The sequence below is a fragment of the Musa acuminata genome, chromosome BXJ1-3 (genome assembly GCF_036884655.1).
Source record: "Musa acuminata AAA Group cultivar baxijiao chromosome BXJ1-3, Cavendish_Baxijiao_AAA, whole genome shotgun sequence".
NCBI classification, from domain to species: domain Eukaryota; kingdom Viridiplantae; phylum Streptophyta; class Magnoliopsida; order Zingiberales; family Musaceae; genus Musa; species Musa acuminata.
The window spans coordinates 35,586,655-35,643,905 of NC_088329.1; the positions used below are offsets into that span (position 1 = coordinate 35,586,655).

The following is a 57,251-nucleotide window of genomic DNA, read 5'->3' on the forward strand; positions in this document are numbered from 1 at the left end:
CTTTAATAGTGCATAAACCATCATCAAATATAACTGAATATCTATCATCTATCAATTGTCCAATACTCAATAAGTTATGTAATAAATTAGGAACAAAGAAAATATTATTAAGGTGTTTTACCTTCCCTTGACTTGTCTTGATCTCAATTGTTCTTTTTTCCTTCCACTTGGATTTGCTTATTATCTCCAAGTCTAACTTTCAATTTATAAGTTTTATCAATATCTCTAAATATTGATCTTATGTTTGACATATAATTAGAACATCCACTATCCAAAAACCAAATATCATTTGAGATATCATTAACTTGTAAATTAGTTATAAACAACTTACTATTTTCTTCATTTTTCTCTACATAACTTATTTGTTTTTTCTTTTCGAGCAATCTATCCTCGTGTGACCAAATTTTTTATAATAGTGACATTGAATTCCACTTTTGTAGTTTTTTTTTTATCATAATTTGATTGCTTTTGTTCATCATGCCCATCAAAGTGTCATCTTCCTCTTCCTCTTTCATTTCCTGTACTATGAAATCCTCCTCTACCATGTCATCTATTTATTGATTTTTTGTCTTCTTTTTCTTCACTTTTCTCAAGTGACCTGTTCAGCCTTGCTTCATGTGCTTGCAAAGAATCTATTAGTTCATCAAATAAAAATATAGATAAATTTTTTGACTCATCGATTGCGGCAACAACATGATCAAATTTCAGAGTTAAACTTCTCAAAATTTGTACAACAATTATATGATCAGGAAGACGTTCACCATAATATTTCATTTGACTAACAATTTCAATCACTCAAGAAAGAAAATTTTACACTGATTCATTATTTTTCATGAATAAAATTTTTAAATTCACGATGAAGGGTTTGAAGTTTTACCATAATCACCCTTGATGAGCCTTGAAATTTATTTTGAAGTATTAACCAAGCTTATTTTAAGTTTGTCGCTGTTGTAATTCTTGATAAAATTGTCTCATATACAACTTGTTGAATGAAGAACAATGTCTTTGAGTCCTTTTTATTCTTTTTCAACTTGGTTTCTTCGTTTGGATCTGCATATCTATTCTCTATTAAGTCCTAAAAATATTGAGACTTGAATAGAGTCTTCATCTTGATACTCTAAAATTTATAGCATTTGTCCGAGAAGATGAAAATACATGGTTACGACATAGAATTTTCATTGAAAGTCATAATGCCCAATTCAAGTTGAAACCTAACTCTAATACCATAGATGTTAATGATGGAATAATAAGGAAATGATAAAAAATAGAATACTATGATGTAATTAAAAAAATACTTTTAATCCAGAAAATAATATAGTATTTAAACAAGAGATAAGACATAGAACACTTACAAGATATTTCCAAAATGCACATACACTATCTTGTTTGATGAACTATAATCATATTTATAGGACCTAGTGGTAACTATCTCACTCTATCATGTCATCCATGATTAAGCTACGTATAGAAAATAGGATAACTAGCTAGATATAACTATCATAAATCATCAGGACGCATGAGAAGGAACATCCAATCTGGCAGCAGGTTTACTAAACTTAGTGGGAGTAGGAGCAGAATATAGGGTGGTGGCGTTGGGTGTGGGAGGGAGGTGATGTGAAGTGGAGGATTCATGGTACACTCAGTCATCCCATCAAGAGGGCACATCCGTCAGGCTGTGGTTCTACCTTTAGTGAACATAAGATATGTCACCCAACTTTGTCAGCGCCAGCAGTATCTTCTTCCTCAGACCACAGAGTACCGCTGCTATGCCATGTTTTCGCTTCTCCACGAGGTCGAGGATCCACCGCTTCCTTATCCTTGCCTCACATGTCGAGCATCCATATGTGCTTGCCAGAAGACCGTGAGGTGTCGCTCCCAGATGCCCAAACTAGTAGTGGGCTTTTTGCCATTATTTTGCAGGACCATCATCAGTCACCATGACCTCCTCCTCTCTTCCAACACCAAACTTGCGATGCCAGTAAATGGAGTTACGGGGACAGCCGTCAACCACGGAGAAAGGAACTCCTCCCGTGCGTCGTTGATGCTTCTGCTCCAATGACTTCGTTCCCACTCAATACAGCATGGCCCACACGCCCATGGATGCTCTCGCAATTTGACTCGAGGGCGTCTCTTTCGCCATGGATGCTCTCATCCCTGCACGAAAGAGGCAAGAAAACGAGAGCGCACTGAAAGACAAGGCTTGCAGGATGCTTTCTAGATTACCATTTCCGCTTCAACAAGGTCGAGCCGTGCACTCCATCCACATTACCCCCCACTGCTTGTCCACACACACTCTCATGGACGACGACCCTTCCATCCTGTCTCATGACATTGATGTAATTTTTATTTATTATTTATCATAATAAACTATATATATATTCTGAAATACACTAAGTATCACCGGGCGACGAGACGAGGAAGAAATGGAAGGAATCGGCGAACCCATGTCTCCAGATAAACCGACCGACCGGCCGGCCCATGTAATATAGGTGGGCCGGATGAACTAATGTGATCCAACCAACCAACCGTAATCTAATCGATCGATGGTTGACTTTTGGATGGTTGAAACGCGTCGGTTATATCCAGAATGGATTACGTTACATGCAACACATTATTTCTCTTTACAGTTGAAGCAGCAGTTGGTCCTCACTCTTCCTTCTTCGTCTCCTCTGTCTCAGAAGATAAACTCTTCTCGTAGATGAACTGAGCGACTAAGCCCGCAAATATCAAGCCCAGCGCAGCGACTTTTCGCCATTCCACCTCCGGAGTGACGACGACAGCGTTGGCAATGGTGAAGCCCAGCACGGTCATCAGCGCAAGGTATATGTTGCTTCGCACCTTCAAACCTGCGTTTCTCCTCGTGGCTTCCTCCAGCTTCTGCGCTTCCATCTTGGCTTTCATCTTCGCTCCCGCTTCCTTGTCTTTGGGTGCAGGTCGTTTCTCCTTCAGGTTCTTGAAGAACAAGCCCTCGTTCCGGTCCCTCTCGATTTGGTCTTCGAACTCCTCCAACACCCGGTCATTCTTCTCGATCTCCTGCCTGTTCACCTCCGCGGCTTCCTCGAACGCCTGCGCCCGGTTCTCCAGCTTCTCCATGATCTGTACATGCGAAGAGCAGGTGTTATTTCCCGAAGTGGTCGCCGAGGCTTGAGAGAGAGAGAGAGAGAGAGACCCTGGCGCTGGCTTCGTCGAGCTCTTTGAGTGCGTTCTCCCCTATCTGGTCGAACTCGGCGTTGGCGTCCTCCGCGAACTGGGTGAGGAACGCGGACCGCTCGTCGAGGAAGTCGGTGAGGCGGACTTTTTGGGCCTGCAGCATGGCGATCCGGGCGAGCAGTTCCTGCTTTCGCTTGTCGCCTTCGGACGGGGAAGAGGAATCGGCACGGCCGGCGTCGTTGGAGCTGCAGAAACTGGAGACCGATCTCCGCCTGTTGCGTGACGTCTTCCTCTGGGCAGGAGATGGGTTTGGGCGATGGAGGGATGGTTGGATCGCCTTGAGGATGCTCATGATCTCTCAATACAATCTCGATCGGGTTTCTGGGATTGTCCGCCTCCCGTTTCGGCTCAGGAAACAATATCTACTGTATTATTTGGGAAAGTCCACGAATTAAGATGACCGTTTTACCCCCTTCTCCTAACATGGTTTATCCTTCATCAAGAGCATTATCACATCCAAGCCGTCCATTGATGATATGCCTATGGAGAAAACCCATCATCAACCGTCCATCCCGTTTGATGGTAACTTCGTTATTTTTGCAACTAAGATTCTCGATGGCATAGGAATATTTCTAGGGAATATATAGGGGTAAGACGGGACATTTGCCCTTCCATTGGATATATTGATCAAATTAAACCTGTCTAATTTTGCGCCCGAAATTATTGTGAATATAACCGTATGATTTGGTTTCTGATGTATGAAGCGCGTCCACAATCTTTGCTCCGGCCTCCATCCGTCCCGGCCAATCCATCCCCCATCGAATGGACTCCCCGCGGCGTCCCCTCCTCCGTCATCGACGAGCACCTCGGGAACGTCTTCCGGCGTGGGTGAGTGTCTCATGTTTTCCGTTACTTCCGTTGCTTCTCCTGTGTTGCACACCAACTGCTTGCTCTTTTGTCTGAACAACCTTGATGTTAACCTTAGGGTGTAGCTGCTTGTGTTGGCTCAACTTAGCAATCGGTCATTCTGCTAGAAAGGACTTCCGATTTACCAAGCTAGATATTTTTTCTGCACAGTGGGTGCTTGTTGTTGTGCCTCCTGCCATAATTACCTCTTGTCTTGATGCTTCAAACTACACCATCATGGCCACCATAAACTCCTATTGCACCTTCTCACACAATTCTTAGGATTTATTGGATGCCTATTTCCCTGGCACTATGAACTCCTATTGCACCGACTGTAGATGCTGCTCTTGTTAATTTGGTGTTCGAGGACACAACTTTATGCCCTGGTTCTTTTGATGGTTGGTGAGCCAACTTTTGTGTTAGCTGCTCATAGTGCTTGACCAATGAGACACCGCCCGTGCTCTACTTGTGCTTCTTTTGCGATCGTTCGCAAGAACAAATACAAGCAATGCGCTTTATGCATCATAATGGAAGAAAAATGTTGGCTCAACATCTACAGTCCTGCTACTCCCTCTTACCTATCAACAAGCCAGCAGTTTAGCTGCATTTTCCTACCTCTTCATGTCTCTATATCTCTCTCCACTGTCAGCTCCTCAACAACATATATGCTGCTTTGTCTTACATCTTCTCTTGATTCTTGCTCGCAGTGCTTTGGCTGTAGAATTTTGCATGCAGGACATTGATAAGTGACTTAATTTTAGTTCTTATTTTACTTTGTTGGTTTTCTTCTCACCAGTCTTGTGTTTTAGGTGTTGTCTTTATTCTGCATTTACTCTCAATATGGCTACTTTGTTATATGTTTCATGAATGCATGTTCTCAATCATGTGAAGAACATAAATGCAACTTGTTCCTAGAAGAATTTGTCTGGTTTATGAATATTGGATGGTAAAGACTGGTCCATGAGTGTAAATAGCGGAGTTAATACTATGGTTTCAACTCCGGTAATCGAATTCCTCGTTCATTGAGTTACTTCTTTTTCTCGTCCAAATTTGTCCTTAGATCATCCTTACAAATATTTTGTATGTTTGTAAGTCTCGATACTGATTCCATCAACATAATATAAGAGCATAGACTTCCTTACAAGAGCCAAACTCCCCCAGCAAGGAAGAGGACCAACTTAAAGACAGAAGAATCATCATAGGTAGAAATCGGAGATAGTAATGCATCAGTAGCTGCAGCCTTTTATCTTTGCGGCGAGACTGGCAATGGAGGTCACGCGTTCTGGGCCTTCTCCTTGGTCTCCTCCTTCTTGGAGGGCACTCGGCCATCGGTCCCGGCGAGCAGCACGTACTTGTCCTTCCTGGTGAAGTTGGTGCCCTGGAAGCCCAGCGTGATCGCCAGCACACGCTGTATGTAATTGGCGACCTCGATGGGCGACTTCCCACCGGCGCAGGTGAGCTCCTTGGGCAGCTGGTTGAGGAAGGTGATCTCGTAGGTGGGCCGCGGGTTCATGAAGAAGAAGTAGGGGTCGAAGAGCTTCCACCCCCTGGCGGTCGTCCCGTGGAACATGCTCTGCTCGGTGTTGATGGCCACGGGGACGATCCGGTCCGTGAGCTCCGCGAACATGGCGCTGAACCTGAGGAGGAAGGGCTCCCGGCAGGTGGTGCCCTCGGGGCAGATCACCAGGTCGCCTTCCTCCAGTAGGCGTTTGATGTGCGCCGCGTCCTTGTCCCTCTCCCGCGACAGCGCCACGGCGTTGATGGGGGAGATGAGCTCGGAGAACTTGCTGATGCTGTAGGTGACGCAGCTGATCTTGCGGCGGAGGGCGACGGCGGTGACGACCGGGTCGAGCACGGTGCGGTGGTTGCACACGAAGAGCACTCCGGGGTGGCCCTTCTTGGGTGGCGGCGGGGGCGCGCCCTTCACCACCAGCTTGATGCCCATGATCCTGTAGTTGTGGAACACGATGCGCTCCGGCAGCGGGAGGTTGATGTACACCCTGAGGAGCGAGAGGGCGAAGCCCAAGGGTATCCAGAGGAAGGTGACGAGCGCCACCATGGGGGTCGGCAGCTGGACCAAGCGGCCGTCGTGGAGAATGACCCGGTTCGGGAGCTGGCTCTTGGGCACCGGACTCCATTTTGCGTGCGGCACAACGTAAGCTTCCTGAAGCCAATCGGAAAGCAGATGCTGTTATCAATGGCTCCCATCCCCATCCGTTTCCACAGGAAAGAGGAAGAAAGAAAGAAGAAGGCGGCATACACCGCAGACCACGATAATTGTAGATATATGTGATGCTCAATTTTGGAGTAGATCAGTTCAGTCACTAGATCCATTGAAGTAGTTCAGTTTTGGGTTCAAACCTTGCAAATGGACATGAAATCGTAGTCAGTCTCTCTGTCGCCGATGCCCACGTCCGGCGAACTCCCTCCAAACTCCTCCTCCACCGCCTTCTTCTTCAGCTGTCCGATGAGCACTCCGGGCTTCTTGAGGAACCCCGTTGCCCTCCCTGACGCGGTCACCTCCAACTCAGTCCCCAGGACCTTGTCGGCCCCGAGGAAGCTCTTGGTGAACGGTTCCACCATGATCCTGGGGTTCGCCGTCACAATGTATCTCCGGCCGAACGAACCGAACACCCGCCACGTCTCGGGGTGCACGTCCTCGGCGTAGAACCTGGGCAACACCGAGCGCGCCACCATCTCGATATCCTTCACCCTCAACCTCGCGAAGGCGATGAACACCAGCGCTTGTATGGCCACTGACTCCGAGAAGAAGACGTAGATGGTGTAGACGAAGGGGACCGACATGAGGAGGACGAGGCCGCGCAGGAGGCTCCCTGCCTCGATCGCGACGAGCATGAAGTAAGGGAAGGCGCTGCGGGAGATGAGGAGAGTGCCATCGAGATCAGCCGCCACCGCCTGATGCGACCGTTCTTCCGAGCTACACTTGTCGATGGACTTGAACCTAAGCGACCCCATCTGTGGAGCTGTTGATGGTGGTGGTGGCGGTGGCCACGGAAGGGCAGGATTCGCTTGGTTAAATCACCAAGGATTCGAAGGAATATAAATGGGAGTGCAGTAGGTGGCACCGCGAGCTAACTTGAGAAGCTACTTATTCTACTAATTTATGCATGGAGAAGGGACGTTCGCAACAGCCAATTGCTTGTGATCGATCGACCTTTGCTTGACCAAGTTTGAAGCCTGGATCGGGTAGATGTCAACGTCAGTCTTCTTGGCTGTCACCACCGCTCTGGTTTTCTACCTCACGTTAGCATTCGACTATTAGTAGTATAAGCCGATCCTCCTCCGCAGCATTAACTTGGAGCCACCGAACCCACGAGAATAAGGAAGTAAAAGCAGCAGCAGCAGCAGCAGCGGCATGCAGTCTCCTGCAAGAAGGATTCGTTAGCTGGTGGTAGCGCATTTTTGCGATCGCCATTAATGGAGTGAAGCAATTAGTTGACGGCGTGTTATTATTATCACATGCAGCCTTCCCCATGCCGGTGATCAAACCAGTCATAGCAATGGTAGAGCTTTTTCACGTTGACACACGTCTGATCCATCCTTTTAATGTCCTACCTAGAAAAGTGGACTGTTTTATGTCCACTGATATCCTTCATGGATGCTCAAATCTTTACTCTAATTCATCGTCTGCAGTAAACCATCTTTGACGCAGTAGCCCCTCGTCACCTTCGTTAGGCGAGGAAGCTCCGGATACCCTAATCGATGATCTCAAAAACAAACGGACGAGAAGGGGACGGCAGGTGATGTCCACCTCGTGATGCTCCAAAGTGGCCAACACTTATCCGATCTACTTCACCGTCGATGCAAGCATGGCTTACGCATGTGTCTCTCTGCCTAACTTCTCTGCATTAGTGACCTCACACATTGATGAGGCATCTCCAACTCCGACCTCACACAGCATTAAACGGACCTGAAAGAAGAGTCCTTCGACAAAGTGTCACTGTTTTAATTCTACCTATATTACCATGCAAGCAATTAAATGCTACCTATATCTGCATGCTATTGACTGCTTGTCTTGGGTTCTAAACCCATCACCGAGCCTCGCTTTGAGCGGCACAAACAAGTTCTCATGTGCCCAGTGAACTCATTTCACGGCCACTGGTCGCGCACTTCCTCAGTTCTTAGCTCAGATCGTCGTCTAAGGAGAGGTGATGACACGTTTCTAAGACAATGATTTCTTTCTTTCCGAAGAAGTCTTATTTGAGCTGCGAGTGTATCTGAAAATGATCCTTGGCCGAAATCTAATCGTCTGCAAACTGATTCGAACAAAAGCCTGATTCTGTAAAGAAGAGTTTGAAGACTTTAGAACTCAGTAAGCCGAGTGAGAGCTCCGATTCGCGTTAGGTTAAAAGTAAATGAAAAAGCATTCTGATTAAGGACTCGAAGCATCAAAAGCTGTCCTAATAAAGATGTATTCCCGACCTTCGTACGGGTTTGACTGGGAAAGCCATTCCGAGATATAATCGTGAAGAGTCAGCGAAGACGAACAGAAAAGAAAGCATCAAAAGAATGACTGCAACAAGATGAAAGTACGAATCTTTCTTCCTTCCAAGTATCGTAGCGGAAAGGCTTTCTATAGCCTTTTCCATGAATCAAATGCTACCACACGGCAGCCTACGTGCAGAGATACCAAGTCAAGCCTCATCGACGTGCGCGCAACATCCGTCTGCATGTGCATCGGGGACGAGAGACTCGCTCAAAAGTAGAAATAAGGACATGAGTACGAGGGCAACTCGGTGGTCATCGACAACACGTATGTGGCTTTCTCTATCGATTCAATGAACAGGAAATTTTCGACATCTAAATCCCATTTAGCCACTGCACTGCAGTTGGAACGAAGCAGAAACTCTAGGCTTCCTTTCTCTGTGCTCTTGTTTGTCTTTGCATTGGGAATACAAATTAGCTTGAAATCAGTATCTTTCGTTTGTTTTGACCATTAGCTGGGATGCATTGAAAAAGCTCATGGTTTTGTTATTTGAGTCATCAAACGTTGTATGTTTTTTGAATCTCGTTGATATAAATGAAGTGATTTTTATTTCAGGAATTTTTTGTGCAATTATTACTTGAAGAAGTTAATGGTATCATTCAAATGTTGTGGAAGAGATTTATGTAATCCTCTATTCGGCTTTGAATAGCAATAATAAGAATACAAATTAGCGTAACCTCATGCGTAAGGTAGACGATGGCCAACGAAATGGGTACGATCGTCCATGTGATTTCGCTAGGACCACAAGGATCACTATGTTTGAAGAATCACAAAAGATAAGTGATGAAGGTAGGATAAATATGTTCATTTTTTATTTGACGAAAATGCTACGACTTACGTATATATAGAACCACATAATTGTTTAGTCTTTCTTTTTTTTTTTGTGTTGCTTGTGATTTTTTTAATTATTTTTTTTGTGTCGGTTGGTGGTATGTTACGTGTGTGTTCATGTTTCTATTTTTTTTCTTCTTTGTGTTAATTCTTAATGGATCACACGAGGTTAACGTCTATGCTAACTAACGAGTATGCTTGAGTGTCACCTTAGATGATCTCATCTAAGAAGGTGAGCTTTGCATCACTGTTAGGTCATCAAATTTATTGCTTGGGTCGGGCATAAACTCTCGACTATCTCGTAAAACATATGCAAGCCTTAAAATTATCTATTAAGTCCTAATAAGAGGTTAGTGATTCTCGATACACTAAACTATTATCCTCTTCTTCTCAATTCTCTCTCTCTCATTAGTCTCTTGCCTCTCATCTTCACACTCATTCGTCGAAAACTAGCTTAAGCATCAGAGAGAACCTCATGATCGTAATTTGCTTGATGACGTCTTTAGGTCCTATCGTACATTGTAGTCAAGACCACAATTAGTAGTAATTAAATACCTTGATCAATTGAGAGTTTACCTAGCTTTTCCCATTCTAAAATGGGGATTTTAGGATTCAAGATAGTGTAACTTTGATGCTTAAAGAATAAAATTAAAGGAAATCTAGGATATAATTATCTTTAGGACAAAATAATTATTATGCTCAAATCAACATCTTAATTTGATACAAAAAAGAAAGCTTTGTGCTCATCAAATGGGTGAGCACAGAAAGCAAAAGTGAGCTAAAAAGAAAGCTAGCAAGTATGACACATGTGGAAAACAATGATATGGTTTTCAAGTTATTTGTTGCAACCTTTGCTATGTCATCAACCAAGAATTATTACAAGCATAGAGAACCTATTGATGATCACACAATCCATAAAATACAGGTGACTATGAGAATACTATATTAGTATTAATGCTATCTATATATATGCAGCCAGGAATTAGTTTTAATGATCAGAAAATATTTGGTCAATGGTCTTCTTCACATCTGCAATGTTGACTCTCTTCCCATGAACCTCTTTCACCTGAAAGGGCACAGATGTAAGGAGATATCAGTCAACTAAATCAGATGCATAGAAGAATTGGCACTATCAGTGTCTCTCATGGTCTACATAGGTCAAGAGTTCCCAAAGCAATATGTAATATCCAACATTTCTCATGAAACTAAAAGAAAACAGCTGAAAAAAAATTTAAGAAAAAAAGAATAATAATGATTGAAAGAATAATAAATTTCTCATCGTGGAATCAAAGTCAATGAGTAAGGTAATAGGTCATATGGTGAGATAAAAAATGGAAAAAAACCACTCTAATTCTGACTCATCATACTAAATTCTCAAGAAAAGATGATTTCGACTATTGACTAATTTGAGTTTTATTGTTCTACTTGTTTACACATACATTATGGTTGAATGGAATGCTCTCTGTGGGTTAATTATAGATTATTCTTTATAATTAACTAATTTTAGCATCTCGATCCTTATATTTTTAAAAATTACATTGAGATACATATTTATACATTACAAAAGTGAAACATTTAACTTTGTTGCTCTAACAAAATCTTTCTTTCATTTTTAACATAATAAAATTATTTTTTTAATCTTGTATAGGGATTTTAATGTTTCATTTTCATAAATATAGGAATCCTGATGTAATTTTTGAAAACATAAAAATTAGAATGGTGAAAATAGCTAATTAGATAGGGATCCTAATGTAAAATATATGCCAAACTTGGTATTACCTTAGCACGTAACTCTGCATTGCAGACGGCATTGCTGGCGGAGAAGTGCACGGAAGAGACCTCCAATCCCAGCTCATGAAGCCCCTGCAAAACCTTCAGCAGTAGCCCGTCTCTGTGAGTGCACTGTAGCTCCAGGAGAGCATCTTCTTCTACTACGGACGCATGCACGCCCACTCCGTTGCTTCCCTCGAGCGCTTGTAGCTTCCTCTTGTCCACCACATGGTTGTCCAGTTTGTAGTTGACCGCGTAATCTGGCTTGTCAACCTCCATTGCTTTCAGCCTCCGATCGCTTTGCCTGTTTCTTGCCTCAAGATCTTGAATCCGTTTTCTGAGTTGCTTCACGTACTCGATTGTGTCGCCAAGTATTGAAGCCTTGTCCATCTGCAACTCCTCAGCTCGGACATATGAGCTTTAGATGATCTAAGATCAACGGCATACGTAGAAGAAGAAGAAGTGGGAGGCGTGCATGCCTTGGTCACAAATGGAACTAATGAACGGAGGATCATAAACCTCTCGTTGAGCTTCTCTCTCCTGCGGCGTTCAGCGAGAACATGGTTGGCACTGATTTCTTCTTGCGCCGCGCCCTTCTGGAACCTGTTTCCGCCCTCTCCATCCGTCGACTTGGGTGAGCTGCCGTCGCTCAACTTGCAATGTAGATCGCGAATGTTGAGCACGACACTCTTCAGCAACCACTGCGAAATACAGCTCCCTCGTGAGCACACCGGAAGACGATCTCTTTCGGAACTCCATCTGGAGAAGGCTGACTTCTGCGATTGAATCACGTCATTGAAGGGGCTCGAGCCCACCCATCGCTTCAGGTTGTGTCGTAGAACACTGGACACCGTCTCAGAGTAGTGGGCATCTTCTGGCGATAAATCTTGCTCCTGAGTTCCTACAGGACAATCTGCAAGTGTGAGTTCCACGTTAACAGCCAGCTGTCCGAGCTTTGGAGTCTGCAGGGATACCTAATGGCTGTTGAAACCCATTGCCAAGATCTTCAAGAAGACAATTCCAGTTTTTACAGATAGATTGCGCTGCGGGCATCTGTTCTGGGTCCAGGTTATTGGAACAATCGCTGATGGAGCCTACTCTGATGTCTTCCGACATCTCAAGCTGCATCAACTCGCTTGCTTCAGCCGCTGGAATCGTCTCCGCCGCCGCCACCGTCAGACCAGGAGGCACAGAAACATCAACGCTGTACTTCATCGCTCCGAGTTCCGATCGGGAGCTGCCTTCTATCTCGTCGCCCTCATCGTTGTCCTCCTCGTCATCATGAGCAGCATCCTCTTCTCGGTTGGAAGCGTGTATGTCCATGTTCATCTGTTGCATCATCGCTGGTTGCTGATACAGTGGATGATGATGGTCTGCCCTCGCAAAAGGATTAGAAGTCGAGTGCTCTGAGAGGGCAGGCTTGGTATGTGCATCGAAAGAGTCCATGAAGTGTCTCTTTGCACGTTGTATCAACGCCATATCTTCCTCAACCTATCCGAGAATTATATCAAACTGTAGCTCAAACATTACAGCGAAGAATCGAGGACAACTCACGAGTTTGTCTTTGCTTAATGGCTACAAGAATGAAGATATACATACTGACCTTTTCTATGTTACCTAATTCGAGGACTCCATCCACGAGAGGGATGCACGCAACTGTCTGCGACATCGAGAAAAGAAATCAATTGTAATCTCTACTCACATCGTTTCTCATGATTTATCGATTTCACGTGAAATAAGAGAAAGAAATGAAACCTGAATATGAGCACTCTGTTGGTTTTATGGAGTCCATGAATCATAACGAAAAGAAAAGGTTAGTATTATCTCAATCATAAGATACTCACACAACATATATATTTATATATGCACATCAAACAAGGATTCTGCAGTCGACGTTGTTATCGTTCCTTGTTGATGTCGGGAAGGTTTGTTAGGTTCTGTGGAAGATGACGAAGAGACTACAGACAAGTAGTACCTTTGCGAGAATGGCCCTCGAGAAGACCTTGCTATCAACCTCGTTTGCCCTTGTGAGCCAAACATGTCGCTGCCTTGCAAATGCCTTCCCTGGTAACCTAAAACATCGTTGAATTATACTGAGCTAAGAATAATACTTCGATATAAGGGAGTTGGAGACAATTTGAGAGGATTAATTAAGCATTAATCTTTGTTCATTATGATTCTACTATATATACCAACTACTAATCCAGTATTGTTGGTAGAGGGGAGGGGGGGTGATGGATGGCATGGTACCCGACGCCAGGAGGGAAGGAGAAGGAAATGCACATGAGGTAGAACCATTCAGCCTCGGTGAGATCCTCCGGCGAGAGTGCAGCACAAGGTCGCCGTGCCGGGAGGTTGGCCTCTCCCGACGACAGCGACTCGTAGAGCTCCCTGAGCTGCTGACTCCTCTGGAGGGAGGCCTCCTCCGTGCTCACCTCCACTGGCTGCACCGTCTTCCTCGTCTTTATCGATCCATTGTAGTACCCATCTCCCCACACCAGAATTCTTTCGCAAGGCATGAGAAAAACCAGAATTAGGAGGAGGAAGAAGGCGGTGGGACCGTTCACAATGCTGTGTTCTCACCCTTGTTGAGGACAGGGCTGCCAGAAGAGGCTATATGTCCACCGAACGCTCTGCACCACCGCCTGCAGCGTTTGCTGAAGACTGGTGCTCGGTGGGGTAACCATGACTTCCTCCGCAGCAGGAGGACGATGCTTGCCACCAAGACAGACAGAGAGAGAGAGAGAGAGACGAGGCGGAGTCGTTGAAAGATACAGTGGAGGAGAGAGGACTTCTTGGTGGTGGAATCGACGTAGGCAAAGTTAGCGATGGATTGGCAAGGCATTTAACTGGTGAAATGGGGATGGCTTTTGACCGGTGGTTCTACCAGCCGGTTCTCACCTGCTTCGTTCAGCAGTGACCACGTGGTGGACATCGTACTTCTCTTGTCGACTCCACCTTAACTACGTCGGTCTTCCGTAAATATGTCGCCTCCACTCCATCTCCTCAAACGACAGTTGACTACTCTTTTCATAATTATAATTATAATTCTATATAATTCTAAAATTAAATTATTTGATAAATATATATATATATATATATATATATTTTTAAAAAAATAAATATTTTAATTATGTAATATAACTAAAGAAACAACTATTGTAGTTAAAAAAAGAGTGCAACACGAGGACTTTCCAGGGGTCACCCATCCTAGTACTACTCTCGCCCAAGCATACTTAACTTCGGAGTTCTGATGGGATCCGATGCTTTAGTACTGATATGATCGCACTCAAAAAACAGCTTCATAATGAAGTGACTTCATCCTCCAAGACAAAGAAACTATCTCTACAGCATGCTCGAGTGGGGAAAGCCACTGCATGGGAACAAATAGTCTAACACTCATTTAATCCCTAACAAAATATGGTCAACATATCAGGCCCGGTTACATAATTAGTATGACCTACTCGGATCCGATCCAATTCCCTCTTTAATCGAATCGGATCTTATGGGATGTTGAGGCCTTCAGTTATTTAAATCCAAATCGAGGATCTCAGCATTATTTTCCTAATATAAACTAAGATTAATCCAAATTTTGAGAGCTGATGTCGCATGCTATATATATACACTTGAAGAACCCGATAGTTCCAACAACTTTCACGACGTGAGCACCGCCATCCCTAGAATTTCGCGGAGCGGACGAAGAAGGTCGCATCGATGCCAGTCATCCCTCATCCGCGACGACGAGGCCGGAGAAGAGCGCCTGAGTAAGCGAAACCCCTTGTTTTCTTGGAATCCCTCTTCTTCTTTGTCGGTCTTCCCCACCTTTTTCCTTTGATTGACATTTCTTTGTTCTGGCAGCGGCTGCCGGAGAATGGAGGGCCCGGCCCAGGAGCGGAGAGCCCATGGCTTTCCGGAAATGATAGCGTGACCCTCCTCTACCCTTTTCGTGCGGATCGACGGGAGAAGGGAGAGAGCACTAGAAACCACACGCGAGGTGTCATCCTTTCTCGGGGACGCAGAATGGCATTCTTTCTACAAGTTCTGGAACGAGGGATTGGTTCGGGGCAGTGAATGCCCCAGTTGCAGACTAAATACCATTTGCATTAGGAAGGTTGATGGGTCTTGAGGGGTTTTGTTTTGTGAATTAGAGCGGCAAGCCATACTTGCGGATGAGTATTGCGGCTCGACACCTCTATATGATCCAGTGTCATAGACGACGGCAGCATCCATCGATGTAGCCCTCGACGACGCCGTGACGAGTGCCGGGGTAAGCGAAACCCTATATTTTCATGGAAGCCCTCTTCTTCGTTGCCGATCTGTCGCCCTTTTATTCTTCATGATGTCTCTTCTGCATGCCATCAAGAATTCGATCCCCTCTCTTTGATTGGCAGTTCTGGCCGTGATAGGGAAAGAGAGCCCAGTCCAGCAGCAGCTCGAACCCATGGCTGAACGGGAATGGTAGTGTGACCCTCCTCTTCTCTTCCCTAGGGGATCAACGGAAGAATGGAGAAATCGTATGAAACCATACGTGAGGTATATCGTCTTTTGTTGCGGATGTAGAATCACAATCTTTCTTTAATTGTTAGAATTAGGGTTTAGGTTCAGTTATTTGAAGCTCTGTGACTGAATAACCTAGTTGAAATAAAATTCCATCTGCATTAGAAAGATTGTCGGGTCTTGAGGAATTCTGTTGTGCGAACTAGAAGGGAGAAGTCATACCTGCTGACAAGTATTGTGCCCATGATGGAGCCTTTAAAGCCCACTCGTGTACTGTCTTTCAGGATCCAGAGTTAGCGGATCTGGTGACATTGTTGAGTAAAAAGGGGAAGGCATTCATAAACAGCTTAACAACAATCCTGTCAATAACCTACCTGAGTAATGGAAGATGAGAGTAGTATCAGAATGTAGACTCGTGAGAGGAAATCTATGGTATACAAAAGATGCTAGTTTATTCATGTACACGTTTAGTAAAAGGATGATGGAAAGCATAGATGCTTTTTTAGGAATTAAAAATTGATCAATCTGAATTGGGATCATCTTGGCACACAATGTGATAAAAGATGGAGTGTTTCAATATCTATTCCAAGATTGACTTGAATCATGTGATTGATCAAGAAGGATCACAGCTGATATCAGAGGATATGATGATTGGGAAGAGAAGAACAGGGGAGAAGACAATATGAAGAGTGTTAGAATTGGTTCCCTCTTAACCTCGACTTTTCTTCGAGGGAGAGAAGTGCCTCCAAATCTACTCTAAGTAACTAAATGAAGGGGGAGAAGTAACTACTGTTATGCTAGAAACAAAGGTAATGATAGCCAAGAGTGTGTTAGAGGCTTACAAAGTTCACTTATAAGGTCATAAATATTTCAAACTAACATTGTTATTACATAGTCATTTCTAGATTTCTTCCTTCAATATCCCGGCTGGACTTCTCTTTAAGCTCCAGAATTGGCAGTCCCTCTTTGGAATGGTTGGTTGACCACTTGGGGGCTGGCCAACACTTCCTTTTCAGGGATGGGAGCTGGCTGGCCCATATCATGGCCATGATTTTCTGGCCCATATCCAAAGAGGCTATACTTATGTTGTAATTGATCTTCTAGCCGGAATAGAGGTTCTTCAAAATAGTAATTGCTGCTCTTATCTTCCGGTTAAAGTAGGAATTCTCTTGTTTTTTCCCTAGGAAATTGTCTTGTCTGCCTTTGAATTCTTTATGAGCTGTTCTGATCAAAGTAGGAGTGTTTCAACTCTATTGTTAGCAGTGAAGGGATCCCTGAGCCCTCCAAATGTTGGTTAACTTGGTCTCACTTTGGTGCTGCCAAAGCCCCCTAGACATGACAGTCAAGGGCTTTTGATACATGATAACATTTTAGTGACAACGGCTCAATCATTCTGTGTACTTATTCAAATGGAGAAAAAAGTTTTAACTTTGGTCCTGATCGTTATTGATATGGACAAAACCTATGATAGGCTTAATCCTATTGTCATTGTTAAGATCATCAACCATATGAACTTCCTTAATTCATCTTTGGGTGTATTCTTGTACTTATGCTATTTGGGTTCATATAGTAAATGCAATTCATGTATATCTTAGTTTAAAAGCTAGAAAAGGGTAAGGCAAAGGACACATTTTCACTGATCTTCTGTATTCATGTATCCCAGTTGTTGTCGCTTTGCCTAATGGATCAAATTAAATATTACAACTTCTAAATTCAGACATATGATCAAATTGGGCATTCAATGTATTCAATTACATTTTGACGAACATCGAAGCCTCAAGCTAATTTTGCAGGTATTTGTTAAATGCATTTGACAAATGGAAGAAGATTGGATAACTAAATATTAAATGTCCAAAAATTTGCAATATTCTTTCTCAATCGATTATTTTTCATGCACTGGGCTGTTTTTTCTTTAATATATAGCAGTAAGGTTCTGTATTACTGGATAGTTGTAATGGATCAAAGAATGATCTTTTATATGGCCCTACCTTGCCTGTAGAAGCTCCATTATGAACTTTGTGGTTATCTCTTGGTAGATCACAGGGAATTCATCCCTTGATAAACATGAGAAAGCTTCAGATAAAAGTACTTTTAGGAGCATGACCTTGTTAACTCATTTCTATTGGCCTTGTTTGAAATGATCATGGAGTTACCTGTATCCCCAACATTTGAAACTTTTCTGTTGAAGTTGCATTTAGGGAGAATACTGGCTATCAAATGGTCAGGTACTATTAGTGTTACAGGCAGTCAGGAATGCTAGTGGGTTGTATAATGTCATCACAAAGCAAATTTTCATTAATATTAGTTGTTTTTCCAGTTTTTATCCTTAGTCCAAAGGTGCCTTTAGTAATGCTTCCAGTTTTTTTCAAACATTAGATATCGGACAGTGTTTGGATCAAAGATCTGGTCTTGACAAGAAGAAACCCTAAGAAGCATGGACACATGCTTTTGGTGGACATGTCCATGTCCATGTCCGACCACGTCAGACACACGGGCACATGTCGGACACTCGCATGCGCTGCTGCACTCGTGTGGCCCTCACATGAGGGCCATATGCTTCACAAGAAAATAAATCTAGAGATCGTTGTAAGGAAACATATATAAATTATGTTTAGAGATTGTTGAATATTATTTGATAATTTTAATTTTTTTCAACCCATATGATGATATTCATTTGTTCACATTTCTGAGTTTATAAAATTTAATATAAATACTATAAAACTCATGTAAATCTAATATTATATGTACATATATATTAAAAAATATATGTGTTCTCGCTGTATCCGTGTCCTAATTTTTTTAAAAAATGATGCATCACCATGTTTGTGTCGCGTCATGTCCATGCCCCATGTCCTGTGCTTCTTAGAAGAAAACTTGTTTAGGAGCTTTCTTTACTAAATGATGCCACTGGTTATTTAAATCTTTCTTCTACATGCGAGGGGACCCCACACCATCCCACAGTGCTTTTTGGTGGAAATACCACCTTCAGATTGGTACAAGTTGATCTGTTGGCTCGTGTACATTTATGAATAAATATCATTATGCTGTATGTATCATCTGGAAATCTATAGTTTTATGGAAGCATGTATTTCATAGCTTTGATTTAAGCTCAGTTGTGAAGGTTTCATTTCTGTGTGAAGGCCTGAATTTGTTGCTTAGGCAGGCATCCAATATCTCTGGGTAGGGAGTGGTTTCTTGAATCTTGATACAATCTGGACGAGATTATTAATTAGAGGATTAAAACATTGTACCTGATAATATTTTTTTCTAAGTCTCTGAATGTTTTGTGGTCACATAATCCTAAGGTAAGCAGGCAGGCTGCATTTTGTACCTGGGTGGACTATGTTCCTGATGATTTCTTTCGCATTTTGGCTGTGACACCATTGTTACTTCACATGGATGATGAATTTTCTTTCTCACAGAAAGATATCACTAGATATTTGAAGTCATCAGAAGTTATTCTTAGAAATTAGCTTTTTTTTATTGGTACGTTGTTAGTAACCAACCAGATATTGTAATTCATCATGTTGTTTATGAAATTTCATTTTTTTTTCTATATTGAAATAACATGACTATTTGTTATAACTAGTTGCCTTGTCTTGTCTCTAAATACCTTTTTACATATATGTCACCTGTAGTGGGACCAGAGCTTTGGTCATCTTTTTGCAAAGGTTGTTTGGAGTGTGGACACTACAACCTCGGATTTCATGACTTGGAAATAGAAGAAAACATTGCTTATAATTATAGAGCTAATTGGATGCCTGGTTGCCTCATGTCAAGCGTAAGTTTCATTTGTTTTTCTTATATGTCATGTTAGTCTAGTAAGAACATAGGTTGACAAGACTATTTTGCAAAATGAATTTCTGATAGAGTCATATGATCTTACTTTATCTTCTGCAGCCTTGTTAATGGTCATTTTCTGTTTCATGTTATATCGTAGATTACCTTGCAAATTGTTTACCTGCCCATGCCAACATGTGAACTTATAAGCCTGAGCAGGTAATAAAATGTGAACATTACTGAGTTGATAATGATTGGAGTATAAAATTGGCTAGTGATTAATTGAAAGATTAATTGAAAGAGGATATGCAATCCCCTAGTGGGATATTTTTACGACAATCAAACCATTCGAAGTATATGGACCAAAATTTCACCATCTGAGGTACTTGAATTCTGAAATATGATTAAAGGTTAGACTATGGAGACATTGCTTATGGTAAAAGTAACAGTTCCACTGAGCTTTGGGAAGCAAGATTGAATCATCTGGATCATGAGAAAGTTTCAAGGAGATTTTTAGAAGACTTGTATTCATTGACTTGTTCTAAGATGGTGTTTCTTTAATATGAAGGTACTTTTTCATACTGTAGTAATGCTGTTCATTTAGCGTAAAAATTGAATGGATTCACTTTTTTAAATGAAAATTTGCTACTTAATGTCACTTCCCATGTTTGAAAATCAATAAAATTACCCTAAAATCTTCTTGGCATTGGCTGGGGAAAAAAGGTTATTTTAATGTGAAACCAGTCTAAAATTATGTCAGCATTATCCCCCTAAAAATCAAGGATTACAGTCGCATAACTCTTCTGAGCATGATGTGTAGTTCAAGCACTTGTAGGAAGTCAGCCATTGATGGTCAATAACATTTAAAGTATCAAAAGAAACTATTGGAGTCCATAATGACATCTTTTAAGATAAAGTTAATGTTGATCTCTGAATATTTTATAAGATTGATGCAATTTCTATAGGAAGTATTGTTGTAAAGGATTCTGAATAATTTCTAAGGTACAGATTCATAAAAAGAGCCTAAAAGACTATCAGTGAAGCTGTGTGTAAGACATATGAAGAGGAAGTATATAGGTTTAGGTAGTTTTGTCTGCCCATGAGATAAAGATCAAGGGTTCTTATGATACATAATAAGATTAAGGGAACTTGTAATTGCTTTCATAGAATAAATAAATATATGAATAAGACTAGTTTGGTCCAACTAGGAGTAATGTTTTTTGATTGGTGGATGATCGTACAACTGAAGATTGTATCAGTGTGAGAGAAATTAGTTTAAATGAAATACATGTCTCATTGGAATACAATAGTTGAAGGTTGACTTGAGTTGGTAGTATCTTTGTGGAGGTAATATAAATTCTTGAAAATTTAATTTTAGGGCGGAAAAATATGAATCTACATGACGGGCCATGACAAAGATTTGACCTTGTCCTGAACCTAAATTTGACTGTACTTTCCCAAGAAAGGTCTCAAATCAGAGTACAAATAAATAAAGTGCATCTTTGGTAACACGAAGAAGAAGAAGAAGAAGAAGAAGATGCAGTTGAAGTAGATGATCAAGAGATAACCTTCGAGGCGCTTGACAGGTCCCCTTGGCCTAAACCTAATCAACTTAAATTAATAGTGTGGAGCCTTTTTTTCCCGTCATATCAATATGGTTTGTAATTAAAGGTTCCTCATTATCTTCAACGTATGGGTTACAATCTTAGGCTGAGGGTAGATTGATTGAGTTGTTGCGGTCCTCTTTATTGTCTTAGGTGTAGTTACATGTTATTTATATATATTTTTTCCATTCTTTACTTACTCTTTTACTTATCCATGTACTTGTGCTTTCTTTCGTCACTACCCATTTAGTTAATTCGAGATAAACTTCATCTGTTGCTACCGACTGATTTTGACTATTTATCTGAGTTTTTGTTTGTCCCATATTTGCTTTTGTTTATTCATTTATTTCTGACCTATGCATTTTATATATTTTTTCCCTTTATACTGCTAATTTACATGGCTACTAAAAAAAATACATTTTTTTCTTTTTCATGTTTTGCTGCATTTTTCTACTTCTGCTGCTCAAATGTTTTTTTTGTTGTTGTTGTTGTGTGTCTTTGTGCTATAGTTTTTGCTTCCTGTCATTTCCATTTTCTGCAGCTGTTACATGATTATTTTCTTTTTTGTGTGTTTCTCTCTTTTCATTTTTGCATTGTCATAGATAATATTTTTTATTTATAGTAATATATATTTTTGCAGTTGAATATATGAAGTTCTGTATTCTTTTAATTTATTTTTTATCATCTTTTCTTGGTTACCATACAATTACATATATTTTTAACCTAATAAAAACATCATCTTTTGTTGACGTTCTATTAATTAATTAGAGTTTTCTGTTGCTTTTTTTTTTTTCTTTTCTTTTATCGAGTATGTTTTGGTTTAAGAAAAGAATGAATCTTTTATCACCTAGGTTTTGAGGGGAACCTTGTGCATTGACAAAGGATCTTGTTTAGGATATTTGTATTTGATCATTCATGGTGTTTTTCTTGTCCTTAAGGTGTTTCGTTTCGAAAAATTAAAAATTTCGCTAGTTCCAAGTTAAAAAATTTCAACTGAAAAACTTGGGAGCGCGGACAAATGGTAAGTCTCCTTGAAATCCCATACCACTCATAAACTACCATTATCTTCCTCCAAAGGATGGATGGATTGTTTGAATAAAACAAGAACATAAACATTTTATCGGCATAATGAATAAAAGGACAACTTATTTATTTATGTTTTTAAATAACATGGAAAAAGAATAACATGATTTGGCGAATAAAAATGAGATTGTCACAACTAACTCAAATCGTGACCAAAAACAGATGTGATCAATCGTTCTTCATAAGCTGTAGAAACCGCAACGCGACTCTCAGACCCAGAATTCGAGCTTCGAGCAACATCATTTCCAGCCATATACATACGCTCCCCAAGAAGGATATTTTAACTGCAACTCTTTTGGAATCCGTCACAGCTTCAGAAGCGATTCTTCCAATTATAAAAAAGGTATCAAGAGAAGATCCTTGCAGCTGCCGAATAATACAAGTCGGTCCATGTAAGTGGTTCGCTAACTTGAGAATGCACACTAGTATGCAATGATATCTCTATACGAGTGAGATGCACATTTAAGACAAAAAGGCATCAGGTAGGCTTACCAGGACATGATTGACAGCACGTAAACAGTCGTTGGTTTTCAACATCAGTAAAATTACACGTGGAAGTCTCCTAAGCAGCTCTGATATTTGAGGAAAATACAGAGAAGCATACATCTGTGGTATAAAAGCATAAAAAAAAGTACATGATAGAATCAGCTGTGAAAAAGAAAACTTGTTGAAAATGTCATGTCATTGTAACTAAAGATAACGGCAAACTGGTTTGTTCTAAGTTAGACCCTTCACAAGGACATGAAATAACCTGGAGTTCTGAACGGTCACCGTCGTTGCCTTCCAAGACCAGATGGTCTGCAGATGGATCGATGACCTTTTTCCAAGGCCTCATAGTGAGTACTCCTGCAAATAGAGCACAAAGATCCTCACCTGCACCAAGTTTTATGCTATTTTCCTTGATGGCGTTAGCATCGGCAAAAACTAGACCCTATACGCAAAGGTGAGTGAACTCACAAAGTTAACTATGAAATTTATAAATTAAAAAAAAAAAAGAAGTTTAACTATTGAGAAGAAAAGATAAAAAATGCACCTTCCAAAGTGCAGCATAGTTTGTTCTAGTTGCAAAATCAAGCTCTCTGTAGAGACCATGATCAAGTAGTATCAATTGTGGTTTTCTCCTCCCTGCACGTCACATGCACAAGCTGCTGCTTTAGAAAATATCTCTACAATTTAAACCAAAACTATATTCTTCACTATCAAATCTGATGCAGGACAGCAGTAAGAAAATTAAATTCTATTAGAAATGTCAATTTGGAAAAAAAAAAAAAAAACAGGATACACGATATAAGAAATAAATAACAATGAATATCTGAACCGACCTCGATGACTTAAAAATTAAAAAAAAAATCAGCAATTCTTAAGTAGATGGCTAGTGATTATCTGAACCGAGAAATTTTATATGCATATAAAATTGTTCTAGTAACACCCCTCGACTTTATCCCATATACATTTTATATGCACCATAATATTTATGAAATTGAAGTCCAAAGACATACTTGATGGAACTGTAAGTTGTTTTCTGCAGACTGGCCATGGTTAAAAGCATGAAACATGTAAATTTTGTTAAATTTACTGGAATCAACTATGCACAAAATTGTACCATATAAGCACAAAGGTCATAAGCTAGATGCAGAAAAAGCTTCTTACCAAAAATATTCCATTTATTGGATGGCAAAGGCCTAACCATCATATTGGCAGCATGTGGGTCACAATGAACAAATCCATGCTTAAAAATCATCTCTGCAAAAGCTCGGGTGACCTGCACGATTTTAGATTTGACATACAGTGTGACACACATTATACGTAACATTCTGATTTCTGACAATGAGAAATGATTGACAATTTAAATAGACTTACTAATTTTGAAACATCAACTGGTTCGAGTCCAAGGCTTCGTATAGCGGTCACATCAGTAATTTCCGCAGCGTCCATAAATTCCATAGTCAAAAGTCTAGTGGTACTCAGGTTCCAATAGACTTTAGGAGCATATATGCTATGTGCTGTACGAGGAGATAGCCTTCTAAAATTGTCCAAACATTTGACACTGTTCCTAGCCTCAAACAAAAAATCTAATTCCTGGAAATCATGATATGATTGCTTAAAATTTAGTCCAGATTTCAAGATTAAGATCATGAGTGGCATACACACAAAAAAGTAAAAAAAAAAAACCCCATAGTAGTGTAGAGTAACTTACACTCTTCATTGCCATCACTAAAATTTGTCCTACGGATGCTTTACAGCTATTGGTAAAGTTATCAGAACTTTAGTACAGACAAAATATTGGGGGTTACAAACAAAAGTCAGATTACAAAAAATATTATCATGCTACACTGTTCAGTTTACCATAACAGTGCAGCTTTGGGCTGGCTATGTATGTGTTTACACAAGCATATGTGCTTACAAAAGCATAATATGATTGGACTTCTCCACTCAAGTTTACAGAATACATTCTAATGACAAGCATTAGATGGCAAAAGGGTGATTGAACAAATAAGAAAAAGAAGAACGACCATAAGCCAAATGTGAAATCATGACGATGAAGAAAGTCAGGAAGTAACCTGATTATTCTTAATATGAAGGCTCTCAGATGAAGAAATAATAGAGAATACATCAATGAAAATGTAGTTGACCAACTTTAAGAAGCAATACAAGAGAAAATTGCACATGATTCTTCAGCATGAGCAGTACGCACAGTTTAAACATTTCTGAATATTATATAGAAAATGAACTTCATTGTAGCAAGTTCATCTAAAAAGATTTGATCATTAAAAGAAAATTATATGTGATGACCATTCTTCAAAAATTCAAGTTTCATTGGAGAATAGATACATAAAGATGATATTCCAGTAGAATGACTAACAAGGTTGACAGAGTAACCTGCATATATACATGCATGTGTGACTTCTCTTAAACATATACCAAAAGCATAGTTAATGTTTGTCAGGCCCATGACTTCGTAAAGAAGTAAACATCAAAATAACAGGACCATACAATATGCTAAGTTGATTGACCAAAAAAATAATGTGGAAATCAAGGACAAGCACAAACCAAAAGCATGAAAATGTATGAACATGACACACGATACACCAGTCAGAACATGTCCATACTGATCAGACGTTTTCTGATGTGTCCAATTAAAATAAATGTGTGGAAACACAAATTAAAACAGAAGGGGAATACATGTAAAAGAAAACCTACCTTGGGTGCACTTTCACGAATTTCATCAACCAACCACCTATACAAGAAAAATGTTAGTTGGCATGAATGTTGGTTTTTGGTAGAAAGAATGAAACATGAATGCTGTCAATGTGTGATGTGAAGTTGGACAACCATGAATCAGATAATGTTCTCCATTGTTGGCAAACAAAAATATGCACTATACATTTAACAGTAATTCAATGTTTAATTTAAGACTTTTACTTAAGTAGAAACAAGTAAACAATCATAACATCTTTCTCAATCCAGATTGCACTAAACATCTTCAAATCTTGAAAGTTGGCTGCAAATGGTGCTAAAAAAAGGTTCAAACAATCTGGACCTTGATGCACACACAAATAAACCGACTCAACATTTTCAAGTAGTAGTTGAATTCAGATTACAAGAAAGGCCCTAATGTGAACATGAAAGATTGCCAAAGATCTCACTTTCTAAAATAACAATACATGTAATTATATGTATTTCATAAAGAGAACATCTTTACATGAAGGATCAATAAAATAGAACCACCGAATATGTACCTATAGTCAAATGCAGGAAAACACCAATGCAAGAAATTCACTAGCAAATCCACAGTGGCAATATCTGCAACAGCAGTATCTGTCAAGTGAGTGTGTTGCACCTGTGTGTAGCAAAAATAAGGGAATTGAGTAGCACCAGGTATTATGCAATCTCATCATCGGAAAAAAAAGTATTAAGCATAAATCTGATTCCTGCATAAAGAATATATCTTCCAACCTTTACAGCAACTTTTTGTCCATCATGTGTTCTGGCAGCATGAACTTGTGCAAGGGATGCACTAGCTAGTGGGTTTGGATCAAATTCTGCAAAAATCTGAGTACATATTGCTTAATTAGTAGATACTTAAAAGATAAAAGGTCCTATATAAAGATGTCTTTTGATAATTTGCTATGAGGTGGGCAAGCGAGTGCAAGAGATGTAGCTAACAGAAATACATCAACATCTAGTATTGCAAAATGAACTAGCGATAGAACAAACTTTCTCAGGTGGTCCACCAAGCTCTTTAATGACTACATTGTGCACTTGATCATACGAGGAAACAGGACATCTCTTCAACATCGACGCCCTCATTATTTGAACATATTCTTCCGGAACTACATATTCCTAAAGGAAGATTTATGAAATTAGTCATATATAGACAATAAAATATCAGTAAGAAAGAGTATCTAGAAATGCTTGCTGCAAAAGCAGTGAAATTATTCTATAGTAATACTGCAGAAGTGCACGTGTAAACTCTGAACAAAGATAATATTCAGTTATGGTGTTAAATATAATGCAGTCAGCATAAACTAAGGCTCAACATCGATTGTTCAGTGTCCCGATGGAAAAGGAAAAGTTGCTAAATTTGGCTTGAATGACTCCCTAAATCCCTTCCAGGCTTTTTCAATGTTCTGTCATTACTTCAGTTCTAATTAGACAGTAGGAATCAATCAATCATCACTTGAATCTATAGGAGTTAGCCAAATTGTTGATATTCATTCTCTATTTATTTCCTTTGCAAAATAATCCTAAAGGGCATTAATTGATGACACTCTAATCCTAATACGAAGTTGAAATTTTTAGGATAGCTATTAGATGAATAAGCGTGAAGTGATTTTCCTTTTCTCAATCAACCTCAAGGGTATAGGAGTCTTTGGATGGTTGAAGAGTTTGATGCAATCGAGCGGATGCATGCAAGTTATCTTCAAAGTATACATCTTTCACCAATGTTCCTTTGGATCTAATGTTGTAATAACAACAACAAAGTCGTAAGTTCTAACTATTTGGGATCAACTACATGAATCTCTTGTTGCCATTGAGATCTAATTTTTTTTCTCTGATGTAACAATACCTAATTTTTTCTCTTCTGCATCTCTGATTTTTCTTCTATATTTTTATTTTTTTATCAATCAATTGAGAAAAGATCAGCAATTGTTTATATTCTAGTGCAGCATGATCAGCCCCAAATCCTCTACAAAACTTTATTAAATACAACAACCAGATATACAATGAATAGAACCACTTTAGTACAAAGTGTTAATATCGTTGATCAGTATGTAACCATAGTACAAAATGCAACAAAAAACAGGGTGAGAGGAGAGTCCCTTGCCAAAAGGTCAGTTTCAAGACCAAGGCTATATTCCAAATGAGAACAAGAAGGCCTTTCCAACCATCCAGTGCAACAAAAATGGGGGTGAGGGGAGGAGGATAGTCTGCTAGTAAAGTCAATCTCAAGACCAAGTAAGGCTACTTTCCAAATGCAACCAAACAAGGTCTCCACCAACTGTCCAGTGCAATTAAAGTTGTCTAAAATTGGCATATAAGAACTAACAAAATTCCAGCAATTCGCACTTTGAACAAGTACTTATGGTTCATTGAATCCATAAAGGGACAACAGTCTTTTTGTTATCACTATTTTGGCCAATTTTTTCCTACTAGTTATTTTAACTAGTGAAAATATATATGTCTACTTGTATATTCGGTCCTGTCAATGGATAGCAACCACCTAAGCATAGAATACCGATCTCTATTAGGATGATGCCATACATATTCTAATGCTCCAGAGAGATAATAACACCAGCTTCAGTCATAAGACTTCTGCCAAAAGCACATTGGAACTACTCTCACCATCCAATTTTCATTTCCAAGATCGATTATCTTCATTATTTTATATAAAAAGGAAGGAATTTGTTCAATCACATCAAAACTTGATGAATTACTATTATTTCTTTATATTCAATCACATCAAGCTTTATTACTTTTCATGTATAACTTGATGAACATTATTTCAGCTTTATATTTATTTAAGACATACCAGTTGACTAATATGTTGACCAAGCTTGATATATATCCCTCCATTGCGAAAACACAAATCCTGTAATCTATGAGCAGATCGCTTGTGAACTTCATGCTTTGCCTTGGACCACTCTATGCTTCCCTCCTTGAGGTTCCAAAGCGAGTATTGATAGTCTGAAAGGAAAGTTTGGGGAAGAGCAAAAACAAGAAGCACAAATGAAATATTATCAGTCTCTCTTCTTTTTTAATAAAATAAGCAGCATAAATTACAGGGAGAAACAAAACAAAGGATTCTGCACATACATTAAAGGTTTGACCATAAGCAAATAACGAAAAATTAACACAAAAGACTAGCATCTAACTTACAAGCCCAAAGTGTATAATTATTTGTTCACATCATCTATGCTTTCAGTTTCATGATCCAATGAGACCCAAGCATGACTAAGATGTACTTTTGCAAAAAGATGAGATCAGGCATGACCAAGAATCTGTTTGGAATGGTATGGAGTTGTTATTGCAAGATAATGAAGTTAGTGTTGGTATTTCTCATGCAATACTGATTATCCTAACTTCACAAGTTTATGGTCTGTCTTACCTACTCTCGCATCCACAACCTTAAATCCTGCAGGATATAAATCCATGCAAGGATGGAAAAACAACCTCACCATCTAGATTTCGTTACCAACTAAGCTGGCTCATTAAATAGGATCAAACTGACCTTTCTGTGCTAAGATAGGTGATGAGTGTAAAAGTGTCTCGCTGCTTTCACTGCCTCAAATCACCATTTAAGCTGCCTTGCCTCACCCCTGGAAAGAGAAGGGAAGACCAGAGGACAAGGAGTGGTTGAAGGATCAGTGGAAGGTGAGGTTTTCGTATATTTGTCATCAAGTTTTGCCATTTTTTCTCCTTTTCTGTTTTGGTTTTGTATTCCTTTCGCGAAGTGTGTCAACTGAAATAGGCGTGTGCTAATAAACTAAAACCCTTGGATCTATACGTCAAAAATTTACACCCATTGACTACTGAGATGAAACTTCTTTGTTTGGTAGCTTCCAATAAACTATCTTCCAAATTTAGCATCAACAACATAATAATATAAGTAAACATCAAATCAGTTCTTATCCTTGCATGCTCTAAAGCTTCTTTTTGTCTTCTTGCTTTGTCTGATACTTTGATGCCCATCAAAATTTGATTACTTTGGTTACAAGTATAAAATCTCAATCAAATACAAATTTTGACACCTTATCAAATTGGTACCTTTATAGAAACGTGGAGAATATATCAGCTTGTCTTACCTAATAGCACTGAAAAAATAATAAAAAAGTGAATAATGACCAATACCAACCTATATGGTTTAACCAGTCCTTGGTCAGACCCATAAATACTGGTCGGGGTATACACTGGTCCATTCAATATTTGTAACCTTATGTTACAAGTCTACCAAAGATTGAGACCCTAATGAAAGACATCTCTAGGGGACAAGATTCAACCAAGTTCAATGAACTTTTAGTTGCATAATCCTAACATCCAATGAACGCAAGGGACCAACTTCATTCGGATTCCATGAAGCCCCAAAGACTAAAGAGGTTGGTGGAGGTTTAAGGTCCCTAGATCTAATCCTTTGGTGATAGCTTAAAGAACCTTCTAATGTATTTTCATTGTCCCTAAATATACAATGTGGCACGAGTAAGCCCCATGGCAGTGGCACTAGTCAAAAAACCATGGAATGCCACAACATGTGACATCTCTTAAGAAGTTATTCACCAAATATCCATTAGTATAACCAATGTTCCTTTTTTCTGAGGAAATATAACCAAGTAACCAACGGTTTTTAAGATTACCAAGCTTGTACAATGAAGCACCCATTTCAATTCATCCATAAAATGGATTATCACAATATAGATTGCCTAACAAATCATACATACTGTCTTCAAATCATACTACACGACATAACAGAATTCAACTACTTCATAGGTGAGCATTAACAGGTTAAAACCAAATTACTGAACTGCACCAACTCTATTTGGTCAATTAAGTTCAATTTTCTTAAAAATTTGGTTCCAAGTGGTTTATTTTTAAATGAAATATTCAGTTTTTTATTTGCTCCTGTAGAATGAGAATCATTTAAACCAAATAAACAAAAAATTTAGTTGCCATAGGCCTGATTGATTTAGTAGCACTGCAATATAAATACTTGATAAGCCCTGTGCTGAAGTTCGAAATCAAGACACAGCCAGAACACATTCTAATGTCTCTTGGTGCTAGCTTGAGTGGTTCTCAAAACTCAAAAGTACAAAACTTTAGAATTCAAGGAGGATATAATCTTCAGAAAGAAAATTGACTCCTAAAAACCTAAATACCACTATGATGGGTAAACCTGATTCTACCCTATTGGTTTCTGCTTGTGCAGTTTATCACATTAGGAAATACACCAATTCCACCAACTCATCACTGTTCTAGATCAGTTCTTTTTTTAATTGAACTGACTGAATTGCAAATTTAGTGTGGTCAGTTTAGTTCAGATATAATCTCGTTTGTTTCATTTTTGAAGTTTAATGCATCCCAATCCAAGAAAACCAACTCAAGATAACCTAAATTTAAATGCTCACCCCTATTAACAGTCCATCCCTATAAATGTGGACAAGATAAAAAGTCTATCTCACAATTTAAAGAACTTCCTAACTATAATATTTTGAACTCATCGGCTTTTTTGGACTAAACAGAAGAGAATACCCAAAGCAATGGTAAACAACTCAAAAACATTATCAGGAAGTGATCAACTACGCAATAATCTAAAAATCCCTAAAAAGTAGTAAAACATAATCAGGAAGTTAATCAGGATCCACCAAATTGCCAGTGTTGCACAGATCTCATCCTTAAGGTCTTCTGTCATTGAATTAATTTATACTGTAAGTTAATCAGGATCCACCAAATTGCCAGGCTACACATGTGATATATATCTCATTAAAGATCACTCTCATAATTGCAATTTCACTAAACCACCATAATTTTTTGTGATCCACATTTCACAATAAGGGACAAACCTACAATAAGTAGGTTTAATAGGTAGCAAACCTATAATGAAACTCTAGGTAGGAAGAAATACGTAAAAGGCACAATGAATCTTTCCTCAGAATTTCAGTACCTGCTCTGATCATTTGAGAGACATAATATCCCAAATCTGGGTTCCAAATTGATTTTGAATATGCATAATAGTGAACCATTAAAACAGAAAACTTAAATATACCTAAATTTAAAAGATATGAGCATATAAAAAATAAAGGTAGAAATCAGGATAAGGAATAAGTAAACTAAAAGCTAGAGAAAATAACACTGAGAAAAAAAAATAATATAGATCCTTATCAGGCAAAGAAAGAGCTCATGCTTCCAATAATCCGTTATGTAAATAATTAAACTTAGACAGAAAAAATAACATGCAAAGAGAAAAGATCATGTAGAGTCTATTGACAGAGAGAACTATTTGACAATCAATCATGTCAAATACATAAGGCTTATTTTGAGGGTATCTACGAGAAGTCATCTGATTCTAGGGCTACAAATAAAATGAGGAATTGATCTTATCATCTCCACGGTTAAACACAATCTAAAACCCTAAGAGAGGCAATTCAAGATCCGAACTATCAAAATCTAGTGATGAATGTTATTCTTGAGCTTAAGAGACAAGGCTCCTTCCACTCAGCATACTTTCTTACTTCAGAAATTAACCAAAAATTTCAGGCTGTGACACGCAAAAGATCAAGAAACAAAACAGGAAATTGGTGCTCACCTGCAATGATCATAGCTACAGTGAGGTTGTCATGGAGTCAAAGAGGGACGATGGTACAAATCCTAAAGATGGTTGAATGATGAGGTAGCAGCAGGATTCATCTGATTCTAGGGATGCAGACTCCATAAGGAACCAATCTTAATTTTTCTCGGGCTAAACTAAATTTAAAACCTTAAAAGAGGCAATGCAAGATGCAAATTGAATGTGTAATTCTTGGACATAAGAGACAAAGTTCATCTCGCTCCAGCGTAATTCCTTCCTAAAAAGCTTTACCGAAAATTCGAGGCCACCATACGTGTAAAATCAAGAGACAATAAGATCGAGAACTGAATATAAGGAGAAAGGATGGCGAATTCATCTGCCAACCGATCAAGAACGATGGTGCAAATCCTGAATGCGCAATTCTTGAAGGTCGTCGAAGGATGAGGTAGCGAGGGAATACATCAGGGCTACGGATATAAAGGAACCGATCTCATCTTCTCCCAGGTTAAACTCGATTTAAAACTCTAGGAGAGAAGAAGCAATACAAGACCCAATCGTCAAACGCTAGTGTCGGAAGGTGTGATTCTTGGGCTAAAGAACCAAGCTCCTCGAGCTTCACCGAATATTCCAGGCCGTGATGCGCGTCAAATCAAGAAAAAAATAGATAGATAGGTAGATAGATAGATAGATAGATAGATAGATAATAGAGAGAGAGAGAGAGAGAGAGAGAGAGAGAGAGAGAGAGAGAGAGACGGAGACCTCCCACGATCGTGGCTACGGTGAGGGTATCACGGAGGAGGCGAAGAGGGACGGTAGTGCAAATCTTGAAGTTGGTCGATGGATCGTCGGAGGTGGCGATGGCGGCGGCTGTAGCTCCTCCGCCAAGAACGGCGGCCCCAACTGAGAGCTTCGCCGCAGCACGCCACATGTAGACCACGATCCACCTTCCCGCCAAACCAGCACGAGACAAGAGAGGAGGAGCGGCGCCGCCTACTCCGAGAAGCCGACAAGCGAGGACTCACGTAGCCTCTCTCCGAAACCTAAGATGACATATAAAGGCCCATCGTTAAGGCCCAACTTTGTTGCTTCCCGTGGTGATACGGATTTCCAATTAACGGACTCGGATCCATCTTCTAAACGGATTCGGGTCAATGAAAACCCGATTGCATAATTACATGAACCAGGGTTCGATGAGACCAAATCGCTCTTTTGTTATTGGGTCAATCTCGGGTTAAAGACATAAATAAGTCCGGTTCGGGTCAAGTCAAACAATTAGAACACAGGAAGAGCCAATTTAAATGGCATTCGTGTTATTAATACCAATCAATAAGGCTAAGGATTTGAGTTAATCCCGTACGTCCTCGAGGGCTCCGTGGGCAGCTCTTACGGACGCCAACACAGAGCCCGACGACGCCAGCCTTTCTCTCCCTCCTCCGTCCTCCATCTCCACCCGATCTCTCTCTCTCTCTCTTAGGGTTTGCGTGGCCTCTCCACTCTGACGATCGATGGCGGGGATACGGTGGTCGCCGGAGGACGCCGATCTGCTGCCGGCGCGGCCGCCCGGCGATCCGGTGTCGGACGACGACCGGTCGGTGGCGGCGGACTCGTGGTCCATCAAGAGCGACTACGGCAGCACCGTCGACGACGACCAGCGCCATGCCGACGCCGTCGAGGGCTTCCCCGGCTGCAGCTTTCCGGCCGCGTCAGATTACAGGTACCCCCTTTCCCTCTCCCGGCTCTGTTATCCCCTCTTTTGTTCTGAATCGGCACTCGAGACTTTTTGATTTGTTTTCGGTTGATTCAACTAGTCGTGTTTGCATCGTGCTGTACATTTTGATATGTATATCGTTCACTTGCCATAGTAATGTATCTTCTCAGCGAAGCTATTTTACGGATCATCAATGTTGGTATGGTGTCATTATCAGATTTTATTTCCATTGTTCCGAAATGTGTGATTTGAATGTCAAATTTTTATCTCAAAGATTGTTCCTCGGGAATCACGAATCTCAGATCCGGGAAAGCTCTCCAACGGAATGGCCTTCATGACAATGACGTCCATTTGACCAAAATTAAATACTTGACAGGCATGGACTCGATCATTATCTTCGTATATGTGACTTCAGCGTACAGGTTGCTAATTTTATTGTTCGGTCTCATGAGAAAAAGGCTTGGATTATTTCGTGGGTATGCTATGATAGATCTTATGTTCCAGGCTTGATCATAAAATATATTTCAACTTGTTTTTGGTTTAAGCAAAAAATCATTACATCGTCATGGGTAAAAATCTAATTTTGTTCACACGACAATCATTACATCGGCGCTCAGGTACGTGTAGTAAGGTGTATGTGCAACTCGTTCATTATGATACTGGTTTCTTTGGATGTGTCATCCTAATCAAGTGTTGATGACTAAATGGAGATGAATGTTACTAGTTCTGTTTTGATATATGGATGCAAATGCAGCTCTGACAAAGATGCTCCTGATGCCAATGAGGTTGAAACATCATTGATGGGCTCACAAAGCCACTGGAATTCTACTTATGCTGAGGACCTTGCGAATCTCCCTGAGCATGGGAATTCAAGCGAAGTTTGGTGAGTATCTCTTTGATGTTGCAACTTATTTGAATTTGTATCGTTCATTATGATGATCATCTAAGTTCAATATTATTGGCATTGCTCTTTCCTAAATTTTCAGCATATTTAGTGTTAAGGATTGCTATTTCATTGCATGGATGTGTAATGATGCCTTTCGACACATTTCTGAACTGTTCCAATCATCATGCTTTGTTTCTGCGAGCAGAATCCCAAAAGTGACCTAGTCATATATCAGCACCTCCAATGTGGTTCCGCTTGGTGTGCGACAGTGCCATGGTGTATTCTGATCCATGCTGACATATGTTAATCAGCATGGCGATCCTTGTTCTGGACTTTCAAGAATTAATATCTATATGATCTACTTGTTAACAGTAGATACATATCACAATGAGTTATTAACATTTTTGCCTTAGTTTCGTATGTCATTTTTGCTGGCTGATTAATAATATCCAGTAAGTGTTTTTCAACAACAATGATTTTGCTGTTGATTGTCAATTGAAACTAAAACAAGACATGTGTTCTTTATCAATTGGTCGTAAATTGGAAATAGATTGTAGTCAGGAATTCGAAATTTTGTTAAGTCTCTCGTCTTTCTATTATTTATTTGTTACTGAAGTTAACATAATCATCCTTTTCCCTGCAGGTTTGGTGTTGAAGTCATGGATATTCTTGTCAAGTGGACAAAAAACTTGTGTGCCAGCATCTGCCAAGGTCTAGATCGATCTGATGACAATAGCTGCAAAGCTGAACCGGGTGACACCTTCAGAGACTTGTCCAGCTGGCGTGTACTCGACATTGGAACTGGGAACGGTCTGCTTCTGCAGGAACTTGCAAAGCAAGGGTAAACATTTCATTATTTATATGATTTGGATTTAGCAATTTGCTTCAAGCATGTTGCAGTTTAGAGAAGCAGTCAATATTAGATATAGATAGCATTACTTTTAATCTCAAATTGTCCATTTATTTTATATTTGGAAAATATATGTGCATCCAGCACATTTTTTTTATCAATGTGATGTTGAACAATATTGTTCATTGATACTTTCCTTTCTCTATGGATTTTGATAAATTCAACATCTAGATTTGATTTGCATAATGTCGAAACAACAAGTTAACAGGTTTCAGAATAGGTTTTGGGGCTATTATCCAACACTAATCACTGATCCATGACCACCTGAATTTGAGTTGGGCTTTGGAACAGAGGAGTGCAGGAAAATTGATTTAAGCATTTTTGGAAGTTCACATTGACAAAGAAATCAGCATTCAGAAGAGGCAAGGTCATCAATGAATGTGGTCGCAAGTACATACTGGCTAAAGATTTTAGTGACAACATCAAGCACAGCAGGCAACAACATCTACAAGTTGTTAACACTTAACAGTGATTGTTTTCCTTGTCATTGAAAATATACCAGTTAACTTGTCACCGAACTGTTAAGGCTGGTTGGCAAGATAAATGCTCATAAAGACCTGTAAGTCAATATTTAATTTCTTTACATCTGATCAAGAACTGAAGCTATTTTCTAGAAATGTCGATATTCAAAATTGTTTACCTGCAGTTTTTTATGCAATCTTGTATGGTTTAATCCTGATTGTTCCCTAAATGATTCTGTTTGTATTAGGCTTAGCTGGAATATATTCTTATTAGTGATTCTGTGGAATCTCCACTAATATTTAGATTATTCTATGGCTCTTTTTCCTGTCCGATATGTTTGCAAAAGAGTAATTATTGATAATTTTGCAGATTTCATGATCTGACTGGAGTTGATTACAGCGAGAGAGCTATTGAGCTTGCCAAAACTCTTGCTGTTCGTGGTGGATTCTCCTACATAAACTTTGTGGTATGTCTTAAGCCATACTTCCTGCACTGTTTGCTACTTGCTATCACTCTTGTATGCCCTCTCCGTCATGACACAATTGTAATTGTTGGTGATCATGCACCCCCAGACAAGAGCATCCAAATAACTCTCTGATGGTGCTTAATATGATTGTGCATCTTGTAGTCTAAGCTCTTGAAGAAACTATGTTTATTGCAATTTGAAACTACAAATAAAATCTGTAATCTTGCAGTTTGAATGATGGCCTTTAAATGTAGGAGCATGATCAAAATAGAGAACTATGATGAGCTTTAAGAAAATAGTTCAGATCCAGTCAGTATAATAGAGCTGGAAGTTGAGTGGGAGCCGTAAGTTAGGGAAACCTAAATTGCCTTGGAGTTCAACCACCAGCTTATGATAGCTGTCTGATTAACAGTTTTAAAAAGACAGTAACAAAGAGAGATTTATTTGGACTACAATGCTAGTTTATCATCGGTCATTCAACAATGATGGTGCAAGTTTGATTGAGGACACTAGCAGGTTAACGCACTCAAAGTTTTGACGGATCCAGATAGATTGTCATGGTGTGCCAACTTCCAAGATATGCGACACATGATGATCGAAGTTAGAAAAGAAATCCAGACACTATACCTAGGCTTCTAATATCTGTTGTGCAGTATGTCCTTTAATTGTGTTATAGATGTAAATCATGTAATACCAACCATATGGACTTATAAATTTCCTCTGCTTTTCTTCTTTTAGTGATAGATGGATCTAAGATTGAATTTTGTTATTTAAATCATCTTTCCCTTCATGATATGAACCTATAGGCAACTTGACGGTAGCTGTTGGGTTTCTTTTGTAAATATATTCTCTCTTTCATAATTATCTTGCAGGTCGACGATGTCCTTGAGACAAAACTTGGCAGGAGCTTCCAACTTGTTATGGACAAAGGGACTTTGGATGCCATAGGGCTACATCCAGATTTTCCTGTCAAACGGTTATTTTATGATTTTATCTATGATTGAAACTTTTAGAGATCTACTGCTCTTGGTTTCAATGTTTCTGTATCATCTAAAATTTTTCAAGCATTATTGACCTACTCCATTATAAAATCATACTTTAAGTTCTTCAGCAGTAGTTTGTTATAGCTGTACGATGAAACGTGGTTTGAGTTTACGAACCATTTCTGCTTGGTTACAATTTGGCATGTTCCTGATACAGATGAAAACAACAATTAGCAACAATTATTTCAGGCAGTATTACCTTCCTCCATTTATCATTCTTTAAGGGAAACACTTTTTTTCCATATTCTTGAAATACTGGGATGTTTAGAGAAATCATGTGAAATATCTGGTGCTTTAGATAACATTGATGATTTTACTTTCATAATCGTATGAATAAGCTTTATTGACTTTCTTGGTACTCACGTTCCAGGATGATGTACTGGGACTCTGTCTCGCATCTGGTTGCTCCGGGCGGGATACTGGTTGGCAACTTATAGTTCATTTATAAATTTGTTCTTCGAACAGAAATATATTTATTCCTTCCATTTGAAACCAATTTCAAATTTCAGAAGCTTCCATATGTTATTTCTCAGACTTCACCCCTCACCATCTCCTTATACACATGGATTTTGTTTGCAGGTAATCACTTTATGTAACCGCACAAAAGATGAACTACTGCAAGAGGTTGAACAATTCAACCAACAAAGGCTTGGCTCCCAAGAAGAGAACTCAAGCACTGAGTCTGCAGTCTTCCAGTACCTCAATCATGTTCAGACCTATCCTACTATAACTCTCGGCGGTGTCGATGGGTCTCGCATCACCACTGTAGCACTAGTCCGCCTTTGACTGGTTCATTGTTTCTTTTTATTCTCCCTTTTAGAGTTGATGAACTGGCCTCTGCCTGTCTTCTATCCTCACTTTGGGAGTTCTCTAATTTCATTTGGTTTTCCTCCATTGTCTTGACAGGTTGTCACTTGTCAGTTACGTTGATGGATTTGTCATGTGGACCTGCTGCCATTTGACTAATGTTTATCAAAATTTATGTGGAAAAAGATGCTATAAAATTGATGGAAATCGACCCCATGTCAATATAGAATGAGTACTGTGTATTATTGATTTTCGTCGTAACGTTAATTATAAATTAGTTCTTATAATTAGTTACCTTTAATATTTCGATCTTTATACTTTCAAAAGTTATATCGAAATTTTTATATTTACAAAGGTAAAACGTTTAATATTGTTTCTTATCACATCGTGTTTATATTCATCTGTTTATGTTCTATGATTCCATGTTGAATATTTAAGACCACAAAATATGTCCTGTTGTGATCAACACTGTTCTTCATAGGATCCAACGTTAAGCTCGTCAGAAGCATAGGAAGAAAACTACATAGCCAATCACTCATTTCACACACTCTCTCTCCCAGATTTCATGCTTCGCAATCACTTAAACGATTGCGATCTCCTTCTTCGGAGAGAAACCAAACCAAAGCAAGTCAACGCGAATGCTTCCTTGGAGTCTCCTTCACGCTCAAAGTGTATTGCTCATTTTGGCTCGAGGAATCTGAGCCAGCTTTTGTCGGGATCGCTTCGATTCCACATGTCGGTATCATGAATGAGTGCCCGTTCCTCCAATGAACCGCGACATCGATGTTGCCGTCTTCGCCGTCGTCGTCTGTTTTGGAAGAATAGAATGCTTTCGTTCTGCTGCTACTAATGGTCGAGTTTTGATTTTAGTGGCAACTCGAAGGCAGACGATCTCCATATATCCCCTTCTCGTCTCCGTGTTCTTCCCCTTGCTAACAGCAATCTCCTCGTTACTTCCATAAGCCCATGGAAGACAACAAAGACGTGTACACGAAAGATGGGACGACAGATCTCCATGGAAACCCAGTAATCAAGAAGAACACCGGAAATTGGAGAGCTTGTCCCTACATTCTCGGTACAACATGCATGTACATGGTTTGATCTTGTTAGCTTCCGCAGATGCTTACGCTATGTGGTTGGCTGATCTGCAGCAAACGAGTGCTGCGAAAGGCTGGCGTACTACGGGATGAGCACCAACATGGTGAACTACATGAAGGATCATCTCCACCAAGAGAATGCCACAGCAGCGAAGAACAACACCAACTGGTCCGGTACATGCTACATCACACCCCTGCTTGGGGCGTTCATAGCTGATGCCTACCTGGGAAGATACTGGACGATTGCCGGCTTCATGATCATCTATATCTTGGTAAGGAACCAATGGAGTCGGTCGGGATTGATTGCGTGGAGAATTCAGATAAGTAGCTCGTCTTCTACTTGATTACAGGGTTTGACACTGTTGACGATGACCGCGTCAGTGACGGGTTTGAAACCTCCTTGCCAAAATGGTGTCTGCGATCCAACGACGGCACAAAGTGCAGCATTCTTTGTGGCACTCTATCTTATTGCGCTGGGGACGGGAGGAATCAAACCATGCGTCTCTTCCTTCGGCGCCGACCAGTTCGATGAATCCGACGAGTCGGAGAAGAAGAGGAAGAGCTCCTTCTTCAACTGGTTCTACTTCTCCATCAACGTAGGCTCCCTGGTTGCTTCTTCTGTGATAGTTTGGGTTCAGACGAACGTGGGATGGGGATGGGGGTTTGGGATCCCGGCGGTGGTGATGGCTGTCGCGGTGGCGAGCTTCTTCTTCGGCACTCCCCTGTATCGGCACCAGAAACCCGGAGGAAGCCCGCTTACGCGCATTGCTCAGGTTGTGGTGGCATCTTGGAGGAAGTTTGGAGCGAAGGTGCCCGATGACAAGTCACTGCTTTATGAGATTACGGAGAAAGAATCCGCCATTCGAGGCAGCCGTAAGCTTGACCACACAGATCAATTCAAGTAAGTCCACTGCAACTCGCATGCAGTTGGCATGGATCGAAGCGAATGAATGGTCTGATTCTTTCCCTCTCAGGTTCCTCGACAAGGCTGCGGTAGAGACGCAAGCAGACAAACTGACGGGTCCGGTGAACCCATGGGGGCTGTGCACGGTCACCCAAGTGGAGGAGCTGAAGAGCATTCTGCGGCTTCTGCCCGTTTGGGCAAGCGGCATCGTCTTCTCTGCCGTCTACAGCCAGATGGGCAACATGTTCGTGCTGCAGGGCGACACCATGGATCGGCACATGGGCCCCCACTTCGAGGTACCGGCGGCGTCGCTCTCCATGGCCGACACCATCGGCGTGATCATGTGGGTCCCGATCTACGATCGCATCATCGTGCCGGCGGTCCGAAGGTGGACCGGCCGGGAGCGCGGCTTCACGCAGCTGACGCGCATGGGCATCGGCCTCGTCATCTCCATCTTCCCCATGTTGGCAGCCGGTGCTCTGGAGGTGGTAAGGCTGCGAACCGCGGCGCGGCACAACCTGTACGACGACCCCGATGCCTACGTTCCCATATCCATATTCTGGCAGGTGCCGCAGTACTTCATCGTGGGCGTCGCGGAAGTCTTCACCTTCATCGGGCAGCTGGAGTTCTTCTACGACCAGGCACCCGACGCGATGAGGAGCATGTGTTCCGCCCTCTCGCTCACCACGGTGGCGCTTGGCAACTACTTAAGCTCCTTGCTCGTCACGATCGTGGCTGCCGTTACGACGAGGAACGGGAAGCTCGGATGGATCCCGGATGATCTTAACCGCGGCCACCTCGATTACTTCTTCTGGCTCCTGGCCGTTCTCAGCCTTCTCAACTTCGGCGTGTATCTCTTGATCGCCAAGTGCTACACCTACAAGAAGACAATAGACGATGAGATGACAACAGCTAATGACGCTGAGCTGCTGTGAGGCTTGTAATAGGTTGGGTTGCTTTAGCAGACAGGCGAGGCTGTGGAAGAACTCCACCAGGTGTTTGCGTTTTGTTCGATGCTGGTCGTGCTTTAATGGAGCTCTGCAAGCTGGCAATCCTGCGATAGCTCGACTTGTTCTTGTGACATTTTTAGCATCCCTAAAACAAAGAAATCCCATCTCGAGTGCTTTCTATATATACACCATGAAGTTTGAACAAAGTGAAACCATTATACACCACAAGAGATGAGATTTTTCCTTCTTTTTTCGATTGCATAAAAAGAGTTATTGAAGACAAGAAAATGCGATACATGCGCGGGGCTTCAACACAATGAAACTAATCCACAGCCATAGGAGATGAGATTTTTCTTTCTTTGATTGCATAATAAAGAATTGTTGAAGACAAAGAAACAATGCATATGAACATGTTATGCTGTCGGGAGCAAAATGATTATATGCAACAATCAAATTTCAGTTTCTTTTTTAAAACTCATAAGCATCAATGCCCAGTTCAGCCAAGACGTGCAACGATGCGGGGTGATTGTAGCACTTCCAAGTTCAGTCCATGCTGGTATCTCCAACGGGGAAACAAGCGGTCATGATCGATGATGTCCGTAATCAACTATGTACCAACGGCTAATCATCTATGTACCACTCACTACAGAGTTGGAATGGATGTGGTTCCCATCTTCTCCATGCTTGCCGTTCACTTGCACTCTCTGCCTCTGGTTGGAAGCAAGAATAGAAGTTTGCATTCAGTCAGGAATAGCAAAGAGGTAAAAGGATGGGAAAAATTCATAGACAGGTGCAGATGAGACTATGTTCTTAAGAGACCGATACTGACTGTAAGTGACACATGTTAGAACATGTGATCTGCATCATCTTTATGGGATTACAAGAAAAGAAAGAGATACCTAATAATACAACTTAACACATTTAAACAAACCTATTGCTTTAAGTAAATTGATTATGCTTAATCAAGTAATTCCATGTCAGCAGGCTCCATGCAGAAAATGTTTGTAGAATAATATACCAGTCTAATAATCTTAGTTCTGATTGCCATGACAATATGAAGCACACTTCAAATTCAGTGCTTTTCACATACACAAGTGATTGGCTTTTGACATATACTTACAGAAACAAATCTAAAGTAAATAAGGACTATGCCAGAAACAATCCAATAATGACAAAGCTATGCTAACAATACCTCTGTGCTATGGTGCTTTACGATTAACTACATAGCACATAACATACTATAAATAAAAGATGATCAATTACATAAAAAATACATTAGGTAAAAGTGTCATACCCAATCAGCGGCATCCACTGTATTTCCGTTCAATAATTTGCGGTGATCTTCTCTAAATTTTCCATCTTTCTCTTTGACATTCAAAGGTAACAATGGTTGGGATCCACTTGAACGATCAGGCATTTCTGTCGTAAATAATATGAAAATTTTTCACTCAACCAGTATATATTATGAAGCAATATAGAATATAAATCAATCAAGTAAAAGACATATTTACCTGGTAGTTTCTTGTCAATGAAGAATACTACTAAATTCACGGTATACCTGCAAGCATACAAATGGAAACATAATTTAGTTGCCATCAAGAAAGTTTATAAAGAACATAAAAAGAAAATACCAGGACACGGGTTCAACCCACCATGCAACGACTATGTCTACTGTGTAATGTTTGCGGGAGGCTACTATAAGCAAACTCTGAACAATAGCAATAACCCAAGCAAGAAACTTAATGAACCTGCAAATGTCCAGCTTCGGTTAACTTTGATAAATAACAAGAAGCTAGAGTTGCACAATGCAACAAGTGTACCTTTTAGAGCCATATTTGTTGTAAGTAAGCACAAAAACTAGTGTAAATATCATGTGGGATGAGAATATAAGATCACCACAGCCATAAATGACCCCATGTGGAACTGCCAGCAAGAAAACACAAGATAAATACCTAACATGGCAATGATGCTATTTAACTTGTAGGATATAATATTGGATAAAGGAACACACAGTTAATTAGAAGTACTTCAGTTACACTCTTCGGTGCGGGCAGTCTGGCAAGCTCCGATCCCTAAAAAAATGAGGAAAAGGATGTTGGTGATGTTACAGATCAAAATTATTTGAGAGGCAAAATAATATTAAGAACTGACAGCTATTCCCTGCATATACCTCACGACAATGATAGTTAGGACCAGGAAGCTGCGTAGAATAGAAAGTGATTATCCGCAATACTTGAGAAGCCTGTAAAGACCATCAGCATTATATAACAGGATGACCAGGAAGAGAGGAAATAACAGTTAAACACAAACTTACAACTAAAAATGCCAAAACTCTCAGCCAGAGAAGAACAGTGTAGAAGCGCTTGCTATGATAAACAAAGGGATGAAATGTCCACTGTCACAAATAACAATACCATGTCATAATCATCATATGATTAATAAAGACAGTGATTACAGCATTAACAAAGATGAGCAATATAATGTAGGAGCTCAGAACAAACATGGTCACCATGAGTGTACAACAAATGCACATGGCTGCATGTGTGTGTGCACATGCACATGTGGCCACTTACATACACTGCCAAAATAAAAGGAGCAGATAAGAAAAAAAAAAATTTACTGCATCCCGATACCAAGTAAAATGGTGTTGACTTTAAAGAAGGCTCAAGATTATATAATAAATGTGCATTAAATTCAGAGTAACTAGCACAAAAAAGTTAAACAAAAAGGGGTAAGGTAAAAACTACAACACTGCAGTAAAACCAGTATGGCTTTTGAAACTAATTTAGGCCTACAATTGTTGCGTGATGATAAATTTATTTGACAATAGTATCCAACATGCTAGATAATGACGATGATGCTGATTCTGGAATTGCTGTCAAAAAGAGAAGCATCAATGAATAACACAGAGAGAGAGAGAGAGAGAGAGAGAGAGAGAGAGAGAGAGGTACATACCAGTGCAAAGGACACAAAGACGAAGGTGAACAGACTTTCACTGATATAACCTCTTTCTTTCCCAAGTTCCTAGAATTATCAAAGCATTGATAAAATAATGATGTTACTTCAAACAAAGAACTGAACAATTTTTTCGAAGTTTTAGTTAATCAAGTGCAGATACAAGTACACACCGGCAGGATCATAAACCCAAGATCTTGAAGAGTTGGTCCAGGTCGATGTAGATAATGAACTCCTCGTGCAGCCAGACCGTGAATATACTAGAGAAAGACAAAAGCATTGAATGAATGTCCAGACTGATTCATGTATATTCGGTGGAACCGCTAATCAAATACTCACCACGCGTAATGAAAATAAATTGAAAGAAATAGTTTCAGTAAATTAATCACATTAGTCCACAATTGATTACTAAAGCTGATATAGATGTAGGCATAAGATTAAAGGGGAACAGCCATGAGTTAATTAAGAAATAAAAGGAAACAACAAGAAAGTTCTACCATAAAAGTGTATATAGACAAAAAAAAACACACATGAAGCGTTTAGATGAGAAAAACAACCGTTGGACAGAGTCCAACAAAGAAAAAGTGACCATGAACCAAGCAGAACTTCTTTAATGATTATGCTTCGTTTTCAAAACAGAATCTTGCAGCAGCATTTAGTTAGAGCTCTAAGATAAGAATATTTAAAATGACAAAAGTAAATATCAACTTGAATAAAATGATGCAGCTAAGCGTAGTTTGTCCTAATTTTATCAGGAAAACCACCAAAAAAACTCTAATATTGCCAAAAGTGCAAACAAGAAATGAAAACAGATTACTCATGAAGTTTCAACAAGAATTTTTAAGGGAAAAGTCCATCAAAGGAAAGCAGCCCATGATTGTAAAATCATTATATTATGAGTTTCTCAAACCACTGCACGATGAATCACTGTAAAAATGCGAACTAACACATTACAAGTTATGCTATCACTTTCAGGAAAAAAAACTACGTCTCATGTAGCACTCAGCTCACCATCCCGATCAACGGCTAAACATCATTTACAATGACAGATATGTTTAAATTATTAATAAACTAAAGATTCCTATCGAGAAGGATATCAGACCAAAACTGAAACCAAGATGAATTCACACTAATTTTGTCCACAATTTCCATCTGAATAGTTGTTTGGTAATCCATCGAGGTCATCTGAGGACACAAATTAATACCTGAAATATGATTCCTGCTAGTAGCAGCCTCCACTTCTCCATAAGAAGTTGCAGTTCCACAGATGTCTCCATGCAAACCTTCCTCCATAGCTGCAGAAAAAGGAGACCATCAGACAAAAAATAAAACTTTGAAAGGGGGAAAAGCTATGAAATTTAGATGGAAAAGGAGGGACTTTGGAAGCCTCGCGAGCAATGTAAAGCGTCATAACGAGCAACCAAAAGTCCAACCACTCGCATACTCGTTTAACAACCAACCTGTTTTGCTCTCCACATGATCCCTCGTCTCTCCTGCCGCTTCCCAAACACCTTCCTTGAGAATTAATCGATCGACCAGACGGTGCAAAAAAAAGACTCCTGGTTTCGGCTTTCTCTCACCGATCCGAGACCTTTCTCGGTTCCCAGAGGTCAATTCGATCTAGAACCAAGACATATCATTCAACGAAGGAAAAAGAATTAAAAAAAAAGGTAACCCCCTCTCTTCTTCCTCTAGAAGTACATATATTTATACAGAGAGATGAATCGTGGACGTCAGACGGCCGGGTGGGCTCCCCCTCCTCTTCCCTTTCTTAGAGAACGCGGTCTTCACACGGATCTCTGCCTGCCTTGGAAGGTTCGATATTTTCCTCTCTCAGCCGGCGACGACCGAAGTGGAAGAGGACAGAGACCCGAACCCAAGCGAGGGAGGGAGGGAAGAAGGAAAGGGGGGAAAGGAGAGAAAGAGGGCGACCAGAAAGGGACGCTCCGCTCAGTCGATAACAAATTAGAATGGCGAAGGCAGAGACTGAGACATCACACAACCCTTAAAATGTATTTTCCTTCTTTTTCCTTTCATTAAAAAATAAAATTAAACTATAAATAATAAATAAATAAATCATGCTTTCCACAACAGCTCGAGGTGTCAAGATGCATGGAGCATGGCCTGGTGTGGTGGTACCCACCACCACAGTTCCAGGTCACGTTCGTTGTCACCTCGTGCCGTGCACTCCAATCTCGACCCGACCCATTAGTTGTACCCGAGAACGACCAATCATTCCGACCCACCATATGTGTCCAGCGATGGTTTTAGCTCAAATTCTCCTCTTCAAAATATTAATTTCGTATAATAATTATTATTTATAGTAGTAAAAGTGTAGCTGCAATATGTAAATCCTCCTCATTTATTTAAGTTCGTTCGTCGCGGAGATGTGGTTCACTGCTGCGGTTACCAACCATCCGCAACGAGCGAGCCGGCGAGCAGCGATGGCGGAGGGCTATTCATCGACGGGAGGTATGTATGTATTGCTACGAAACCCTCTCTTCCTCTCTCTCTCTCTCTCTCTCTCTCTCTCTCTGTTCCTGTGAGTCGGTCAATTATTTGGTACTCCGCGCTCCCCTGGCTTTGAATTCAAATCTCGCGAAGCGGTTCCACGCCCGCGCCGGGCCCGGCCGATTCCCCTGTCCCCATCGGCCAACAACACCCCGTCCGTAGGCGGAGCGGGATTGAGTTGTCAACATCGGCCTCGCGATTGATGAAGATTTGAGGAATATGGATGCCAGGGTGAAATGAATGCTGCCCTCGCGTGACTTGTCAACGGGATACCAGCGAGCAAGGGAGACGCCGAGGACAAGGGGATCTGAGCGCGGACGGAGCATGTGGCTGCGGTGGTTTTGGTGCAGGGTTTGTCGATGGGGGAGATGGGGGAAAACCGATGCCTGCAGAGCCTAGACGTCGATAGAGTGTTCGCCTGCCCGCCCTGGCAACGTGAATCTGGTCATGTTCGGAGGGTCAAAATAATGGAATCGGGGAATCTGGTCGTGTTCGGCTGCCCGCCCTGGTAACGTGACAAAGGAAAAGTAGGGTGGTCTCGGTTCCATTGCCTTCCCCAGCTCCTGTCAGTCCAATCCATCCAAGGGAAGAGCGCATGCGGTTTCATCTGCCATGGAATAATCTGATGTCGCTACATCCCAACTCGATTTTGAGAAGATCGATCAAGTATCGGAGTCCTTCACTTTAACCTAAACTTATGAAACTTAAGATCACGAACATGATCATGATCTGCCTTAGCTGTCATTACGGTTCATATCGAACCGAACCCAAATCATAACCTAACCAATTAACAAACAAAACTGAACCGAGTCAATTATTTTGTAGGTTCTGAACTGTTTAGAAAATTAAAGAAAAAGTTTAAAATATGAATGAGTTATTTCGTGTAGTAGTTAGTACTTGATAATAAATAGTTAATGATTTGGGTTTAAATTTTCATGAAATCTTTTTTTAATGACCTTAATGTTTGAGATCAGACCAAAGTATTAGATGACATTAGGTACATCATTTTAATCGACCCGTCATCATGTCACATATCATCTCGTTAAGAATGCATGTTCTGAGGATTAACGTGGACGTCTGAAACCGTCGAGAAACTTCCAAACTTGGCAAATAGGACTGTAGTAGGAAGTCGATGTCTGTATCTTTAAAATTCATATTGTATACGATCTCGATGCGGATAGGATATCATGAAGGTTGCATGAACCCACTACGTCAGCACCGCGTCATCAATACCTTGAGGGATACGTTTTGCGTGTGCTGATCTCCATTAGTTTGGGGGGTATGCAGACGTCACAAAGATATTGACGTGGCATCCAATGAATCACGCTACACAGTTTGATGAGTGTACGCTCATTAATATGAGATGTTCAAATCGATATAGATAAGCTAGGAATATTTTCGTCCCCACGAGAATATATATATATATATATATATATTTGTGATAATAAAAAATAAAAGGAGCTCAAAATAGTAAAATCCAAAATTAAAGAAATTGTAACAAATACATGCATATATGGCCTTTTTTTAGAACCTTAAATTTTTTATATAAATCTTTTGGATGAATTTTTGAAAAAAAATATTCTTTTTAGTTTTTCCCTGAAAAATGTGCTCATTTGATTTTTCAAAAGGCACCATTTTTATCTAATATTTAAAATATTTTTTTATATTTTTCTATGGGTTTGTCTTTAAAATCATTCCAGATATAATGTTTTTATACTATGTTATAATATTTTCAATAATACCAAAAAATACTCTAATAAGTACAAAAATATCATAACATAATAATTTTAGACAAATATTAGGAAAACACTATAGTGAAATAAAAAAATACTATAACATGATGTTTTTATTTTCAACAACACTTAGAAAACACAGTAATGCAGTACATAAATAATGTCACATCATTTTTTACTATGTTATAGTATCTTTATATATTACTAAAAATACTATTAACATAATATAAAAATATTATAACTGCACCGATTCACCTTGTGGACGAAAAAGAAGGAAAAGAGATAAAAATACGTATGTGATATATGATATTTTAGGTATTAAATAAAAAAAAATAGGGACACTTTCGAGATATATATATATATATATATATATATATATATATATATGCTTGCTCCTCATAATCACCGTCACAAGTCCTGAAGCAGTTTGTTTGATTGCTACCGCTCTGTTGTGGTTCTGAGAGGGATGGCAGGGAGCGATAGGAAGATCGGGGTGGCGCTGGACTTCTCCAAGAGCAGCAAGGCAGCGTTGGGTTGGGCCCTCGGCAACCTCCTCCGCAAGGGCGACACCCTCATCCTCCTCCACATCATACCCACCACGGGCGACGAGGCCAAACACCTGCTCTGGTCCCAGTCCGGGTCCCGTGCGTGCACCCGCTCCCGGCTCCCCTCCCTTGCCTCGGCCGCTCACCATCTCCTTCCTTGCTCACCCTCTCCCTCTCTCTTCCGTTGTGTCGTGCAGCTCTGATCCCTTTGATGGAGTTCCGGCAGCCGGAGGTGATGAAGCACTACGATCTCGATGTCGACTCGGAGGTCCTCGATATGCTCGACACTTCTTCCCGGCAGAAGGAGGTCTCGTCTCTTTCTTTGCCCTCTTTCTTCCCTACCACAGTTCACATCTTGTATCTTCTTACACTCTCTCTGATCGATGCGATGGTCCCCATCCCTAACATCAAGGATCAAATCTTTCAGGCGACCATCGTTGCGAAGCTGTACTGGGGAGACGCGAGGGAGAAGCTGTGTCATGCTGCGGAGGATCTGAATCTGGACTTGCTGGTCATGGGTAGCCGGGGTCTTAGCCAGATCCAGAGGTAATTAATGCTTTCAGTGCGTGCTTGTTCACTCTTGGTATCAAGTGTTTCTTTACTTCCTTCCCATGCCATTGCCACTGCCACAGAACATAATGATGATAGGCATGTCATCTTTCAAATAGGTATGTGTACGAATTGTGCATAATTTACATAGATCATTATTCCTAAATAACTAGGAACACTTTTTGTTTGGTGTTACGAAAGAATCTTTGGTTACCAGTGCTCAATTCATCGGTAGTCATTTTAAGGAAAATGCGGGTCTTTCTATAAAATGTCATTGCTTCAACGAGCTTGATGTGGCCCAATGATTTGCAGTAGGATCACATTAGATGTACAAACTCTTTCTGCAATGTCGTGTCTTCATGTATGTAGCATAATGATCTCTTTATCATGCTACTTAGCATTTGTAATGTGTCATTAGAATATCTCCGAAGCATAAATTACATAGCCCTGTCCGATCTTTCAAAATATGTGTCGATGATGATGTATGTATGTGATTCTTAGGAAACAATCTATTGTAAAACAAAAACATATTGTTGAGGTGCTTTGGAGTCTCTCCTTCAGACACAGGGCCTTATATGGAGTGATGAACCATATGGTTAAGCCCTATTACTATTGTCAGAACCTAACATCTACAATACTAACACTAGATGCTACCTCATTTCTGCTCCGAATAGCTTTGTTCGTATACTGTGCCGAATCGACCTTGTTTTTCCTTTGTTATGGTCAACATGGCTTCTTTTAAGGTAACGATGGTAGGTCGTAGATCCAATCATAAATTTTTATTAGATAGTATATGAAGAAACATCAAAAGTAAAACACAACAGATCAAAGAGATTCCCAGGCGAGCAACTTGAGAGGGTCGACAAGGATGGAGCCAAATGAACAGGAAAGGACTTAGGCCAGCCAATTATAATGCAGATATCATCTATATGCTTTGTCAGGCTAAAGTTGGCTCCTCAAAGACAATGCTGTCACAGGTTTGCCAGATGTCAAAGGTGAATATAAGCACAAAGCAACAAAGACTATGGTAGAACAGTCAAAAGATGAATCAAGCTAGTTGGGAAAAAGGGTAGGGATAGTTAGAAACATAACTCGGGGAGGTAGGTCTGTCCATGTGAGTAAGGAGGATGTTTGTAATTGTAGAATTATGCAGATCCACAATGCTATGAAGCCTAAGGGTTAGCCTGCTGTGAAGAATTGCCACGGTGCAAAATGACAGATACATTAAAGTTAATCGATAAGGTCTACGATAATTCAAAAGAGTAAAAGATGAATTTGGTAATCTTCAGTTTCGGCCCATATCAACTGTTTTTAGAGTACATAAGAAATTGGATTTGTCAATAGTGATGCCATGAAGTACTTTTTTTTCGTATTAGCAAACCTCTAGCACCTGGCAGAGAACATCTGTGATCAAGATGAAGAAAAAGGTTAAGCCATAGTGAGCCGGGCAGTGCCAATAACTTAATTCTGACAACTAATAGATGAATCCGGTTCAGGTGAATTTAGCAAGGTGCAAATTTTAGAATATCTGTCTCGTAATGCAAGATGAAGGTCTCTTTTCTGATTAACCTGTGAATAGCAAGATATAACTTTGATGATGATGTTATATGATGTCGTCACAATCGCAATTACAAGACTGTGATTGTAAGAAGGCTATAGCTATGTTCTCATCATGGAACTCCCAGATACATGAATGAATGCTAGTTATATCTCGTCTAATTATTTCTAGAAAAATCAAATATGAATGGCATATCCAGGGTTTGTATGTATATACACATACCGGACAAAGTCTGGTGCCAATGGAGTCAAAAGTATGGGCTTTGCCTTATGTGTTTGTATGTATATATATATTGTATTGTATTGTATTGTATTGTGATGTTTTGGTTGAAGTTCATGCAATTGTGGTTCAATGTCCAAGCAGGATTTTGTTGGGTAGTGTGACAAACTATGTGTTGACATACGCACCGTGCCCTGTTACTGTCGTCAAGCAGTGACGCGAAGCCAGAAACATCGTGGAGTGCATGTCATGTGTGATGGGAGAATGAGCTTAAAGAAGGTCGTCCTGTGAATTTGGAATAAAATATTGCTTGATGAGACGGATGAACGAGAGAAGTTCCAAGTTTATGTTGCTTTGTAATAATGCAAACCGTGGACGCTGGTTGACTAACAATAATGCAAACTGTCGAGCTGCATCTCCTTATGTCTGCGAGATCGTGCTTGCATTTATGTCTCTGGCTTTAAACATTGTTCTTGAAGCTGCGTTGATAGTTTAGCAGTACGGTGTTCAAACACAATCATCGGCCTTCCGGGACAAAAAGTATTTAGCAGTACTAGTGCAAACATGATTGATTGATTCCCTACTAAGACTCTACTCTGCTTTTGGAAAGGAATAGAACAAACCAAATGGAGTAGAATTAAGCGTAGTTTATATTCACAATTTCATGTGTACGTTTTGCATTAAGACCACAACTTAACAAGTAGTAGTTGATCAGAGAGAGGAAGATTATGGAATTATGAAACGGCAATGCCAGCGAGGAGATCAAACTGAGTGGAAGACCATTTATTACAACTCAGCACGTATGAGATATAAAGATAAATTATCTACAGATAGAGGGAGTGGCGTTCGCTAAACACCGTATCCAATTTGAAGTGCAAAAAGAAAACACAGTTCATCACAAGTAGAAGCTACAAAGCAGTGTTTTCAAGGAACCAGGCAGTGGTTCTTTAGGAGCTGACGTGGAAAACTTGGCAGCTTGGTTGGTAAGAACTCTTGGTTGAAACTTGCTCAAACTTCTTTATGGCAGTTTCATTCTCTTCGAATCCAGTCTGGATGAAATAACGTCTCCACCAAGACAAACTCCTAAATTTAGCCTGCACAAGTATACAGCGAAATGTAATGGGAGTCATACATATTAAACCGCAACGGTCTACAGCTCTACTTGAATGAATGGGTGCGAGAACAGAATGATTATGTGTAGGAAACTAGGAACTATGAGCAAAAGCATAGCTTAATTGATTTGCGAATGGAAAAAAGCAATCAAATAATGATGATTCCTATACAGATAGATACGCATTTTCCCAAATCCAATCTGATATCATGGAAAGGGCAAGAAAAGCTGAGAACATTCGGAGCTTCACTTCAGAAATAAAATCTACTGTTGGCTAGGCAAAATGAGAAAGAGCTACAGGTTGTAGTTTACTTTCCTACGAGTTGCTAAAATGTAAATAGAAAAAAACAGTAAGAGATTACTTCCATCACTCCATTAGAAGCCAATATCAAATTCAGCATGATATAAGAAAATTCTACTGTATCAGGAATAATATAACAGTAGCTATGCCAAAAGACCAGGACATATATGCCATTTTTCTAAAGCATCTATACTCCTCATCAATTCTGATAGCAATGATAACGATAGCTAAAATGAAACAAGAAATACAGTTCCATATGAATAAAGAATACATGTTACTAGTCCATAGTCCAGAGGACAGATGATATAAGTCTTTGACAAAAAAATCAGAAGAGAAATTCAGATTAATTGCTGAGTCATACCGGCCTTCCAAATTTTGAAAGCTCCGATACCTTGACTCTCTGCTGACCTGGGTAACCTAGAAAAATCATAAACAGTGATGAGAAAATGAATGTACATTTAGATACCAAATGATCTTCTAGATATCACACAGCAAAGGAAAAATCATTCTTTGCAAGTGTCTTCCATGAGCCTTATTTGATGCTCGATTTAAATTACTTGGATCCAGCAACAAGTACCTTTCATGTTTCGATAAACAAACGTTGATCTTTTATTAGCAAAAAGTTGTCTGTATTAATCACAAATGATTTATATCTGGCCCAAAGTTATACTTACTACCTTCAAGAGAGTAATAACACATTTTTTATACTATGTATATTTTTTACCAACAAGTAATTCTTACCATATGGATACATACATACATACATACATACATACATATAAAATCAAGCCCAGCTATGTTCAAGGCCAGCTTTTTATTCAAGCCAAGTTCAAGCAGTTGATGAACAGATTGGTTCAACCTCAATTGCTGTCCCTAGTTGGACAATCATCAGACTGTAAAATTCCAGTTGGTGGATGCCAATTTATACATGGATGCATCTATGGATTGCTTGCTAATATGAATGGACACACTATTGTAACGGTTGTTTCTGAAGAAACAGTGCATAATAGACAAAAATATCATTTTTCACTGCACTATATAAATGAACTTGCCTGGTCTTTTGTGGCACAAGGCCAAATAAATATTGCTCGTCTTACACTGGACAAATATGTCCAAGACACCTTAAGTGTTTGGATGTACCGATCCATAATAGTATATTCAAGTAAGAACTGTATATAAATTTTCAAATTATTATAAGAACAAAGAGAAAAACATAAATACAGCAAACAAATATAATAACTTCCGACTGGAGTCTTCACAGCTTTAGGCTCAGGTCAAATGCAAAAGAGAACAACTTGTCCTTTATACATTAGATCACAGCACATATAGAAATTCTTCAGTTATGCACTAGTGCAACGTATTACAAAAGCAGCCCAGTGGACAGTCTCTTGCTAATGCATCGTTTAGGAGGATCAATATATGCAGCCTTACCGCTGCAGTTAATCCCACAAGCAAGGAGGTTGTTTCCCCAACTTAATTTAAGTCCTTTCACATATTATGATCAAACTAAAGAAAATAAAGTTTATGAATGCTATAAAAAAATATATATTGGTCCTTTCACATCTAAATGTGCCAACATATCATATTTAACTTAACTTTCAGTGACTATGTACCTAAGTCCACAAAAAAATATTTTCGTATGAATAACTATGGTTGTTTTTCACTTTTTCAGTTTTGTGCCCAAAATAGATTAATATTATGGCTTTCTTGACATATGCCTTACACAGAAAATAAACAATAAGTGGATGCATTGTGCATTGTACTCCTGAATGTAGCTAGGTAATGCAAAATTGTGCTTTCAACAGATACCTTATTCTGATTTTACTTGACCAGATTTAGATAAGAATGGGTGTCACTGAGAATTACGAAACCCCTCTGGATGAATGGCTTGGGGCACATGTATGCATTAATAAACTACAATGCAAGTAGATCTAGTGTTCCTTCTGTACTTCTAAAGCCATTAATGCTTAAGTGAGCCTAGGTGCTAGTGAAGTATAAAGAATTACCAGCAAATATAACAAGACCATCTGCTGATACCCTTGCCAGGTCTGGAAGGGTCTTGTTGAGGTACTTTGAGGATAAGTAATCCAATGAATCTGAGACAATAACAAGGGAAAATGATTTTGGCCTGTAGGGTAGAGGAAACTTGATATCAGCTAAACGCACAAAGCCTTTCCGGACAAGGCTCTTGCAGCTACTATCGGCATCTTCCAGATCATACGGTTCCACACCCCAGGCTTCGGTATCTTCTTCTTTCAGCAACATAGAAACAACTGCACAAGAATCAGGACCTACATGCAAAACCTTCCGCATACTATCTTTATAAGCTTTCTTTAAAATAGGTATTGCCTGTAGAACATCTGATGTGCAGGAAACACCTGTTAATATGAGAAGAAAAAAAATCAAAAGAGAGAAAGACCAATCCTTATGGACATGTATATACATACTTTTGCAAATTAATAGAAACCATAGCATCACTCACATGCAAACATAATATAGAAGAACAAATTCTGGACACAGATATGACTGCTAACCACTAGAAATTCAGGTTGTTTGCCAAACACTGAGGACAATGAAAAATAACAGCAAGGGGAAGCCATCTCAGTTCACCAAGAATGTTTCGCCAATCCATATTTGATGCGTGATAGCTTGAAGGCTGTGTTTATAGGGCCTCTAGCTAATTTCTGCCTTGATATGTACATTCTCCAATATAACATAACATATTATATCCCCCTTTTGCTAAGTCTTATATAAATTCAGGGGCATATCAGAAAGCTTCCCCTTGATTGCATAAGTTACCCTTTAAGCTTTAGCTTCAATCAATACTAACTTTAAAGGATTGATGTCAGACTGATAAACATTTTATAGTTTCCATGATCTTTAAGCAGTTTTACTATTCAATGTTGTGCTCTACAGTGAACACTATACTTGATGAAAAAGGCTTCCATTAAAAAGATCTAGATTAATTCAATTATTTATGCCATACATCTTCAGAAAAACCAAATGTAAGAGAAATGATCTTACTTCCATGTATCATAAACTGCTAGGCCCATTTGTGATGTCCAATGTTTTTGTCATGTCTATGAACTAAGGATACGAAACTAAATAGAGAGTCCATGATTCAAAACATTGGAAGCTGATAAACGAACTAAGCTAACAACATTTTCTCAAAACAAAAATATTATAAATAAAAACATGAGTGAAAACATCTCAACAAGAATCGATAATCATGTGATCAGATAAAGGAAATTTCAGTTTATGAGGGGGGGAAAAGGTACCTTGACTGCTGCTTATGACTTCCTTATTACCTCCAAATCCACCTGGTAATTGAAGGGGGAAAAAATAGCTTGTTCAAGCATCATAATTTGGCCAGAGAAGAATTTAAATGAGGGTATTTCATGTCAGTGAATAACAAGCTCTACATCTCAAGATATGAATCAGGAATCTAATTCTTCTCAAAGTTAACAGGAAAGTAGCACATACCAGAACCTCTGAATAAGTAAAATATCAGACATAATACACCCTAAAATTACAGAAAGGAGAACTCATCAGATTCAATAATGTTTGCGAGTGGTGCATTCGCGTCTGCTAAAAAGAAATTTGCTCCAAGATGAAGAACATACCAAAAGAACCAATCCAGCAGATAGTAAGGGCGAGCTCCGCGACTTTTGATGCAGCGAAGCAATAAGTGGAATACTCCCACTGTCAGTCGCACGTCGAGATGGATTGATTGCTCGCCTTGAGGCCATACCTTCGGTCCTTCGATTCCAATAGAATCGCAAGCCCTAACGCTAATCGAAATAAGCAAAAGAAAAGACAACAAAAAGAAATCATTAGGATCAGCATCAACACGATTCCATAAAAGAACAGCACCCAGCAGCATATCAAACACGCCCAAACTAACAACTACAAACTCCATAAACAAATCAAGAATAGTTGAAGAATAGTTGCAGAACAACTCCAACTCGAGACCCAATGTGAAAGATGCATGAACTTGATCGAAGGAACTACGCTCCAAGAACGAGCAAAAAGGGTCGAATCCGGGTCGAAGAGAACACGCGATCGGTTAATCTGAAGTCCTGAACGCGAGACGAAACCCCAGTAGGACATAAACCGATTCCAAAAGCTAATCGCCGACGAGAAAGTTAGAGGAAACCTAGGTTGGTCGTGGGAGGATCAAGGGGAGGTGACGAGTTCCGAGCCAGATCCGGATCCCAAGCCTCGCTTCTTCTTCGCAGCCTTCAGAGAGAGAGAGAGAGCACGACGCGAAATCGCGAGGAAGGGATCGCCTACGAAGGAGACACGGGCGAAGGTTGATGTGGCTCCTTTAAAGTGCCGGTATCAACCGTATGATCTCTTGATCAGATTCCTGATACGAGGATTTTCTCAATTTTTTTTTAATTATAAAAAATACTACTAGTATTTTTTTTTATGAATTCATATTAAATACTTTTGTTATACAAAATAAATTCTATTTATGATATTATTTATTATTTAAAAAAAGGTTAGTTTATTAGAAGATATCATTTGATCTATTAAAAAATATTAATCAGAAGCCGCTTATAAATTATTTAATTTAAAATTATAAATTTTCTATTCATTATTAGTGATTATGTTATTTATAGAG

At 39.8% G+C, this 57,251-nt stretch overlaps 9 protein-coding genes, 2 long non-coding RNA genes and 1 other non-coding gene across 15 annotated transcripts; 5 read left to right on the plus strand and 7 right to left on the minus strand.

Moving 5' to 3' along the window:
- Positions 1-2,331: 2,331 nt before the first annotated feature.
- LOC135626093 (uncharacterized) lies at positions 2,332-3,502 on the minus strand. The gene is made up of 2 exons (XM_065131250.1): positions 3,170-3,502; positions 2,332-3,096 (listed from the first exon to the last, which is right to left on the minus strand). The coding sequence occupies exons 1-2, from the start codon at positions 3,500-3,502 to the stop codon at positions 2,647-2,649; spliced, it is 783 nt and encodes a 260-aa protein (XP_064987322.1). The 3' UTR covers positions 2,332-2,646.
- LOC135626109 (uncharacterized) lies at positions 2,682-4,920 on the plus strand. Its single transcript, XR_010492272.1, has 2 exons — positions 2,682-2,820; positions 2,934-4,920. It is a non-coding gene; the product is annotated as an uncharacterized LOC135626109 (long non-coding RNA).
- A 252-nt stretch (positions 4,921-5,172) lies between these two features.
- Positions 5,173-7,194, minus strand: LOC103978575 (glycerol-3-phosphate 2-O-acyltransferase 6-like). Its single transcript, XM_009394412.3, has 2 exons — positions 6,418-7,194; positions 5,173-6,220 (listed from the first exon to the last, which is right to left on the minus strand). The coding sequence occupies exons 1-2, from the start codon at positions 7,030-7,032 to the stop codon at positions 5,330-5,332; spliced, it is 1,506 nt and encodes a 501-aa protein (XP_009392687.2). The 5' UTR covers positions 7,033-7,194; the 3' UTR covers positions 5,173-5,329.
- A 3,009-nt stretch (positions 7,195-10,203) lies between these two features.
- LOC103978576 (transcription factor BHLH42) lies at positions 10,204-13,962 on the minus strand. Of its 2 annotated transcripts, XM_009394413.3 has the most exons (9): positions 13,748-13,962; positions 13,415-13,669; positions 13,140-13,236; positions 12,920-12,934; positions 12,768-12,824; positions 12,139-12,655; positions 11,644-12,065; positions 11,174-11,554; positions 10,204-10,460 (listed from the first exon to the last, which is right to left on the minus strand). In XM_009394413.3, exons 1-9 carry the CDS (start codon positions 13,849-13,851, stop codon positions 10,383-10,385), a joined length of 1,926 nt encoding a protein of 641 aa, XP_009392688.2. In that variant the 5' UTR covers positions 13,852-13,962; the 3' UTR covers positions 10,204-10,382. The 2 variants fall into 2 exon arrangements, with proteins under 2 accessions (XP_009392688.2, XP_064987324.1); XM_065131252.1 differs by lacking the exon at positions 12,920-12,934.
- A 375-nt stretch (positions 13,963-14,337) lies between these two features.
- Positions 14,338-14,455, minus strand: LOC135639262 (5S ribosomal RNA). Its single transcript, XR_010496892.1, has one exon. It is a non-coding gene; the product is annotated as a 5S ribosomal RNA (ribosomal RNA).
- A 370-nt stretch (positions 14,456-14,825) lies between these two features.
- On the plus strand, positions 14,826-19,551 carry LOC103978577 (uncharacterized). Its single transcript, XR_010492273.1, has 4 exons — positions 14,826-14,928; positions 15,023-15,431; positions 15,556-15,697; positions 19,300-19,551. It is a non-coding gene; the product is annotated as an uncharacterized LOC103978577 (long non-coding RNA).
- A 2,623-nt stretch (positions 19,552-22,174) lies between these two features.
- On the minus strand, positions 22,175-32,951 carry LOC135626164 (putative ABC1 protein At2g40090). The gene is made up of 12 exons (XM_065131274.1): positions 32,669-32,951; positions 28,163-28,317; positions 26,347-26,472; positions 26,086-26,181; positions 25,869-25,969; positions 25,330-25,366; positions 23,989-24,207; positions 23,779-23,890; positions 23,162-23,253; positions 22,880-23,059; positions 22,621-22,734; positions 22,175-22,494 (listed from the first exon to the last, which is right to left on the minus strand). The coding sequence occupies exons 1-12, from the start codon at positions 32,835-32,837 to the stop codon at positions 22,297-22,299; spliced, it is 1,599 nt and encodes a 532-aa protein (XP_064987346.1). The 5' UTR covers positions 32,838-32,951; the 3' UTR covers positions 22,175-22,296.
- A 305-nt stretch (positions 32,952-33,256) lies between these two features.
- LOC135626176 (uncharacterized) lies at positions 33,257-38,398 on the plus strand. Of its 2 annotated transcripts, XM_065131302.1 has the most exons (8): positions 33,257-33,623; positions 34,372-34,500; positions 35,147-35,344; positions 36,245-36,341; positions 37,214-37,317; positions 37,755-37,806; positions 37,964-38,173; positions 38,291-38,398. In XM_065131302.1, exons 1-7 carry the CDS (start codon positions 33,415-33,417, stop codon positions 38,168-38,170), a joined length of 996 nt encoding a protein of 331 aa, XP_064987374.1. In that variant the 5' UTR covers positions 33,257-33,414; the 3' UTR covers positions 38,171-38,173; positions 38,291-38,398. The 2 variants fall into 2 exon arrangements, with proteins under 2 accessions (XP_064987374.1, XP_064987367.1); XM_065131295.1 differs by having other exon boundaries at positions 37,964-38,398.
- A 481-nt stretch (positions 38,399-38,879) lies between these two features.
- On the plus strand, positions 38,880-41,326 carry LOC135626149 (protein NRT1/ PTR FAMILY 8.1-like). The gene is made up of 4 exons (XM_065131253.1): positions 38,880-39,266; positions 39,343-39,560; positions 39,639-40,189; positions 40,263-41,326. The coding sequence occupies exons 1-4, from the start codon at positions 39,158-39,160 to the stop codon at positions 41,125-41,127; spliced, it is 1,743 nt and encodes a 580-aa protein (XP_064987325.1). The 5' UTR covers positions 38,880-39,157; the 3' UTR covers positions 41,128-41,326.
- Positions 41,327-41,478: 152 nt separating this feature from the next.
- On the minus strand, positions 41,479-46,060 carry LOC103978582 (phosphatidylinositol:ceramide inositolphosphotransferase). Of its 2 annotated transcripts, XM_009394421.3 has the most exons (13): positions 45,811-46,060; positions 45,558-45,717; positions 45,303-45,392; positions 44,271-44,357; positions 44,098-44,166; positions 43,457-43,537; positions 43,313-43,384; positions 43,154-43,214; positions 42,963-43,065; positions 42,795-42,890; positions 42,654-42,700; positions 42,437-42,561; positions 41,479-41,852 (listed from the first exon to the last, which is right to left on the minus strand). In XM_009394421.3, exons 2-13 carry the CDS (start codon positions 45,573-45,575, stop codon positions 41,772-41,774), a joined length of 930 nt encoding a protein of 309 aa, XP_009392696.1. In that variant the 5' UTR covers positions 45,576-45,717; positions 45,811-46,060; the 3' UTR covers positions 41,479-41,771. The 2 variants fall into 2 exon arrangements, with proteins under 2 accessions (XP_009392696.1, XP_009392695.1); XM_009394420.3 differs by having other exon boundaries at positions 45,558-46,060.
- Positions 46,061-46,452: 392 nt separating this feature from the next.
- LOC135626191 (universal stress protein PHOS34-like) lies at positions 46,453-51,661 on the plus strand. The gene is made up of 5 exons (XM_065131323.1): positions 46,453-46,569; positions 48,815-48,985; positions 49,084-49,193; positions 49,314-49,432; positions 51,357-51,661. Exons 1-5 carry the CDS (start codon positions 46,485-46,487, stop codon positions 51,427-51,429), a joined length of 558 nt encoding a protein of 185 aa, XP_064987395.1. The 5' UTR covers positions 46,453-46,484; the 3' UTR covers positions 51,430-51,661.
- Positions 51,662-51,980: 319 nt separating this feature from the next.
- On the minus strand, positions 51,981-56,941 carry LOC135626186 (probable pectin methylesterase CGR2). Its single transcript, XM_065131314.1, has 7 exons — positions 56,781-56,941; positions 56,248-56,415; positions 56,108-56,147; positions 55,903-55,944; positions 54,631-55,002; positions 52,986-53,041; positions 51,981-52,306 (listed from the first exon to the last, which is right to left on the minus strand). The coding sequence occupies exons 2-7, from the start codon at positions 56,371-56,373 to the stop codon at positions 52,160-52,162; spliced, it is 783 nt and encodes a 260-aa protein (XP_064987386.1). The 5' UTR covers positions 56,374-56,415; positions 56,781-56,941; the 3' UTR covers positions 51,981-52,159.
- Between the last annotated feature and the right edge of the window lie 310 nt (positions 56,942-57,251).

What these genes read in the sequence shown, in the direction of transcription:
- LOC135626093 (XM_065131250.1), bottom strand. Translation starts at nt 3,502, where the DNA reads ATGAGCATCCTCAAGGCGATCCAACCATCCCTCCATCGCCCAAACCCA. An exon ending in TCGACGAAGCCAGCGCCAGG is followed by an intron (nt 3,097 to 3,169) that starts GTCTCTCTCTCT and finishes TCGCATGTACAG; the next exon opens with ATCATGGAGAAGCTGGAGAA.
- LOC103978575 (XM_009394412.3), bottom strand. Translation starts at nt 7,032, where the DNA reads ATGGGGTCGCTTAGGTTCAAGTCCATCGACAAGTGTAGCTCGGAAGAA. An exon ending in ATTTCATGTCCATTTGCAAG is followed by an intron (nt 6,221 to 6,417) that starts GTTTGAACCCAA and finishes GATTGGCTTCAG; the next exon opens with GAAGCTTACGTTGTGCCGCA.
- LOC103978576 (XM_009394413.3), bottom strand. Translation starts at nt 13,851, where the DNA reads ATGGTTACCCCACCGAGCACCAGTCTTCAGCAAACGCTGCAGGCGGTG. An exon ending in CAGCCCTGTCCTCAACAAGG is followed by an intron (nt 13,670 to 13,747) that starts GTGAGAACACAG and finishes GCCTTGCGAAAG; the next exon opens with AATTCTGGTGTGGGGAGATG. An exon ending in TGGGTTTCAACAGCCATTAG is followed by an intron (nt 12,066 to 12,138) that starts GTATCCCTGCAG and finishes ATTGTCCTGTAG; the next exon opens with GAACTCAGGAGCAAGATTTA.
- LOC135626164 (XM_065131274.1), bottom strand. Translation starts at nt 32,837, where the DNA reads ATGTGGCGTGCTGCGGCGAAGCTCTCAGTTGGGGCCGCCGTTCTTGGC. An exon ending in CAATAAATGGAATATTTTTG is followed by an intron (nt 23,254 to 23,778) that starts GTAAGAAGCTTT and finishes TGTGACGTGCAG; the next exon opens with GGAGGAGAAAACCACAATTG. An exon ending in ACTATGCTGCACTTTGGAAG is followed by an intron (nt 23,060 to 23,161) that starts GTGCATTTTTTA and finishes CTTTGCGTATAG; the next exon opens with GGTCTAGTTTTTGCCGATGC.
- LOC135626176 (XM_065131295.1), top strand. Translation starts at nt 33,415, where the DNA reads ATGGCGGGGATACGGTGGTCGCCGGAGGACGCCGATCTGCTGCCGGCG. An exon ending in CCGGCCGCGTCAGATTACAG is followed by an intron (nt 33,624 to 34,371) that starts GTACCCCCTTTC and finishes ATGCAAATGCAG; the next exon opens with CTCTGACAAAGATGCTCCTG. An exon ending in TTGCTCCGGGCGGGATACTG is followed by an intron (nt 37,807 to 37,963) that starts GTTGGCAACTTA and finishes TTTTGTTTGCAG; the next exon opens with GTAATCACTTTATGTAACCG.
- LOC135626149 (XM_065131253.1), top strand. Translation starts at nt 39,158, where the DNA reads ATGGAAGACAACAAAGACGTGTACACGAAAGATGGGACGACAGATCTC. An exon ending in AGCTTGTCCCTACATTCTCG is followed by an intron (nt 39,267 to 39,342) that starts GTACAACATGCA and finishes GCTGATCTGCAG; the next exon opens with CAAACGAGTGCTGCGAAAGG. An exon ending in GACCACACAGATCAATTCAA is followed by an intron (nt 40,190 to 40,262) that starts GTAAGTCCACTG and finishes TTTCCCTCTCAG; the next exon opens with GTTCCTCGACAAGGCTGCGG.
- LOC103978582 (XM_009394421.3), bottom strand. An exon ending in CTAACTATCATTGTCGTGAG is followed by an intron (nt 43,215 to 43,312) that starts GTATATGCAGGG and finishes TCATTTTTTTAG; the next exon opens with GGATCGGAGCTTGCCAGACT. An exon ending in AACAAATATGGCTCTAAAAG is followed by an intron (nt 42,891 to 42,962) that starts GTACACTTGTTG and finishes GGACATTTGCAG; the next exon opens with GTTCATTAAGTTTCTTGCTT.
- LOC135626191 (XM_065131323.1), top strand. Translation starts at nt 46,485, where the DNA reads ATGTGGTTCACTGCTGCGGTTACCAACCATCCGCAACGAGCGAGCCGG. An exon ending in GGGCTATTCATCGACGGGAG is followed by an intron (nt 46,570 to 48,814) that starts GTATGTATGTAT and finishes GAGGGATGGCAG; the next exon opens with GGAGCGATAGGAAGATCGGG. An exon ending in CTTCTTCCCGGCAGAAGGAG is followed by an intron (nt 49,194 to 49,313) that starts GTCTCGTCTCTT and finishes CAAATCTTTCAG; the next exon opens with GCGACCATCGTTGCGAAGCT.
- LOC135626186 (XM_065131314.1), bottom strand. Translation starts at nt 56,373, where the DNA reads ATGGCCTCAAGGCGAGCAATCAATCCATCTCGACGTGCGACTGACAGT. An exon ending in TTACTTATTCAGAGGTTCTG is followed by an intron (nt 55,945 to 56,107) that starts GTATGTGCTACT and finishes TTCAATTACCAG; the next exon opens with GTGGATTTGGAGGTAATAAG. An exon ending in TGGTCTTGTTATATTTGCTG is followed by an intron (nt 53,042 to 54,630) that starts GTAATTCTTTAT and finishes TGATTTTTCTAG; the next exon opens with GTTACCCAGGTCAGCAGAGA.